The sequence below is a fragment of the Myotis yumanensis genome, unplaced genomic scaffold (genome assembly GCF_028538775.1).
Source record: "Myotis yumanensis isolate MYYU_CA2020_CCGP unplaced genomic scaffold, mMyoYum1.0.hap1 SCAF_17, whole genome shotgun sequence".
NCBI classification, from domain to species: domain Eukaryota; kingdom Metazoa; phylum Chordata; class Mammalia; order Chiroptera; family Vespertilionidae; genus Myotis; species Myotis yumanensis.
This window is the reverse complement of record NW_027223768.1, coordinates 38,948,034-39,012,686: the sequence shown is the minus strand read 5'-3', so window position 1 is coordinate 39,012,686 and position 64,653 is coordinate 38,948,034. Positions and strand designations below refer to the sequence as shown.

Below are 64,653 nucleotides of genomic sequence, written 5' to 3'. Positions count from 1 at the left end.
CTTTCCTACAAGATCTTTTTAAAAAAGAGCATTTGCATAAACCATATTTAACCAGAGTCTTTGTTTTGTGTTTTTCCTTTCTGAGTGCTTTGTTACACTCCCTTGCAGTCCCCTCCCTGACCCCTGACCCCAGCTAGTCCAGACCAAAGTGTGAACAGAATTTCCCAGTGGAATCTTCCCAGCCCCACCCTCCTCATCAGGCCTGACTAATTACATTTGCTGACTAGTCCCACTTCCGGTTCCCTCTGCTCCTGACCCCTCAGCCCAGTTAACCTTCCCAGAACATCACTGTCATCTTTCGCCTCTTGCTCAGGTCTTCCCAGAAACTACGGAACAAACTTCGAAAGCTTGGGGCTGGGGAGTGAAGCGATCGTATGCCCTTTTTTGCTGCTGGTGCTCTGCCAGGCCAATCTGTCTGCCATCTCTGATTTCAATACCTTTGTTTCAGACACTCAATTCACCGTCTGGTTGCTAATTAAACCTCGCTCTATTTTATCTCTAAATTCCCCCTTCGCCAAGGGGCCCTTCCTCCCTCAAGCCCGGCTCTCTGGGCTCACACACCCAGCAGACCATTGTGCACAGTCCCCTTCTTCCTTCATCGCTGGGTCCTTCAGGGCAGGACTCTGGTCACATTTCTTGCAATAGCAGATTTGTGTAGACGTTTAATTGGTTCATTGAAAACTACCACCCGACGCCTTGCGCCTCTCTTCACATTAAACACTTTACCACTCGATAACCCCCACGAGCATCTGTTATCCCAGGTACAAGGGCGAGTTCTAAGGATGCTGAGGGCAGAGACAGTCTGTTCTCTCAAGGTCCTTTCCAAGGGCGGTTTTCGGGTGACTTGGGGAGTGGCCATGTCCCTTTGGCCAACAGTAGTTTCAGAAATCAAATCTATTTTAATAAATTTGTGTTCCCTGAATGCAAACTGGTGCAGCCACTGTGGGAAACAGTATGGCATTTCCTCAAAAAATTAAAAATGGAACTTCCATTTGACCCAGTGATCCCACTCCTAGGAATATACCCCAAGAAAACAGAAACGGGAATCAGAAAGGACATATGCACCCCTATGTTTATAGCAGTGCAATTTACAATAGCTAAGATCTGGAAACAGCCCAAGTGTCCATCAGCAGATGAGTGGACTAGAAAACTGTGGTACATCTACACAATGGAATACTATGCTGCTGTAAAAAAGAAGGAACTCTTACCATTTACAACAGCATGGATGGACCTGGAGAGCATTATGCTAAGCAAAATAAGCCAGTTAGAGAAAGATAAATATCACATGATCTCACTCATTTGTGGAATATAATGATCAAAATAAACTGATGAACAAAAATAGAATCAGAGTCTGAGAAGCATCGAACAGACTGTCCAACCTCAGAGGGAAGGCGGGGAGTGGGGGAGGGGGGTAAGAGATCAACCACAGGACTTGTATGCATGCATATGAGCATAACCAATGGACACAGATGGGTCGACACAAGGGCATGTGCTGGAGGGCTGGGGGAAGCCGGGGAGAGGTCAATGGGGGAAAAGGGACACATATGTAATACTTTACGCAATAAAGAATTTAAATTAAAACAAATTATATTCCCTGTTCTCTTTAGCATAAGACACACAGCTCTTTTTTATTTATTTACTAGAGGCCCAGGGTGGGGTCTGGCTGGCCCACCCCGATCGAGGCTGATCCTGATCTGTGCCCTGGACCGAGCCTCTTGCCAAGGTGCCGGGGAAAAGCTTAGTTCCCATGGGACTGTCCAGCCACGCAGGGAGGAAGGCTTTCGCTCCTGCAACGCTGGAGGCCACCTAATGCGACAAGACTGCCAAGGCTGACGGAAGCGCGCTCTCATTATTTCTCCTGATGATTTCCTCGTCCTTTGTCACAGTGGTGTGCTGTTGGGTGGTGGCAGCTTTCCTTTTCTGAGCGGGACACGTGGACAGAAGGAAGAACCACATCGCAGCAGTCGGGAGAGGGACATTTTAGGGAAAGGGGGAAATGAAGCGGCGGCTCAGTGGGCAGAGCATGGGGGCTGTGAGGGGGAACATCGCTGTCTAAGGGTAAGTGTATTCACTGCCCACAGTAGGATGTGGATAGGAAGCCACTTTCTTGCCTCATCTGTTTCTCGTTAAGTCATTGTGGAGCTGGGCCTGTCTCAGGCGCGTGTCAAAAAACAGCACAGTCTCAGGAGGCCGAGGGGTGAATGTGGGGTCACGAGTGGAAAGTGTGGCACTCATGTGACAGATTTTCGTGACCAGAGCCAAGGTCATACAATCAAATCCTCATTTAATAAGGTCGTATTCAAAAAACGAAAATACTGCAGCCAGACCCTGCAAGCAAGTTTGGTGAACAAATCCAGGGAAACCGACACTTCTGTGTCCCTTAGACCTTCCGTTTCACTGAGGCGGCGTTCCGGATTATTCCGTGTAATCTGGAGCACATCCATGTGGGGAGATGCTGGCATCTCATTTCCTAAACAAACCTGAGACTCAGGGTCACCCCACAGAGGCAGAGGCTGGGTCCCAGCGGGGTCGGGGGCTCCCCAACTCACGCCTCTCCACCTCCCCCGGCTGGTGTGTGGGAGCAGGGCTGCCTCTGGTGAAGGCCCCTCTGGCCTCTGACTTCAGAGAAGGCCCCAGACCTGCGTCTGCTCGAGCCCTGGCTGAGATCCAGGTCCTACGGAAAGCAGGAAGGATCAGGCAGGGTGGGGGAGGGGAGGACTCTACAGTCCAGGTCAGTTCATAAGGCAGTTTCATCCCAGACTCAATGGCTGCAGTCACCCCTTGAGGTAAACAAACGAGGCGTGTTTCACTCATCTATGTTATGGGCAGGGAAACAGCCTCGGGGAGGCTCACCCCAAGGTCTTAGGAGACATGGGTCCTTTGAATCTTCATTTCTTTGTGAATCTTATGAATCTTTATGTAAAAGACAGAGCGGCACATAAGTCCTAAGATCACAATCCCTTGGGCCTCGGACGCGAGGCTGTGCTGTAAGTCTGCACACCTCTTACTCCCAGGAAGCAGCCTCCGAGGCTTCCCTGGTCCTGATGTGTCAATTGCACGAGGCCTTGCAGGCAGGGCTGCCCGGGAGGCTGAGCAGGTGGCACTGCCTGGCTCCTAGGGGCGTGTCCCAAGCCGCACTCACGTGAGTGGCACACCCTGGGTTTACAGTGCACAACCCAGGCTCCTTACAGCGCCACGTTGTAAGGCAGAATCTGAGGCGGCTGGAGAAAGGGAGATGTAACCACCACCAAGAAACATTCTCCTGGCCCTGCAGGCGTGTGTGAGAGCTGTGCTGGCTGTGGACAAGGGCGTGTTTGCAGCTGGCCCTTACCAGGGTCCTGTTCTCTTCTACCAGCTCCGCCCTGGACGTGGGTGGTACCTGCTCAGGCCATCACACGCTGCAGAGAGAGGGTTTGCTGCCCACGCCAGCAGCACCGTGAGCTCCCCCTGGCTTATTTGAACCTTTACTGAGTGTCAAGGAATGAACTGGACCCTCCAGGGATGTGGCACAGACTCTGCCTTCAGGGGCGGGGGGGACAGATATTATTGGGGAGAAAACATATGGATGATAATTTTTAAAATAACAAACTAGGTAACACTGGGGGAGAAGAGCTGTGTTTAAGTACAAAATGGCATGTTACAGACTAACCTTGCGGTAGGAGGCCAAGGGGAGATTGCTGTGGGTGGGACTGGTAGGACCAGCTGTGAAAGAAGTGGTGAGGGTGATGGGGAGGCGGGACCTGAGGTGAACCGTGAGGAATGGGTGGAATAGGGAGATGGTAGGAGAATTGGGGGTGGGGAAGGAGGAGCATTTCGGCAGGAGGCCCGGAATCTCTTTCTTCCAGTTTCAACTCTCCTGCGGAACCACAGGGATAGAGGCTGCGTGCCGCTGGTGCCCCGGTAATGATGTTTCTTTATCAACTATGCCGTGGTTCTAAAAAACACGGAATTCAAGAAACCTGGGTGGGTGTGACAAAAAGAGACAGCGAAACCCAAATGTGAGAAAAGCTTGGGTCTGGCGCCTTCCTCCTCTCCGGGGTGTGGTGCTTATGAGATGCTGTGTGTGGATCAGCCACTGGCCAGGGAGCAGGGGGAGGCAGGCAGTGTGGCCTGCGGGTGTACAAGGTGGGATCCAGTCCTGTTCAGAGCAGAACCCCACAGTTTCGTTGGAGTTGGAAGCAAGGATGACATCAGCTGAATGGCCTCTCAGTGAGAATGTACGCCCCCCCTTCTGCCCCCGCTCTGCCTCCCGCCTTGTAAAGCGTGGCTTGCAGCACCATGAGCCTGCGGCTGACGTGTACCCACATCCCACGGTGTTTGGAGGTGTGTGTCATCAGGTACAGCTCTGAGTAGAAACTGGAAACAAGAGTCAAGAAAGAGGGCGACACCAGGGTGTTTATGTTCCACAGCAATCCTTTCCTTGTGGTCTCGTTCCTCCAAGGGGAAGAGCGACACACTGAGCTACACAAACCACAGCGCAGGTGGGTGGGGGGAGGGGACGGGGGCAGAAGAAGCTGCTGGCCCTGCAGAACCTTTCCAGATGTACCGAGCGAGACACGCATCATCTCAACCGCGGAGGGTTGGAAGGATCCAGGGATGGGCCAGGATCTCGAGAGCTTTCGGTCCCGGAGCGTCATTTAGTACGGATCATCCATGCTGAATGGAAAACAAGAGGACGTAAGTTAAAGGAAGGGGCTCAAAACCGCGAAAGTTCAAGTGTTATTAGGAACAGTAAATAGTCCCTAGAGGTGAGAAGAAGAATAAAGAAAATACGATCAATGAGTGGACAAAATGCCAGACAGGCCCTGAGGCAGAGAAATGAGGCCAGAGCAGCCCACAGCGGCGCTTCTCACACTTTCTGCTGCTTCCCACCCAGATGCAGCCGGTGTGGGTGAGGCCAGAGACTCTGCATCTCTAAGCAGCTCCCAGGTGATGCTGCTGGTCCCCAGCCCACACCGAGAGAAGCGTCTGGGACCAGGCTCTGTCTTCAGACCCAGTGAGCATGTGGGCGCTGGAGACAGACCCTGAGCAGTGGGAGGTCAGGAAAGCAGAAGCAGACATGCTCAAAAGGATAGAGGACTCAGAGAACATCACAGCTCATGAAAGCCATGGCGGTAGGTCTACAAGGCCTGAGTCTGGTGGGCTACGATGGGAGGAGGTGGTGACACATCTAGCTTCATGAACTAAACGACACCCCGTGGGTGGGAAACAGTTGTCTCATTCTTGGAAAGGACGGGGCGAACCAAATGCGGTCTGTCTTCATAGCACCTCTGGCAGGGAGGACCAGCCTGGGGCTGTTCTCACGATGAACTGCCCTGGGAAACCACAATTCAGCAGCTGCCAACGTGCTGCCAACACAGACACAAAACCGTTTCTGAAAACAGAATCTCACGTCGGCCCTCCTCTGAGGCTGGCATCGTATCTTCCTGTGTATCTCGGGTGTAGCTCTTACCGGGGCAGAATTTAGACACTAGAAACCAAATGAGGTGATAAACAGAACCGATTTGCAGAAGAATCAAAATAACCCAGCAAGAATCGAAACCGCAAATGCCCTAGGAGCCCGTCATTCACCAGCCAAAGGCTGGTAGGATTGAGCACAGAGGACTCAAGGGCTTTTAAAAAACTGATACAGGTGTTTGCTGTGATCGTGTTCGTGTCACCTTTGGCTTGTTTTAGAAACACGCCCTACTCCTTCCACCCCACCCTTCCTCGGTGCCAGCACACGGAGGGCTCCGTGTGGGGGGAAATCACACCCCTGGGACTTGCCATTCTAACCTGGGGCCAAGAGCCCTGAGTTCCAACAGCATGAGCGTTAAGAGCATGATCTTTGACCTACAGGGGTACAGATCTCATGGGACTTTCTGTGATCACCAAACTTCTGAAGGGAAGGCGGTCTTTTACCAACGCAGAATTCACTGACCACTGCCATGTCTCTTGTATTTTCCTTTTTCCCTAAAATACTTCTGTCTTAGCTCCCCAACCAGGCAATCTCCTGAGGTCAGGGGTAAGGATTGACTCCTCTTTTCCCATCCAGCTTAGCATTGTTTCTGCACAAAGGTGTGCAGTAAAACAACCGTTGATTGATTCATGTAAAAATTAGCAAACCGTTCAACTTAATGTGGCAGTTAGCTTAGAATGGTAATGAACTTAAGGCTGACATTCCTCCTGCCCTAGGACATCTAAAACGTTGCATTGATCCATCAAGCGGTGATGAAAACACAGGTGGTTCCTGCGGCCAGAAGCCGGCTCTGGGTGGATTGTGCCAGAAAGACTTTTACTCGGTGGGTGTGAGCATCTTGTGGGTTTCCTGCCCACAGAGCCGGGGAGGTGCTCTGGGAAGGGTCTAGGACCCATCCACACTGCCCAATGGAAGGTGAGGCAATGAAATAGAACAAAAGGACCTCCACTGACCCTCCGTCTCCACCCAGTTACCTCCAACTCTCTCATCTCCTTCTAGCCAAGCTTTTCAAGAGAGATGGCTGACATGTTCTGCCTGTTTTCTCATCCCCACTGATGGATCACACTGAGCCCTGGCCACCGGACTTCTGTCCTGACCTCCACACTGAAAATAGGCTCCCACCAGTACCCTGGTCACATCCAGGGGAAATGTACTGGTTCTCTTGGCAGCATGTGAAACAGTTTCATTTCTTTTTTTCCTAAGGTTTCCAACCCCCTACTCCCCCCCCCCCCCCCCCCCCGCCCCTTCCTTCTCACTTCCTGGCGACCTCTTCCCACTCTCCTTTTCCTCAGCTGCCTGCTCCCTGCTGCTGTTCCCCTGGCTGCCCCTCCCTCCCACGTGCTCCTCGCCCACACTGCAGCCTGGGTGATCACCCCAGTCCTCCAAAGGCAGTTCCCCCCTGCGATGTGAGAACCCCTGAATCCACATCTGCCCCACGGCGGCCTCTGGGCTACAGACGGAGCCCATGGGCCACGCATGAGCCACGAGCACCAAAGCTCAACGTGTACAAAACAACCCAGAGCGCCACCTCCAAAAGGTCTCTCTCTTTTCGTTTTATTTGTTGTTGTTTTCCCTTCCCAGTGAATAGCATTGTGCCACCTGTCAGTTCCCCAATCAGAACCATGGCAACTTCTTTGATTCTTCTCTGTTATTAGACAACTAAGGACCACACTCAACTGATTCTACCTCCTTTTACCTCATGAGCGCATCCTCGCTGCTATGGTTCTAGACAGTTTTAACCTCATAATTTCAAATTCCTTCAAAACAGTTCTTTGCCTCCAAGTGCACCGATTCCCATGTTTGCTTACGTTTGTGTGGGGTGATCCTCACAGATCAGGTGCAAAAATCCCCGAGATACACATTTCAGCATGTGGGAGGATGCTGGGGGGGAGGGACAGCCACCTGCTCAGCCCTGTAGGGATGCCCCAAAGGCCTCAGGATAAAGTCCACACTTAATCTTGCGTGTGAATCACGCTGTGATCTGGCCTCCGTCACCTCCTGGCTCCTCACTTTCTCTTTCGCACCCTGCGCATAGCCCACTGAACTTCTCGGTGACAATCTGTGGTTTGCAGGATGGCAGTCTGAACAAGCACCCCTCCTGGGGGACCATCTTGTTTCATTTCCTGCTTAAAAAGAGTCGGGTGTCTAGCTGGGTGCTTCGAATGGCACCAAAATCTCGCTTTCACAGTTCTTTTTACTGACACTCTCCTTCCTAACATTTCAGAGCAAGTCCCTAAGGCTCTCAAACTGAAAAATGTTTTGCCATCTTCATTTCTGCCATGCAGGCCATGCATTGTCACATGCTTGCATCTCTCCTAAGTATGTGTTTCTCCAATTAAAGCAATCTGAGGTTCAGGCCCAAACTAAAAAGTTACCTCTTTAAGGAAGCTGCAGATAGAATCTGTGCTCCCGACTTTTTCCAGATTTCTGAAGGCAGTGCTTAATAGAGCAGTAGTCACCTACCCCCTTGTGCTAGGCATTGAGGAGCTGGGGTCTGGGGTTATACCTGCTTCTTAAAGCCTGGGATTCAACAGTTTCTCAATACATATTTGTTGCATAAGATGTTTCCTGCTCTCATGTTAAGCCAGGACAAGAGAAAACAGATCACAGTGCTTCCAATCCTCACAAAATATTCAGAAAAATCGGAAAGCGCTCCCTTTACATAACTGCCTTTTCCTAATAGGGCATTATTTGTCCATTCATTCATTCAGCTCCACTCACACTAAAAAGACCACTACTTTTCAGAGAGGCTGATAGATGGATCAATTTATCTGGAAAGGTCATTTGAATGAGGCCCCATGTAAATGACTACTGGAGCCGGTGTGTTTAACTATAGCAGGAGGCATCTTAGGAAGGTAGAGAATAGATCAACAGATGTAGGAACTGCTCACTGATAAAACTTACCTCTTCTGAGACTTTTTGCCTAAAAATAGAAGAAATAGAAAAATGGCATCAGCAAAAGTAGACAATTTCAATTTTTTTAAAATAAGAGTAAACAGAAATTCCCACTCTCGGAACCATCTTTTGAAGCATATTATGCGTTTGCTGAGTGGGGCCCCATCAGCGTCTGAGGTCAGAGGTACTGGGCTACTGCTCTCATTCAAACAGCGGACAGTACTCGGTTGGACTGAGTTCCACTCCACGGTCTGCATGGACCACAAAGACAAGTCCAGCCTGACTTGCCTGGTAACCAGGCCCAATACACACCTGCACTCCCACCCACCTCGGATTCTTCCCTAGGGGACCTGACTGCTGATACTGTGAGGACACGTGTCTTACACCCTCTTCTCTAGGAGAATCCGCAGGAGGAATTGCACTCGGGCCCGGCGGTAGGAGTGACACCCCCTATCTGATGACAGTCCAGTGGGTTGTCATCTTACACAGTGATGCTCAGAGGTCGGGTTTCCTCCTCTGATGGCTGCAAGGAAACTCGGAGCCTGACCCGAGACCCTCGCTGAGCCAGCGTGTAGGACTTCGTGACACACACATTTCTGTGTTCTACCTTCACCAGTGGCTCCAACCTATTTTTGTACAGTACATTTTGGCCTCCTTTTTCTTACTTTTTAACTAATTTTAACTTGCTCTGTTGAACGCTTTTTGTAAATGATCTGATATTCTCTTTAAAAAGCAGAGAATAAATAAGTAGATAAATGAATGAACTGTAGAGTTGAGCTGCAGAGGAAATAAAAGCTTTCTGAGCAGCCCTAGCTGGTTTGGCTCAGTGGATAGAACATCAGCCTGTGGACTGAAGGGTCCCAGGTTCGACTCCACTCAAGGGCACACACCGGTTGTGGGCTCCATCCCCAGTGGGGGGTGTGCAGAAGGTAGGCAATCACTGATTCTCTCTCATCATTGATGTTTCTATCTCTTTCTCCCTCTCCCTTCCTCTCTGAAAGCAATAAAAATACCTCTTTTTTTAAAAAAAAAGCTTTCCAAGTAGAAAAACCTCTCTGGAAAGCAGTGTATTTCAGGGGCAACCCCCTGGAGCTCTAGAATCAGTCGCCGAGCAAGCCCTGGTTGTCAGCAGCATGTCCCTGAACGGCCACTTACCCTCTCTAAGCTTCCACTTCTTCAGTGAATGGGGCCAGAAATTGTATCTTCCTCATGGAGTTGATTTCTAAAAATGTACTCACAGTACTGAGTGCAGAGACTAAAGCTTAGATAGTCCTCATTTACTATTTTAAACCTTTAAAATATCAGAAATTAATATTTTCACATTTCTCCCAAAATTCAGCCACCAGTGACATGAACCAAGTATGCCTGTGTGGAGGGAATTAAGTCTGAACTCATTTCAGGTTTCTGTTTGTTCACCTCCGTATATTTGTCTTTTAGGAGCAATGAGACGTACAGCAACACACGAGCAAGAATCGGTTCCTACTGCGAGTTTCCTTTTTGAAGAAAAGGGAAGTAGGGCCTGTGCTCACCCCCTGCCCTGGTGCCCTGGTGCCAGGGTGCCCTGGTGCCCGGGTGCCCTGTTCCAGTCCTGTGGTCCCAGTGGGAGGGTCTTCCATCCCCGGGGAAAACAGAGCCTCCTTAACCCAGAGACCAACGGCCTCAGGGGCACGTCCAGATGGGAGTCCGACTCCGGCCCTGCTGACATTCAGGGACTTTAGAGATTTGGCCTAAAACATGATTGCCTCTGCCCGGCCGGTGTGGCTCCGTGGTTGAGCTTTGACCCATGAACCAGGAGGTCACAGTTCGATTCCTGGTCAGGGCACATGCCCAGGTTTCAGGCTCGATCCCCAGTGGGATTGCGTGCAGGAGGCAACTGATCATTGATTCTCTCTCTCTCTCCCACTCTCTCTTCCTCTCTGAAATCAATATAAAAACATTTCAAATTTTGAAAAACCACATTATTGCCTCATTTCCCCATTTACCGAGCAGGGCCAAGGATAATGGCTAGTCGGCTGGGGAGAAAGTTTCTAGACTGCACAGGGGCATGTTTCTGGAGCCCCTGATTCCTCTCTCAGAAGAAAGGGACTGAGGTCTGGAGGTCAACACAGCCAGGGCAAGGGTCTAAGTGCCGATTCCAAAGAGCCATCTGAGGACAGAAGGACAGGGTCCGGATTCTGGCCATTTCATTGACTACTATTCTGTAAAGCAGTGGTTCTCAACCTTCTGGTCCTTTAAATACAGTTCCTCATGTTGTGACCCAACCATAAAATTATTTTTGTTGCTACTTCATAACTGTAATGTTGCTACTGTTATGAATTGTAATGTAAATATCTGATATGCAGGATGGTCTTAGGCGACCCCTGTGAAAGGGTCGTTCGACCGCCAAAGGGGTCTCGACCCACAGGTTTAATGAAGATTCACCTGTCCCTTTTCCAGCTTCCTAAACCCCAAAAGCATATAAAGTTCTCAGTGCCGATGAGTTCTGCATAGATCCAGATGTATTGTTTTTCCCTTTTATTCTTGTGTTAGAAAATCTCTAGGGGTTTAGCCCATCATTTCTAACATTGTCTCTACAGGGAAAAAAAATATTCTTCATGTTTCAATTAACCTACAACTACAATTTTTGGAAGCAAAGGTGACTTGAAGTTGGGGCTACCAGAAGAGGTTTCAGAAAGGAAGACTGGATGTTTTATGAGAGAAGCATGACCTTCCTACAGCCGGTGATCTCCGGGCTGTGCTCTCTGCTGGCATAACTGTAACAGGCGAACTGCCCGTTATCTGCTTCCTGTTTGCCCCACACTCATTCCCACAGCGGGGCACGCAGTTTTCAGGTTATCAGTTTAAGATCTTGTACAGAAATGACTCCAAGGTAAAGACTGTAAAAACAGCCCCACTGCCTTTTCTCACCCCTGCTTACAAATCAGCCTCAGCCAGCCCCTCCACCCTCACTGAACAACGGTGGCTTCAATTCTGTTCTTTTGATTCTACTAGCATTCATGAAAAGGTTTTAGAACTTGGGAATAAATATCCTCCTTATGCCGGTGACTCCCAGCCCCAAAGTCCTCAACAGTTACTCCGCTACCCCTTACCCACGATGCTCTACCCCCTCTGTCCAGCCACCGCCACCCAACCTCGGAGGAAAGAGAGGACACTGGGCCAGGCTTTGAAGTCTCCATGGAAACGACCATCAGAAGTGGGAGGGAAATCTCATTCCTGTTTTGCCTTTTACTTACGTATTAGTACTGTCCTATAAGTTGATGGGACCCGATGTTAGCAAATGTCTAAAAGCAGCAGCAGAGGCACTAACTGCTCATGCTCTCAGGTTACAGCTACTGAGGTCCTCGCACATCCTCGCCCTCCCCCCACCCCACCCCGTCTTGCTGGTTGGTTAGAACACGAATCAGGTTCCCTTGTTCCTAAATTTAGGATGAAAGATCCGATCACAGTGAAAACTATTGAGAAATGGTAGCTACTATTCCTGCACTTGCCAGTGAGGATGGGTGGGTGAGGTGTGCAGCCCTTACATACCACTTTCACCGAACAGAATACATGCTAATTCATATGACAGAAGTGGGATTAAAATGGCAACACCGCACAGCTGCTTAGCAGTTGTTTTGAGGTCACCAATGGCCCCTGACCTTGAAGCAGGGATGCATTAAAAGCTGCCTACTGTGACCTTGAAGCAGGGGTGTATTAAAAGCTGCCTACTGTGACCTTGAAGCAGGGGTGTATCAAAAGCTGCCTACTGTGACCTTGAAGCAGGGGTGTATCAAAAGCTGCCTATTGTGCATGAGTTTCAGAGTCTTGGACATTTCTGCTGGCTGAGTCCGGCCAATGGGGCAGCACACACCAGGGTCTGCCTCGGGCTGTGGGTCTGTAACTGTCAGGCTGATCCATGTTAGGGTTTGGATACTCAGGGGCAGGTGGGTGAGTGATGCCATTCCTCCCTGGTGGGCTCATCTGCCATTTAGGGCAGACACTGGCTTCTCGGGGCAGCCCTCCTTGCTCCCTTCTCCTCCAGTCCAGAGTGGAGGGGAAGCTGGAGAGCGCGGTGCCTTGCTGGGGCTGAGTCGCTAGTGAGTAGGCATGGGGAAGAAACGTGGAGATGTAACCCGGGGACCTGCGACTCCACAGGTCAGAAGCCACACGGTGTATGGCTCTCGGTGAGGTGATCACCCAAGCGAGGTGCCTTGAAGATGACAGGACTTTGTGTGTTTGTTTTAAAGTTTGTTGGATGAAAAACAAAACAAAAATCAGCCCATGTGTCTTAATGCAGGTGTCTTAATGCAAGTGTGTGGGAGGCTGCCTCCCACGTGTCCAGGGCCGGAGGTGTGCAGCCTCGCCCGCTATCCAGCTTCAGAAGCTCTCGTACTTAATTTCCTGTGGGTTTCTACTTTCTTCTCTTTACAGTCCTATTCTTTTCATAGGAAGGTAAACGCACATACCTTTTTTTAATCGCCTCGCCAGCCAGATGATAAAGGCCAGCCCCAGGAATGCGGTGACCATGACTGCCACTGGGATGAAGAGGGGGTTGTAGTCGCCTTCCTTGATCATGGAGAAGCTCCTGTCCAATTCTGAAAGAGAACCGGAGGCACCTCGCATGAGGCCGCAGCACGATCTCTCTGGTGCCATTCCATGAGGTTAGACTTTCCCCTCCTTCCATCTCCCAACCATTGCCCATTTGGTGCCATCTGACATGAGAAGACTGGCATGGGGAGGCCCATGATGAGTCCATGGCGGAGACAAGGACTGGACTGGCTTTTCTAGCCCCACAGCTCTGCCATCTCCATCCCCAGACTGGTCAGGAGTGGGATTTCTGGGAGATGCACCTAAAAGCCTTGTCAAGAAGTGGTCATCGTTGTATCTAGCTCCGTGGCCTTGTCGAATGGTTGGGACTCTAAATCAGAGAAGAGCTAAAAGGCCCAACATGCTTGTAGGAAAAATAAAAGCCAGTGATCTGAACAGGTAACTTGTCATTCGTGCTTTCACTTTGAAGCAGCTGTGCATGCGTCTGCACTTGGGGTTTACCTGCCGGGGACCTGCAGGGACCTGTGAATGACTCACTCCTCCCACTTCCATCACAAATTCACAAAGGGATACACCTCCATGTCCTCTTGTAAGTGTGAACAAAGTTCATTGGGGAACCTTTGTTGAAAAAATGCCACGTGGAAACACCTGTAATCGGTGGCACCAGTGAAAACCACTCCCTTCTGCATGTTGGCACAGAGTCTGACGGCATCCCTGTTCTCCACACGACCTTGAGGAACCCTTTCAAGGGGCTTCCATCCCCTCACCAACTGTATAGTGGAAACGGGGCTCATGGTCCCAGGGGATCCAAACAGAAGGCACCTACTGGCTGCCTTGACAGGGAAGGATCCCTAGCCTGATACAGTCTTTGCCTGAACACCCTGATTCCCTGCCCACTCCCTGGCCCACAGAGATCAGCTTCTCAGACAGCTTCCACGGGTCACACCATTTAAAGATTCACTCAGTCATTGGTGCAAATGGCTCTAGGGGCAGACATGGGTAGCTTGTCTTTCACCAGCTAATTTAATGTGCATTTTTTGAGCACCTACTGTCAGGTGGAGGTAATGAGAGATGAGGGAGACAGCCCTTATATACACAGACAGATTTGGATGCTTCAGCTTAATGGTCATAGAAATGCATCCACTGCTTTTGGAATTGTGTGGTTATTGGTGATTGTGGCAGCGGCATTTTAATGGACTAACAGAAGTGAGCTTGCACGGGAATAGAAGAATGAATAGGAAGTAATTCAGTAGAGACAGTGAGTTTAGATGTTAAGGACTGAGATAGAAGAAGTTGAGAATTGGCCGGAAAAAAAGAAATGGCTGTCATTGAACGAAGAGGCAAGAATAGTCAAGGGTTATGTAGTAAATTAATATGTACAAATTTATTTTTAAAGCACATCCGTTAAGCAAAATGAAATATAAAAATTTACTATGTCTTTCCCACCATCTGCTCCATCTTTAAGGTATTCAGGAGATTGGGACAAATTGACTCACCCTGACATATTGGAGGAGGGCTGGACCAGATTCCAGATGATTCACAGACAGTTCTTGTCTTTCCGATGAGCTCAGTTCCTTCTAAGCAGTTGAAGGTGCACGTGGAGTTAAAGCTGAAGTTGTCCAGGGGATGATGACAGTCCATGGTCCCCAAATCAGGCGCTGTTAGAGCATCACATGGAATCACTTCAAAGAAAAAGAAAAAACGTTCTGAATAGAGACCTTCTCTTGACCAAAGGATTTAGCCAAAGCTGCCTGACTCAACTGTGGAACCACCCACAGGACCCCAGCCATTCCTAACCTGGAAATTGCTCCTGACCATGCTTCCAGAATTTATTTTCTTGAGAGTTATGAAGAGTGGAGAGGCAGGGGTGAAGCCAGGAGGTGGGTGGGAGGTGAGAGAGGAGGGAGGGTGGCCCCTCTGGGAGTCACTCCATCTCCGCTGGAAGTGCCTGGACTGGCCTTGCCCTGTGGAACCTGCTGTGAGTGTAGAGAATGCCCACCCTTCCCCTGCCCCAAAGTCTCCCTGAGCAATTTTGAGAAACATCCCAATTCTCTGAAGCAAGTCCCTCAACTTCTATAAAATTCAATGGGTTGGTCAATTTAGTGCTTTCTTTCTTTCTCTCCCTTTTTCTTTCTTTCTTTCTTTCTTTCTTTCTTTCTTTCTTTCTTTCTTTCTTTCTCTCTCTCTCTCCCCCTCCCTCCCTCCCTCCCTTTCTCTCTCTCTCTCTCTCTCTCTCTCTCTCTCTCTCTCTCTCTCTTTTAAATCTTTATTGTTGAAAGTATTACATGTGTTCCCTTTTTTCCTCCATTGAACCCTTCTAGTCTGCCCATCCCCCACCCCACCCCCAAGCCTTCACCAAGTGCTATGATTTCAATAAATGATTCTGACAGTTCTTTTGAGAACTAAACCACTTAAACTAGTGAGTCAGAAGCATCGATGTAGAAAATGTAACCAAAACTGGCCCCCCCAGTCTCCTCCGCAAGGGGATCATCTCGCCAGCTAAAAAGAAACATCCACCCTATTTCGGATGGAGAAAGACCAGGACACGGTGTTTTTGTTTTTACAGCAGTTATTACTCTCCTGAGGGTTCCTGAAGGAGAAAAGCTAAAAAATGATGTTGAGAATAAACAAATAAAACAATTTTTTAAAAAAAGAGCTCTGCCCTCGGAGAAGGAAATCGGTTGGTGTTAAGAAGGACACCACATAAAACAGGTGTTTTTGAGAAGAGAGAACAACCCAAATTTCAGCAAGATGGATGGTGTACGCCCTGACAATGAGGAGGGAAAGACACGGCGTAACCACGGTGACTGCTGAAAAGCACTCGCGGACTGTGGGAGGGCCCCGGAGGCATTGGGTTGGTATTTTTGTTCAAAGTTTTTCTCCTTAGTTTTAGTAACAATTACCCCTCTGAGCAGCATCACAGTGTAGACTAAGGTTAAGTCATGCTCCAGCAGAGGGTCTAGGCCTCTTAGCAAGACCGGGCTGCGTGTCCTCGCAGTGGGAACCCAGGGCTGCGTGACAAAGCCCGGGGACAGCGCTCACCTCGGCAGGTGGGCACCGGAGATGACCAGTTCCCAAAGGGCCCGCAGGTGGTTTCCTCCGCCCCGGCGAGCTCTGTTCCCTCGGAGCAATTGAAGGCGCACCGCGAGCTGTAGCTGAAGTCCCCCAGCGGGTGGCTGCAGGCCATGGCGCCCAGCTCTGGGCCCTCCAGGGGCGCACACTGCGTCACTTAAATAAGAAGAGACAGCATTGGGAGGTGAGAGGGCCTGGTGGCTCGCAAGTCCAGGCACGGCCACCTGAGCACCAGGGCGGTGACAGGGCCAGGAACCCTGTCAGCTCGGCTGACTGTAGACACTTCCTGGAGTTGGTGTGGGAATTAAATGATCGAATGCAGGGCAAGGATTTAGGATAGAGCCCGGCTCACGGGAAGTTTAATTAAGCATGAACTCATCTTCTTGTTATCTGTGGCATTATCTGGGGAGAGAATTTTTACACCTACACGTGTTTAAGTGGGAATGACCGGCTCGGTCTAGAGATTACTGAGAATATTAGGGCGTTGGGATGGGAGGTTTGGAGGAAGAGGGGGTGTCCGTAATTGGTCTTTAGGCAGCGTCTCCGCCTGGACTCTGCCTCACCCTCCCTCACCCGTGCCAGGCCTTAGCTCCTCTGGTAGGACAGCCCTCTGCCGAAGCCGCATCCGTTTCCCTGCTCTGGTCGGTGGTGCAGTGGATCACATTCAGGCTAAAAGTCAGTCTCCAATTTTAGGCTCTGCCATGTTGTTTGGGCCAATATTGCAACTCTTGTGCCTTGTATTTTATTAAGTTTGAGCCATTGTTGTGATCCTGTTCTTGATATTTCAATAAAGAATGGATCCAAGGAATTGGAAGACTTTTCATATCCAGTCCAAGTCCAAATTAAAGTGAATTACATTGTCCAGTTCAATCCATGCCCACAAGCAAGTGCCAGATACGCTCCAGGCACAGTCTCCATCCTACAGATGCAGTAACAGGCAAGTTATGCACCAACTTCCTGTGCGGTCGGTCTGCCAGGGGATACAGACACGTGCATAGATGGCCTCAGCAATGCGGGTACGTAAGGAAGATATTTGTGGAGGTATTAGAACAAAAATAGGGACATGTTGCCTAATGGGGGGTCCTCAGAAAGCTTCCCGAAAGAAATGGTCCCTGAACTATGCCTTCAATGTTTGCACACAGTGGATTAGCCATGTGCAAACTAAGAGAGAAATCCATGAGCAATCTACGAGATACAGAGCTCGCAAGGTCAGTGTGGAGAACTGCAAGCGTTCTGATGTCACTAAAAGGAAAGAGGAGATGGGGAGGGGGGGGGGAGTGAAATGAGATTAGGGAGAAAGATAGGAGCTAAGGCAAAATGCCATTGTCTTTTTTCATTGATTTCATGAGCACCCACTGTACAGCAGCATCACTCTAGGCCTCGAGGATTTTAGAATTTTATCCCGCAGGACAAATGACAGGTGGACATGAAAGGGTGGGTGGCCACAGACATGTGATGTTTGTTTGATTGTTTTCAATTGATCAACCTGCCCGTAGTGTGCATATCTGAAGGGCACTCATCGGAAGTCATGGATCGCAGCTCAGAAACTAGGCAATCATCTAGGACAGTGGTTCTCAACCTTCTGGCCCTTTAAATCCAGTTCCTCATGTGGTGACCACCAACCATAAAATTATTTTCGTTGCTCCTTCATCACTGTAATGTTGCTACTGTTATGAATCGTCATGTAAATATCTGATATGCAGGATGGTCTTAGGCGACCCCTGGGAAAGGGTCGTTCGACCGCCAAAGGGGTCGCGACCCACAGGTTGAGAACCGCTGACCTAGGAGGAGGTCAATGAGGGCAGTGGCAGTAGAATTGACAAGCGGGAGACAAATTGGAGAAACAATAATACTGCATTAAAATGAGTAGTGTGTTACTGTGCGTACATGTAGGGCTGGGGAGAGAGCCACACACCAGAGCACTCGCATTAATGGTGGTACCACACACAAGGATGAGGAATACAGTGGAGAGCTGCTGGGACAGTGGCTTCACACTCTGTGGGCACCCCAAGGGCGTGCTTGTGTATTTGGAGTTCAGGGCTGGGAACAGGCCGTCAGCCCGGCTCACACAGATTCGTGAATTCACAAAAGTTGGTGCGTTTGACCAAAGGGAGCGTAGGGAGTCAAAAGAAAAATGCACAAGAGATAGAAGATGAGACATAACAACAGTGTGGGCTTGGGTTCGTGCCTGTGAAGAAAACCGAAGAGAAGTGATCACAGGTAGAAAGAAGACCAGAAAAGAGTGATACGATGGAAGTCAAGACAAAAAAAAGATTAAATGTTCAGCAAGGAAATGGACATGCCAACGATGTAAGAATTAGAACACAAAGCTTTGGAATGGAGTGAGGGTGTACAGTTGGGTAGGAGTCATGGCTCTGCAATCGAGTGAAATGAGGTAGATCCGTTCCAGTTGGTTGACATTTAAGTTTACTTCAGTCTCAATTCTTTATTCTTTACAAATACTGCTTTTTTCCCCTCCTTATAATCTTATATTTTATGCACCAGATACTTCAAACATAGTTTTGAGACTCAACCAATTCTGTCGAAGGATTTGATGTGTCTCTCGCTAGTGAGTTGACTGGGTCAAAGGCTCCTTCCTTTGAATCTGTATCTTCTTCCCTTTCTGTTTCTACCACCACGACTCTGCGAGATTTCAAGAGGATCCTAATGATCCTCTCCAACTTCTCCCCTTCTGCTACCCACTCCATCTCCTGCACTGCTTCTAGGATAACTGCCCTAAATGCAGGCGTCACCATACTAAGCGGCAGGAGAAAAAACCCTCACAGACACAAACAACAGTGCCGTGATTACCAGAGGAAAGGGGGGCGGTGGGGAAGGTTGAACAGGGCAAGAGGGGGGATAAATGGTGACGGAAGGAGACTAAACCTGGGGTGGTGAACACACAATACAATACTCAGATGATGTATTATAGGATTGTACACCTGAAACCTATAACAGGTATTAACCATTGTCAGCCCAATAAAGTCAATAAAAAAGATACCAGTAGCCTCCCATTGTTAAATAAAGGCCAGATTGCTTCTTTAGGCAGTTTCCAGTCCCTGCAAACTTACCCCAGCTTACCTTGCTTTCAAGAAAACCAAATTATGAGCATATATAATTTCCACCAGTTAACTGTAAATCCTCTAAGGGCAGAATCTATAATAGATTTGCCTTTATATCTTCTGAAATACCCAGCCCAAATGAATGTGTTGTATGTATTATTATATATCTCAGAACTATATGTACTGTATGTCATTATGTGAATGAACTCTTCTTTTTGGTCTTGCCTTGGTATGACTTTGAGGATTAACATAAACAAGCGAGGTTACCTTCTGGGTAACTTTCCCATCTAACAACAAATGTTTCCGTGTCTTTCAGACTTTAGGTATGAGTTTCTAAAAGCAGGAATCTGCCACACCTGATGTGTCACTGTCCTCCTGACCCCGTGTTCTCTGTGGCTCTGGGAAAGACTTGTTGAGAAGAGAATTGAAACTTCATCCTGACTTATGAAATCTTTACAGAAAGGTGCCCACATTTCGCAAGCCCAGCCTTCTGATCAGAACTTCTCATTTCTCAGAACGGCTGGTACCTTGCTGTCCCAACCCACTTCCACAGCTGCAGGAACCCCGCGGCTCACACAGGAAGAAGCCACTGGGGGAAAGGGCTTACCGAACTGGCACTGGGGCCCATGATAGCCCACGTCACAGCGGCACGTGTTGTTGTTGATGGTTTCCACGCATTCGCCATGGCCGCTGCATGACCAGGGCTGGCACGAAGCTTTAAGGGGATCAGGAAGAAAATATTTTAATGTGATTACTTTGTAGTACACATAGTCATTTTCTTAGACTTTTAGATAACTTTCTGGCTGAGACTATTTTACTACACAGGAAACCTTCATCTGTATATTCCCAGTACCTTTGCATAAAAACCATATGCTAATGTTTTTATTTACTCCATATGCTGGCCCTATAGCCATACACGTTTATTTTGCGAATGAATTCGCCAATGCTAATACTCAGTAGCGTTTTGGGAAATCTTAGGGATATAAGTTGAAACTCTTGAAATTACTTTGTTTTTAATGTAATGAGCAGACTACATGATGCCCAATCATTTCTGTAGTCAGATTGCTTGGCAATCCCTTTCTTCACAGAGAACTATAGAAAGATGAAAAAGTCCAAATCTGCTGAATTACCAGGGAGTCCCATTTGCCAGGGACCCAATGAACGGTGTTTCACTGTTAAAATATGACTCGGGAAAGAATCTGGGCTGTTTGGGGCGGTTGCCATGGCCCTTGCGGAGCTTTTATAACCAGCGACAGTGAAGCGTGCGCTTCATTGCACAGAACTCTAGGCTCAGCCACAGGCAGCGCCACACCGGGCCCTGCTTTGCAGGAGGACACTGAGGTGATGTGAGGCTCAGCTCCCCGCCTTCCTCTCAGGGACTCTGATGGTCTAGCAGTGGTTTCAGCCTTGGCTGCACATTAGAATCACCTGGGAATCTCTTTAAAACCCTGATTTCTGGGCCTCATCCTCCGGAAATTCTGTTTCTTTGTTATGGGGTGGGGCCACAACATTAGTAACAAACAAACAGAATTTCCCGAGGACGAGGCCCAGAAATCAGGATTTTAAAAAGATTCGCAGGTGATTCTAATGTGCAGCCAAGGCTGAGAATTACTGGCTAGTCCTTCCTCCTTACACATGGCTTGTCTTTTTTTTTATATATATATATTTTTATTGATTTCAGAGAGGAAGGGAGAGGGAGAGAGAGAGAGAAACATCAATGATGAGAGAGAATCATTGATTGGCTGCCTCCTGCTTGCCCTCTACTGGGGATCAAGCCTACAACCTGAGCATGTGCCTTGACCTAGAATCGAACCTGGGAGGGACCTTTCAGTCCATAGGCTGATGCTCTAGCCATTGAGCAAAACCAGCTGGGGCTGCACACATTTCATCTGGATGTAAACGGATTTGGGGGCACAGCTTTGGGGCGTTGGGACCAGCCTCGCACTCCAGGAAGGCTCCGCAGTGACTGGTCGAGCTGCCTGGAGGCCTGGGCTGACTTCAGAAAGCACCAGGCGCTCTGCCCAGCATCCCTGGCGAGTCCTGGCTCCCCCTACCTGTGTAGCACAGGGCGACCTTGGGCTTGTGGCAGGCGTCGTCGTTCCACTTGCCCGAGTCCTTGCTCCTCTTGATGTACATCTCCACGCAGTCCTCTTTCGACTTCTTGTTGTTGGGCTCCCCGACGCCCCAGTTCTCGGCTTCGGCCGTGAGGGACTTGTTGGTCCCCACCCAGGTCCACACGCCTGCCACCTTCCGGATCCCAATCCAGTAGTAGGTGCTTCTGAAGGGCAGCGTCCTGTTCAGGTACTCGATCTCCCCCTTGTTCTGTATGGCAACCAGATCGGTGTAGTTTTGTTGGCAGTACCGTCTAGCTCTGGGCCAGTTCATGGGTTCTTCGGAATGATGGTAAGTCCAGCCGTCGGTCCCATGGTAGGCAGAGAAATCTGAAAGACATCGGCGAGAGTGTACACCTCAGTCCCAGCTGACACCCCCCCGGAGGACTAACCCAGGCTGAGCCCGCTCCTGGGACATGAGGAAACCGACTCAACAAAGGTGTAAGTTACCGCCTTGGTGCAGAATGAGTCATTCGCAGGTTTGAAGTAGAAAATACCCCTGCTAGTCCCAATCACTTTTCACCACAATACAGAATACTTTTGCACATAGCTCTATTTTAGACAAATTTGGTGGCTTTCTAGATTTATTTACATGAAATAATTTTTTCTCCAAATTCTTTCAAGTGAAATGTAACCAACATAATTCAGAAATTTGTGTTTACCTTAGTAGCTAAGATTTACTGCCTTTTGTTTTTAATCCCGGGATACTTTCCTAAAGGCCAGCACTTACACTTCTTGGAGAGAAGTAAAATGAAGACAGGAATAATGATATATTTCTAAGTAATGTCTTTTGTATCAGAAAGATAACATTTAGTGCAGGAAGAACTGCTTCTGGGAAAACTTCCGTCCACAGCCCAAGCCTTAGATATCTAACTACATAACAACAACAAATGTGTACAAAACCAAACGGTGTAGGATTGTGAAATGTATTTAGATCGTGTCCTGGACACAGAGATGTCAACTGATGGTGAGTAATCATCATGGGTGCTTCAACTATGAGCACTTTGAAGAAACCAACACAAACACATAGCCACACAAAGACCTCGTGATAACATGGACCATTCTAAGCATGTATGATCTGTGAGGCACTGCTCTCCTGTGAAGTAAACATTTTCACAGCCATCAACATTGATTGAGTTTTCACCCTTGTAGGGCCAATACCATGGAGAAATATCACAGAAAACAGGTCCAACTTTACAGTCTCCTACAGATTCTAAATGAGGCATAACAGATGCAAAGAAGACATAATTAATCTGGAGCAAGTCAAATATATCAGAAATGACACATAGGATTCATGAGTAAGGAATGTCCTAGCATGGACATGTGGGCCGAGCTGTGAAGGGGCATTCCACCAGAAGGTCAGTTCTGGAGGGAGGAAACCGTTCGGCTCACTGCTCTCTGGACCTTCAGTGCCCAGATCAGTGCCTGGCACACAGCAGGGACTCACCAGGGCCCCAGGGGGCATGGGCAGACATGGTGCCAGGAACGTGTGAGGGGCCAAGGGAAGTGCGTTTGCTTGGCCAGAGCTGAAATTTCAAGCCAGCGAGTCAGAAGACATTAGCTTACTGAGGCAATGGGAATGCTCCAAACAACTGCCAACACTCTTGAAGAATCAGACCTAGCATTTGTCACATCGCTGGGAGAAGGATCAAAAAATATGTAAAGGGCTGGCCCTTTAAAAGCTCACACTTTAACTGTAGAATTGATGTCCACTGAACTCTCGGCGAATCATAGAAGGCGCAGTGCTAACTATCTGGTATAGATTGTAAGTTCCCTGTTAGGTATTTCTTAATTGACCTTCTTCCTTCCTAACTCAGACCTTGGTGGGTTCATCAGGATTTGGGCCTGCAGCCAAGGGTGTGGGAGGTGCAAGGGATTTCTGGGAAAGGACCGAAGATGAGAGGAGGAAAGAGCTTCACCGGAGGGTGGAATGAACAGTGTCTGCCTGACCATTTCCCTGTGACTCTGCACACCCAATGGACACTTAAGAAAAATAAACACGTGAACAAAGGCTCGGCAATACACAAATCGCAGAACGTACCCCAGCAGAGCGCTGTCCACACCCACAGCTCCAAGGCCCTCTGAGCACTCCGATGCTTCCGTGGCGATGGCTGCAGATAAAACACAAGACGTACCCTCTTAAATCCCATGGCACAGCCCCTTGAGGAGGCTCCAACCCCTTTCCTCGAGTTCAAATCGAAACACATGGGCTTACGAAACCCGGCCGAAGGCATTGAATCCTCAGACGCGGATGAAAGAGAAGCATTAAATTTGCCTCAAAACCGACACGTGGCTCCTTGATTTTCATGCCTTAGCCTCAAGGTGCTGCTTGTTACTCTTCTGACTTTTTCTATAGTTCAGGAATGTTTTGTACCCGCTTCTCTGCTCAGCTGCTAGATGGAACCACTTTACCCTTAGTATGGATTGTTTTAAAGTGTCCCTTGGTGTCTAATGGGCTGTTGACATTGAGGTTGAATGTTAAAATCTCCCACTTGATTATGATGCTTCCAATTCCTAAAAGAGTTGGACATCCAGACAGACACCAGAAAGAAAAGCAGTTCCGTTGCTTTCAAGTAAAAGGAGATGCCTTTTGAGCAACTCGGAGGGCGAGACCACACATTGTCTGCCCGCAAGGCTGCTCATTGCAACCAGGGCGCCCCAGTCTCAGCCAAGACAGCGAGGGGGAGTCAGCACCGTGAGAGGGGGATGCTAGGGGCACCGGCAGGTTTAGCTCCTGGCTTTTTCAACCCAAAAAGGAAATGCATTGCCTCCTGTCCTTTGCCACCCGCCTCTGCAACCCCGAGAAGGGGCTCTGCAGAGCACCTGAGGCCTCTCAGGCTGAGAGCTCACCATGTCTACACCGTCCGGTCCCGTCCCTCTGCGGCCCCACGTCCTGCTCTGCTCCGGGGCTCCTGTCCTGGCCCGGGCGAGGCTGCGCTGCTCACTGGGCGAGTGTCCCAGAAGGGCTGCTTTCTCTCATTTCTCTAACGCAGTCTCACATCCTCCTCCTCCCCCCGCCCCCCTTCTAGCTCCTCTTTCCCCACCTCTTTCCTGACCTCCGTCACCTCCCCTGAGAAAAACAGAGCTCTGACCAAGGTGCTGTTGTTAGATCCTCCCTCTCCTCCTTCCTCCCTTCCTCCCTTCTCTCCTTTCCTCCTTCTTTCCTTCCTCTCTCCCTTCCCTCCCCCTCCTCCCTCCCTCCCTCCCTTCCTCTTCCCCTCTTTCCCAGTCTCCCTCTCTATCTCTCTTCTTTCTTTTTCTATCAACACTGGGCCAACTCTTTGCTATCCATGGTAGAGGCGCCTGATAACTGCAAACACCACACAATCAAAAAGTACTTCAGACTCATTACCATGTCCCTTAGACTGCCTAGGGCTCACCTGTACCAGCTTGAGGGTGCCTCCCTGCCCCTTGCTCGCCCCCTAGTGGACGTCCTTGTCCATGGCACCCCTAAAGTTAAGCCCTGACCTGCAGAGCAGCTCTGGCTTTCTGCCCTCGGGGGTTTGGGGGCCTACAAATGCCCTTATCTGTACCCCCGAGTGTATCATGTGAAGGAGATACACTGCATATGAAATCAGGACCCGAATGAGGAGGGGCAGTGGAAGGGGTAGTCACCGACAATCGGATTTGCATTTTTGAAAAGACAATAACAACAACACTCCATATTTATTACCTTATTAATCTTTATAGAGATTAACTACAATACCCCGCAGCAGGTACTATTACTATCCCTGGTTTTAAAGTCCCGGGAAGGTAAGAAAGGAAGACACCTGGGGTTTGGGACCAGCCCCGCTCAAGCCTGTGTGTGTGGTTACTGCGCGGCTCTCCTCCAGGCAGGAGCTCGGAAGGCATGTTACAGGGCACAAGCCTGGGGCCGAGGGGACCCAGGAAGTGCTGATCTCCACCTACAGCCCAAAGCAGCGTCTAGACTGCGTTCTAAGTCCTCCCCGCCCGTTCTCTCCTGACCTTGTCAGCCAGGCTTTCAGTCACGCCAGGGCCTGGGTCCTCCCTTCACTGAGCCCACAGCCAGGTCTCCGTCCTCACCTTCCTCAGCCAGTCGGCTCCTGGTTCCCCACCTCACCCACTGTCTCCTGTTTCATTGGTCGCTGCTCCCTCAGCTCCCCGACCGCCAAGCCTGTGGGTGCCCCAGCGCTCGCTGCTCTTCTCTCGTTTACCCCGTGGACTCGATGGCCCGACCCGGTCTCTGAACCTGAATGCCGCCTAAATGCCACTCACTTCCGATGTCTGTTTCCACCTGGGACACTCCTCTGCCCCGGGAACGACCCCCGTGCCCATCAGACACCTTCCTGATATCTCCATTCGTGGTTTACTCCACCTCCCAATTTACATGCACCAAACTGACCTGCAGACTTCCCCTCGAACCCGGAGAGCGCCTGTGATTCTAGAGTGGATGCAGCTCGGTGGCGGCACAGGTGAGGCCGTGTCCGGGAGAGGCAGCCGAACGGAGGGAGAAGAATGATGGAGAACGGAGAACGCGGGCAGTGCACTGCGGTGCGCCTGGGTGAGGTCACACAGGATGCAGGGGTGCTTGAGGGTGAGGAGGACCAGGGGCTGGGGCTGGGAGTCCTTACAATGAGGTGGTGAACTTGGTGTCACGTGCTCCAAGGAAACAGGGTTATTTTATTTCTTCTTTTCATTTTTAGAAGCCGGGCCGGCGTGGCTCAGTGGTTGAGCATCAACCTATGAACCAGGAGGTCACAGTTTGATTCCTGGTCTGGGCACATGCCCAGGTTGCGGCCTCCATCCCCCTCCCCGCCAGTAGGGGGCATGCAGGAGGCAGCCGATCAATGATTCTCTCTCATCATTGATGTTTCTCTCTCTCTCCCTCTCCCTTCCTCTCTGAAATCAATAAACATATATTTTTTAAAAAGGGGTTAGAAGAACAAAGATCAGTAAGAGAATCTCACCATAAAGGAGGCCACCCCTGCCTCCCACCACTGAGGTGTGGACGTAAGAGAGCAGACGTCCCCTGGAGAGATCTGCGGGGCCTGTCGCAGGCCCGGCAACAGGGACAGCAGGGTGGGAGGGGTTTGGAGAGGAACTGGAGGGTGGGGGCTGGCCGATTGGCGGGGAGCAGTCCAGAAGGTGAAGGCGGCGTTTGGGAAGGAGAGCAGGTGGGTCAGGAGGCGTCGCCTGGTGAGCTGTCTAGAAGGTGACAGGCCAGCGGAGGGGCTTCCACTCTGGCTGAGGAAGGAGGTGGCCGGGAGGGGTGGTCCTGCTGGGTCTGGAGGGCAGGTGGACATTAGTCTAACTCTGGAGCGCGTAAGTGTGTGTTGTCTTCCATGGAAGCTACCTGCCAACCCAGAGCTGCTCCCCTCCTCACTCTGTGCTCTCACTGGCCCATGTCCATGTCCTCGGGCCCCTGCATTTCTTCTGCACACATTCAATTTGTTGTTGCTTTTTGTTTTGCTTTTTTAAAATATATGTTTTTTCATTTCAGAGAGGAAGGGAGCGGGAGAAAGAGAGAGAAACATCAATGATGAGAGAGAACCATTGATCAGCTGCCTCCTGCACGCCCCACACTGGGGATGGAGCCCGCAACCCGGGCATGTGCCCCGACCGGGAATTGAACTGTGACCTCCTGGTTCATAGGTTCATGTTCAACCACTGAGCCGCGCCGGCCGGGCTGCACACATTGCATTTGTGCAGTTTGCTGCGTCACTCTGTGCCGGGAAAGCCAACAGTCACACGCTGCCTTCTGGGCTGCTATCTCCGTCTCCAGGGAAACAGCCTCACCAGCAGGACCTTGCCCGGTTTTTCATTTTTTCTTTACTTTTTCTCTTAAGTAGAACTTCTGAGCTAAGATGAAGTATAAAACCAAAGTGAAACCCACTGTAGCCGATGACAGTGCCATAACCACAATTGTTTTCAGCCTGGACAACCAAGTCAACAATCAAACCACGTTTTCTTAGAAATGTCAGATGTTTTGAGCCTGATAACAAGGAGGTGTTCCGCTTGGCACACACCAGGCCTCGCGGGGTGACACCTTTCAGAAGAGAGGAGACACCATTTGGGGGGAAGAAGGGGAGCAGAGAAACTAGCCTGGCCCTGGGCCTGGAGGAAAACAAGTCTGCAGAGTAAATGAAGGTGAATTGTTTAACTTGAGCAACTTGAGATCGGAGACGGGCATGAGGCAAAGCCTCCAGCATACGGACTTTGTTCCATTGACCTTCCTTACCTTTTCTAGAGCATTCATATTTTTCAGACAACTGTGCAGTATTGGTGCAGGGGCCCATGAGTGCGGTGATAGCCAAGAAGACAGGCAGTAGTAGCCAGTGTTGGACGGGTGTGGAGAAACTGGAGCCCTTGTGCACTGCGGGAGCGGGATAGAAGGGTGCGGCCCTCTTACAAAACAGTTTGCTGCTCCTCAAAAAATGAAACATGGAGTTACCATAAGCCTGGCAATTGCACGCCCGAGAGAACTGAAAACGTAAGTCTACTCAAAAACGTGTACCAGAAGTTCGTAGCAGCATCGTCCACAGCAGCCAAAGTGCAGCAGCAACCCAGATGTTCACCAGCTGGCGGATGGGGAGAGAAAGTGTGGCATGGCCATACAATAGGGGATTACTCAGCCATAAAAAGGAATGAAGTACCACACACGCTACGGAGTGGATGAGCCTTGGATACGTTATCCTGAGCGAAAGACGCCAGACACAAGGCCACATGATTCCACTTACGTGAAATGTCTGGAGCAGGCAAGTCCATGGAGGAAAAAGTGGGTTCCTGTTCACAGGGGCTGGGATGGGGGGAGGGTGGAGGGACGGTGACTACTGGGGTATTGGGTTTCTTTTTGGGGAGAGAGAGATGTGCTCTGGAGTTACATGTGGGGATGACTGCAGGATCTTGTGAATATACAAAAACTATTGGATTGTACACTTAAAAGAGCGCATTTTATGGTGTGTGAGTTTTACCTAAACAGCACAGAATTGTTAAGAAAGAGGCCATACACAGAGATACATATAAACATGTTTATTACCAATAGTGCCACATCAAATACAATAAGTATGACATAAGTTCAAATAAATACATACTTTAAAAATTGCAAAATATTTAAAGTCATAATTTAAAATACTTTATAAAACACAGACACACTTACATCTCACACAGCTATTTCCAACTCAATAACATACACATTTACATTGGAGCAGTTTCAGATACAATGGTCCTTCATTTCCTATGTAGTCTGATCGCACATTTCACATGCATCCTCTTCCTGTTATATCCCAGAGTCCTTGGCCCTCAAAACCCCTGCTGTCCTGATTCCTGTCACCTCTCCTCTTACTTCTGGCTTTGCCTGGGCCAAAGCGCCAAAGCGCCTCTGAGCGTGGCTTCCACGGCACAGGCGGAGGCGACGGGGGTGTGAGGGAGCTTTGACCCTCACACCTGAGAGGCTGAAGCAGCCTTGCAGTCACTGACAGCACTTCCCAGGGCCAGCGAGCAGTAACTGGACTCCTTAGGAGTTTTAAGCTGCTTTCCACACGAATATAAATACTTGCTCATCCAGGCTTCCTTCCCTTTAAGAACAGCCTAACACACAAGAAAACAACTGGGAAATAATTATTCAACATCTTCACTTTCTGAAAACCCACTGGGTGAACCCAGGACACGGGCAGGGTCCTATCGTGGACTTAGGGCCTTGCACTCGTCAAGAACTGTATGCTGACACCTCACATCCGACAAACATCTTTTTTGGGGATGCAAAGCACATCCTTATTCCTACAGGTGAGTGCTTTTTCAACAAAGACATTCACAAAAGGGTCCCTTCATTCATTTGCATGTATGCTTTTACCAAATCAGAGCATTTGGTCTCCTGGAAGTTTTTCATCATGGAAACCACAAGTTTCTGAAAAATTAACTGACCGTGCACAGCATCTGTCACTTAGCTTTTACTCACCCGGTACTACTCCATTTTTTAAAAGCAATTGTAGGAAAAAATTAACAATGTACACTGGTTACCATTGTACATTGTCAGGGGATAGGATTTGCCCTTTATTGAAATATAGTCACTGCGGATGCAACATTAGAATTTGTTAATAAATAAAGAGGTGGTGATCTAGGAAAGTCCTAACATATGTTAAAGTGCCTACAACACTTGTAGTGCTGAATTAAGAATCATGGAATACATACTCCATGCAAGTCAGAAGAATACAATCTCTAAGAATACTTTAAAGAGCACTGAGTCCCACAGGGAATAAAGTGATCCAGGCTTTGTTTAATAATCTCCACGCAGGTGTTGGTTGTTGTTTTTTTGTTTGTTTTTTTCAAGTCAGTAACAGACTATCTTTGTACAATTAGTTTCGTCTAAACTTTTGACAATTATCATTCAGCCCATGACAGCAACTTTGTAACCAGTAGTTACAACACTACTAGAGTCCCGGTGCACCAATTCGTGCACGGCTGGGGTCCCCCAGGGTGGCCTGTGGGGATCGGGCTGAAACTGGCAGTCCAACGCCTGTTGCTCCTACCTGCCGCTCCCGCTCATCCTGGCCCGCTGCGCCTGCCGCAAGCTCACACCCAGTCAGTCCTGATCGGGTGCCCATCCCAAGGCGGGTGGCCGAGATGTGATCAGCCCTCCAGGCGGGCCATGGGACGGGATGCTCTTGCTGGTCCAGGATCTGGATCCATTCTGCTGATGTTCCCACTGGTTGTCAGGAGCCACCTGGTGGCCGCTTTTATATAATTTCTTCCTTGCGAAGCATCTAGAGAGGGGAAGCGGCCGAGGTGCCCGAAGCTGACTTCCAGGAGGTCGGGGGCGCTATAGGGATCGTGCTGGAGGCACCAGTCCATGGGTGCCTGGTCCGTTCTCTGGAGATTGGACCTGCAGGACTACTGAGGCGGTGAGTGACTGCCGCTGGGATGGTGGGCCACTGGGATGGGTCAGTCAGCTGAGTGACGCTCCTGCTGTGGGAGCCAACTGACCACCAGGGGGCAGCTCCTGTGTTGAATGTCTTCCCCCTGGTGGTCAGTGTGCGTCATAGCGACTGGTTGACCAGTCATTTAGTCACTTAGGCTTTTATATAGAGAGATGAAGGACAAAAGAAATAATGTCACAAAATACTGGGTTTCTCCACCCAGATTTCATCAGGAGTGAGGGAGAGCTAGAAAAGGAGTTCTGAGACTCCAGAGCCTTGGGCTCTTTGCTTTTGTCTGGAAGAGAATATCCTTCCCCCTGTGTCCAGCACTTTCCAGATCCTTAGAACAGGACAAAGGAAATTGAGTCATTTTGCTGGCAGGCTGGCCTTGCCCGCGGGACTTTGGTCCTTTGAAGTTCTCGGGGGGGCACTGCAGTCCAGCTGCAGTAGGTGACAAAGGTCTGAGATCCAAGGAGAGCTCTCTGCCAACCTCAGGGCATCACTCTCATTCCTTCCTTTACCTGTGTTCCTGCAGGTACAAGAGTGCAGATCATCAGGACACTTAATATTCTGCATCAGAAGAGCGACAACAGAATTCATCTTCTGTTCACTGTATGCACTCTCACTGGGGTAGTGCAAACATGAACAGCAAATCCTACTCCGTTAGCTTAGTGTAACCATTCTGTATGAGACTAAAAGGGTGGATTTGTGTCATATAGTTGTCAAAACCCCTAGAACAGACAACACCAAGACTGAACCCTAATGAAGACTGTGGACTTTCGTTAATAATGTATCAATGTCAGCCCACAAATTGTAACAAAATACCATACTAACACAAGATGTTAATAATAGAGGAAATGGGGGGTGGGAGTCAGGGTATGTTGGAAGCATGTGCTTTCTGCTCACTTTTCCTAAGAACCTAAAACTGCACACAAAAGGCACTAATTTTTTAAAAAGCATTTGGAGGAGACTTGGCCCTTTCAAATTCTCAGAAAACAGAGCAGAGTGGTTAAGGTCACTGATTCTAGAACCAAACTGCCCAGGTATGAATGCTGGCCACACCACTTACTAGCCTTGAGATTTTATGCAAGTTACTTAACTTCTCTCTGCCTCATTTTCTCCATCTATATAATAATAAATATAGTAATAGCCCCATCGCATAGAATCCTAGCTCAGAACAGTTCCTAGCATATAGTAAGTGCCATATAAAGGTTAGCTATTATCATCGTTATTATTAACTTCCATAAATGAACTGACTCAATGTGGCCAGAGCCTGGTTCCTTTCCTCTCCTTCTACAAACACATGAAACCACAGTCCATAAAATCCCGTGAAGGGGTGACCCCTCACCCCCGCTCTAGAAACTGGCAGATTTGGGGGCTCAGAAACAACAGCACATGTAAAGAGGGTGTCTCCTCTGAAAACCGCGTGTGATTTCAATGCCTACCTGGCTCCTTTTGGAGTTAAATCAACGTCTGGTAGGATCCATCTGACGGAGGGCTGTGGCAGCTGCTGCAGAACACACAAGAACACTGGGTGAGGCACCGCTCTCGTCGGGAAGAGAGAAAGACGTGCAGGTGCTCGGTGGCACTCGGGGTGCAGAGCGCAACTTACCTGGCGGGAACAAACTTCTTTGCTGCAAGAAAAAGACAACCGTAATTTGGACTCAGTGACTTCAAAGGACACATCGAGTCCAGAAACAGTCTGATTCACCCTCAGGGGTGGCACATGCAACGCCTTTGGGGGCCCCATGTCATCAGAGCACAAGCACAGCTTGGCGGCAAGTAGGGCGGTGTGCAAGCGGCCCTCACGGAGGCGCCTAGCTTCCCACACAAGCCGCAGCCACAGGCTCAGCTGGCCAGAGGTAGCTGGTCCACTTTTTCATGACCAGTCCCGAATCCGGGTCTGATGTGAAATTTCCTATTTTGTAATCAGAACTTAATTCAAAAAAGTTTTCCATACTCCGTAGGCCAAACAAACCACAGGTGTGGCTGGATGCTTCTCACATCCCCTCTGATTTATTCCGCCACGGAAGCCTGTTCCCCAAACACATTTTCAGAGACATTTTGCCCATTTTCCTGGGAGCACGGGCCCTGGCGGCCTCTGCACAGGCTCAGAGGCCACAGAACCCAGCACGCGTGGCGCTGCCCGCGGTCCTGCAATGTGAACGCAACTGACACCCATTTCCTAAAACTTCCCACCTGGGTGCTGTGAACTCTTCCCCTAAGACTGCCACTGACTGTTTATTTCGCGCGTGGAGAGCGCGAGGCGCAGGGTTGGGGTGCGTGCACAGGCCCTCACCTTTCTTCCGAAGGCGCTTCAGGAGCCAGAGGAGGAACGATGCCGATGTCAGGAGGGAGGTCCCGGCAGCAGAGAGCCCGATGGCCAGGGGCAGGCTGGACGGGGCGGGGCCTGCGGAGACAGGGAAGAGCCGTCACAAGAGGAATTGACTTGAAAGTCCTACTGCTTGTGGATCTGCCCTTTGCTTTGTACACACATTACAGGACACAGAGCAGAGGAGCTGTCCGGTTCGTATGTGGGAGGAGGCGTTGCATTAAAGACCTGGGAGGTCTGCCCAGCCTGGCACAACTCATTGCCACGCTCTTTCCTGGCACACAATGGACCCCGGACTCTCTCTCCTCCCTCTCTCTCTCTCTCTCTCTCTTTCTGTCATCCCCCCCTCCCAGCTCTTCCTTTATGATGGTCAATATTCCACCCATTCTATCAACATGTCACCTCTTCTGTTTTCTCTATATTCCCATTAAATTGCATGTTCACAGCTTAGTAACCTGGCCAACCCTTTGGCCTTTCCAGTTTGGATATAACGATGTAATGGATCTGCATTATTTTAGCCAGATAACCCCCGTCTTCACTCTCACCCCCCGACAACCTCTGTCAACGAGTACCTCACCTTCGCAGGAGGGCAGCATCCCGGACCAGTGTCCTGCGGCACCGCACGTCAGAGCCGCCGAGCCATTGAGTGTCCATCCCTCGGGGCACGCAAAGGTGCACTCAGCGCCAAACACAAGATCCCCATCGCAGCTCACGGCCACCTTGCTGGGCACTTCTGGGTGTGAGCATCGCACCACTGCAGGCAAAGGACGGGGCAGAGGTTAAGGAAAATCCCGTGGAAGATCCTAACCCTGGCTGGACAGGCAGCGCACAGGCACGACTTATGGACACGGCGTCATTTTTTAAAAATTTATATTTTACTAAAGACCCCAGTGCACAGGGACGGGGTGTCCCTCAGCCCAGCCTGCAGCCTTTCCAATCTGGGACCCCTCGGGGGATGTCCAACTGTGGGCCTAAACCAGCAGTCGGACATCCCTCTCACAATCCGGGACTGCTGGCTCCTAACCACTCTGCCTGCCTGCCTGATTGCCCCCTAACTGCTCCCCTGCTGGCATTATCTTCCCCAACTGCCTTCCCCTGCGGGGCTGAAGGGGCTGAGGGACTGAGGCTGGATGAGGCAGGGCTGAGGGGACTGGGCATTGCCATCTTTGTGAGGGTGTGATGGTCAATTAGCATATTCCCTCTTTCTTAGATAGGATTGATTTTGGAGAGGGAAGGAGAGGGAAAGAGAGATAGAAACATCAATGATGAGAGTGAATCATTAAGTCGGCTGCCTCCTGCATGCCCCCTACTGGGGATCGAGCTCGCAACCCGATGCTCTATCCACTGAGCCAAACTGGCTGGAGCAAGGCACTACTTTAAATGAGGCCCAAGTCCCTGGGGGCAACGTGTGAGGACCCACCCACATCTACTCCTTCGAGTCTGACTTCAGTCTGACCTTGGCAGGAGGGGGGCTCCTGTGTCCACTGTCCCCGAGCCGTGCACTCCAGGTGAGCTGCCCCTCGCAGTTGGAAGCCGTCCTCGCAGCCGAAGGTGCAGGAGGAGCTGAGGGTGAGCTCCCCGGCAGGGGCGTGGCGGCACCGCACCCAGCCGTTCTGGGGCCGGGACACAGGGGCACATCTCACAGCTGGAAGGGGAACAAGCACATGAGAAGTTCGCTTGTCTCAGGCAGCCACAGGTGTCTCCAAGCACCCAAATCCCTGGCTCTTCTATATATAAATTCGTCTTTTAAATTTTCCTTTTGGTTAATCCTCACCCGAGGATATTTTCCCATTGACTTTTAGGGAGAGTGGAAGAGAGAGGGAAAGACAGAGAGAAACATCGATGGGAGAGAAACACATTGCTCGGTTGCCTCCTGCACGAGCCCTGACCAGGGCCCAGGCTGGGGAGGAGCCTGCAACCCAGGTACATGCCCTTGATTGAAATCGAACCCAGGACCCTTTGGTCTGCAGGCCAATGCTGCATCCACTGAGCCAAACCGATTAGGGTTTCAATATTTTTTTCAGTCTTAAAACAAAAACTGTACCTTCACAAGTGGGCTCCCCGCTGTCCCACTGCCCTGTGGGGCTGCACTGGAGCCTCTTGGGTCCTGTCAGCACGAAGCCCTGCTCGCAGGAGAACGCACAGCTGGCGCCGGGCTGGAAGCTTCCGGAAGCACTGGGGGGACAGCTCACGTGGCCCCTCTCAGGCCTGGATGGGGCTTTGCATTGGGAAGCTGAAACACCAACGCGGTGGTCAGGACACGCTGGCGGGACAGGAGGGACCCGCATGGCTGAGTGGACCCAGTGCACCTCGGACAAGGACGCGCTTGGGGGCTCAAACTCTTGGTTACCCCGGACAGCCGGCCATGGTGCTAACCAACGGCGGGCGGCCCCTAACAGGACAGGCTCCTCTGACGTGAGAAAGAGGGGGGCAGGGCCAGGAGAGGTGTGTGTCCTCAGAGTGCAGCTGGGGGGCTGGAGCCTATAGGGGGCGCCCAGCGAAGGGAAGTCAGCGGCAGTCACACAGTTGGTCTGCTGTGCAGTTGGGTGCGGCTCATGGCCGTTTGCCCATGGACAGGGCTCCCTGCCATGTGTGGCTACGAGGACAGCAGCACCTGGGAGTGGAGCCTGCTTGTTTTCAATGTTCCTTCTCGCCTTGAGGTGGACTAAAGGCTGCTGCTGAGGCCTGTGACCGCGTACGCCCCTCTCCCTGCTGCCCGTGACACTTCCAGGAGGAAGGGAAGACGGGGTTCTAGCATCGGGGAGCTCTCGTGGTCCCACGTGTTAAATGTGAAATCCTAGAGTGAGATCCTGCTTCTCCCACCCCGGCGGCCCAAGGCTCCGTCAGCAGCACACTGGGGAGCCGGCCCAGTGCCCGCTCTCGCTGGCTGCGCTGGTTCTGCCAGGCGTGTCTCCAGGAGCTGAGAGCCTGTGCCCCTGAGCCTGACTTCCAGTCTCCTTCCGACCCCCCCCACCCCCCACCCCCAGGCTGCGGCTGCTCGGAGGAGGCCGGGCTCACCTTCACAGAGCGGGGCGGGCTGTGCCCAGCGCCCCTGTGCGGTGCACTCCACGCGGGCGGGCCCCCGCAGCAGGAAGCCCTCCTCGCAGGTGAAGCTGCAGGAGGACCCGAAAGGGAGCTCCCGGGCGGCGGGGGAGAGGCTGCAGTTCACGGAGCCGTGCGCAGGGGGGTCCGGGGCGCCGCAGGTCACGGCTGTAACACAGGGAGCGGGCAGTGAGCAGGGCTGGCTGGGCCGCACCTGGCACCGGTGGAGGAAAGCGTCTGAGCGGTGAATCCCGACCGACTGACCCACCGACCCACGGACCCACGGACGGGGGGCTGCCTACCTGTGCACGTGGGCTCCTCGTGGTCCCAGTGCCCGAACGCGGTGCACTGGAGGCGCGGGGCCCCCACGAGCGCGAAGCCTTCCTGGCAGCGGAAAGCGCAGGTCGTGTTCCACGGGAAGGCGCTGGGGCCCTGGGAACAGTCCACGGACCCGTGGGCAGGACGCGCCACCTCCGGGCACTCGGCCACTGCGGGTTGGAAGGCACATGAGCGTTAGAGGAGAAGCCTCGCTTCCTGCTGAGTTGGCGTCTAGGACAGAGCAAGGGGCTGCCTTCCAAGGGCGTCCAACACCCAGGGGAACTCCTGGGGGTGGCACCCCCACAAGGGCTTTCCTTCTCTGGTGGCGATTTCCCCTCTTTTCTGAGTGTTACTCTGGGCCCAGTGTCTCTGATCTAGAGTCCGATCCCTCTGCGGGCCCCTGAGCGGGTTTTCAGGGGCCTCAGTGCCAGGAAGGAGACCTCGGTCGGGAGCCGGCTGGTGGTGGTGGAAATAGGAGTGACAGACAAGACACGCGCTCACTTTAACCCCATGGCCCCCGAGGAAGGGGTCGTGGCCTCTGGCCGAGAAGATAAGACAAAGTGAGAAGGAGTCGCTGAGGCTGGCTGACTGCACAGCCCTGAGCGGGTCTGTTGTTGATGTCGAACAGGGAGAGAAGGCGAGAGCCCCTGAGGTCTAGAGCCTGTGCACCGGTTTGCAAGTTACCGGGCCCTCAGGGACACCCCTTTCACACGCAGAAAAAGCCTCTCTCACCCCAAGCCGGCGCCACCCCGGCCATAGACACGGGCTGAGAGACAAGCTTTCTTAAAAGACAGCGACAAAAAGAACTTTCCCGAGAGTTTGAAAACATCCCAAGTTGGATAAAAAGCTGAGGCAGGGAGGGGTGCTTCGGAGACTCACCCTTGCAGCCTGGCAGGGGCGCGCTCCACTCCCCGGAGGCGGTGCAGCGGGCGGCCTGGGGGCTGCTGGGCCAGTAGCCCTCCTCGCAGCTCACGGTGCAGGAGGCGTTGTAGCTGAAGAGCCCCCAGGGCTGGGTGCACTCCAGGCGTCCGTGCTCAGGGGCATGCTGGGCAGGGCAGGTCACCGCTAGAAAGGGAAACCGAGTCAGTGCTGCCCTCTCAGCTCCTGTGGGAGGAGGGACCCCGGGAACTGCCGCTCCTGTGGGTTACAGGTTTCCTGAAAACGGCCTGTCTGCCTCGGGTCACAGAATCCCAGCCACAAGCCCTGAGGCGGTCTATTCTCATGCTCATCTTGCAGGGAGACAGCTGGGACTCGGAGCGCAGCTCCCGGCCACGGTGCCAGATACGTGGGGAATCTGGGGTTTGAATCTGGAGGGTCCGGCTTCACAGGCTCAGCCCTTGCCCACCGACCCTGGGCACCACACGCCCCCCGGGAAGCGAAGGCCTGCAGACCCGGCTCCAAGTCAGTGAGCTCAGCTGGCACGGCCGTCTCAGGGAGGGACAGGTGGCATCCGACTCACCCTGCTCGCACTGGAGGCCGCGGAAGCCGGGGTGGCACTGGCAAGTGTAGTTGTTGATGGTCTCCACGCAGTCGCCATGGCCGCTGCAGGACGTCGGGGTGCAGGCAGCTGCGGGCACACAGGCATGGCAAGGAGCATGAGCCTTGGAGGGTCAACAGTGAGCACCACAGACGTCACCAGTGACACAAGTGCCCGACGTTCTGCCTGAGGCGCCTTCCCAGAGCGCCAGAGCTGAGCTCCAGGCTCACGGCTTCAACCTTGATGCCAGCACACGGGAGTCAGGGGGACGGCCATCACTGGCACCAAGACTAGGAAACTCACTGAATCACAAACTCGAAAGATGGCTCCCCTGCCACCGGTAAACAAGGAGCCAAAACATGCCCTGTGTGTGTGCATACACACCCTACACACCTACAGACCTAGGCATGCAGCTATGGACACATGCACACATGGGTTCTTGCCTACATTTGCACAAAGAAGCAAGAGATACTTTCTCAAGCAGCCCACGTTAACACCGGATCTTTTAGAACATAAAATCATCGCCCTCGCCGGTTTGGCTCAGTGAATAGAGCGGGCTCAGTCCCCATTAGGGGGTGTGTAGGAGGCAGCCAATCAATGATTCTCTCATCATTGGTGTTTCTATCTCTCTTCCCCTCTCCCTTCCTCTCTGAAATCAATAAAAATATATGTTTTTAAATCACATAGAGATCAGTGTTTGCCTAGTGCCAGCAGTTTGTGGCGAAGCCTCCCTCCCCCCGCCATGCCCACCTGTGTAGCACAGGGAGCCCTCCCCCCCCTGCCGTGCCCACCTGTGTAGCACAGGGAGCCCTCCCCCCCCCGCCGTGCCCACCTCTGTAGCACAGGGCGCCCCCCCCCCCCGCTGTGCTCACCTCTGTAGCACAGGGCGCCCCCCCCGCTGTGCTCACCTGTGTAGCACAGGGCGCCCCCCCTGCCGTGCCCACCTGTGTAGCACAGGGCGCCCCCCCTGCCGTGCCCACCTGTGTAGCACAGGGCCCCCCCCCCACCATGCCCACCTGTGTAGCACAGGGCGCCCCCCCCGCCGTGCCCACCTGTGTAGCACAGGGCGCCTCCCCCCCCCCCGCCGTGCCCACCTGTGTAGCACAGGGAGCCCTCCCCCCCCCCGCCGTGCCCACCTCTGTAGCACAGGGCGCCCCCCCGCCGTGCCCACCTGTGTAGCACAGGGCGCCTCCCCCCCCCCCCGCCGTGCCCACCTGTGTAGCACAGGGCGCCCCCCCCCCCGCTGTGCTCACCTGTGTAGCACAGGGCCCCCCCCCCGCCGTGCCCACCTCTGTAGCACAGGGCGCCCCCCCCCCCCCCGCTGTGCTCACCTCTGTAGCACAGGGCGCCCCCCCCCGCTGTGCTCACCTGTGTAGCACAGGGCCCCCCCCCACCATGCCCACCTGTGTAGCACAGGGCGCCCCCCCCGCCGTGCCCACCTGTGTAGCACAGGGCGCGCTTGCGCTTGCTGCACAGCTCGTCATTCCACTTGCCCCGGTCCCGCAGCCGCTTGATGTAGATCTCTACGCAGTCCTCGTTGGCCTGCTTGTTGTTCGGCTCCCCGGGAGCCCAGTTCTCAGCCTCCTCCGTCAGAGGTTTCCCGGTGCCGATCCAGACCCACTGGCCTTCGACCTTGCGGATCCCAATCCAGTAGTAAGAGGATGAGCGTTCGAGTATGGAGTCCAGGTACTGAATCTCCTCCTGGTTCTGAATCGCCACCAGGTGGGTGTAATGCTTTTGACAGTAGGTGCTGGCCTCGTCAAAGGTCATGTCCTTCTCGGAGGCATTGTAGGACCAGGCTCCCCCCTGTCTGACCAGGAGGAGCGCTGAGCGGAAACGTGAAAGGAAGGAGAGCGGTTAGTCCTGCCGTGGTCTGGCTTTGAGCTGGCCTTCCTCCCCTCCCCACTGTTCATCCTCCTTTCACTGAGGGAAAGTACAGTTTGCCACCCTCACATGGTAAGTGCGCCGTTCAGGGCATTAAATGGTGTCATATGGGCAGGCCTCACCACCACTGGTCTCCACACTCTTCCATCCTGAACACTGAAACTGTAAATCAGTGATGGCGAACCTCTGACACGCGCATCAGAGGTGACACGGGAACTCATTTTTTTGGTTGATTTTTCTTTGTTAAATGGCATTTAAATATATAAAACATCAAAAATATAAGTCTTTGTTTTACTATGGTTGCAAATATCAAAAAATTTCTATATGTGACACGGCACCAGAGTTAAGTTAGGGTTTTTCAAAATGCTGACACACTGAGCTCAAAAGGTTCGCCATCGCTGCTTTAAATCTATTGACCTATGAGCCCCCCCACCCCAGCCTGGCGACCAGCATTCCGCTTTCCGTCCCTGAGGCTTGCTCTGCCCTGTCTCCTGCCAGCGGGGCTCTACGGCTGTGACCGGGCCTTTACCCTCTTAGGGAGGCCAACATGGGCTTCAGGGGGACTCGAACCTCCTTCGCCTTTTCCAAAGTAAGAAGGAGTTTGGACGGAGAAACTTCTGTTTTCTGCGCTTTTCTTCTGAGACTGACTCTGCACTTGCTTTGCCTGCTCCCACCACAGCCCATAGGACCCCTCTGCAGGGGACAGTGGTCAGAGTGAGCAGGCGCTGCCGGGCGCCACCAGCCTGCCGGGGAGCTGTGCCTGCCGTGCCCCTGACCCTCACGTGCCTCTGGGACTTAGCTGTGCGCGGTCAACACCTTGCACTGACGGAAACTGAGGCACAAAGAGGTAACCTGCCCTGGTCCAGGGCAAGCCCCATGGTGTGGGAGGCCGGGACGCTGCTCAGCCCTGCGGTGCACGGGGTGCCCACCCACCAGGAAGCATCATCGGTCCGAAAGGGCCCTGGTGCCCGGGATGGAGGATGGGAGAGCTGCTCGGATGACATCGGCTTACCCAAGGCCAGAGCAGAGAGCAGCCGCGGGGCAGTCATGGCTTCCAGAGTTCTTCCCATCGAAGGTCAGACTTGAGGTGCTTTTCTGGGGAGAAAAGGCACAAAACGAATTACAGAATGAAACCCAGGAGGCCGGTTCCTCGGCTCATTCCCCAGGGATGTTTGTGGCAGCCTCCCAGGACCTCAGGTAAAGGGCTCCAGGACCACAGTCTCTATGAAAAAGAGGTTTGCCTGAACGAATAAATGGGAATTTTAAATGTGCACCCTTGAGGTCAAAGGGAAAAGCCAGCCTTTGCCTGTCTGGATGTAGAAAGATCCCATCAGGAGGCCATTGCATATCTGTTCATAGCGGTCATCTCAGTTGCATGGCCCAGGGCTGCTCGTTAGAGACTTACGGGTTTGTGGAGAGGTTGTTTCCCTGTCCGATTCTGATTCCCGGTGCGTCCCCTCTGTGTCCCGTCCCCTCTGAGTCCCCGTGCCACTGCGTCCGCTGCCCCTGCAGTGCTGGTGCCAAGTCAGCCGACAACAGCAGAGCCTGCTCTGCCAGAGACTTTATAGGGCACTGGCTTCCTGTGAGTCACAGGAGAACGCTCCAGACCCGCGGGCAGGAATTCCCAGCAGCATCTCAGAAGTTTCCCGGGAATATCCGAGATGCTAAAGATTATAAGGATACCAGGAACGCACCCCCCCCCCCACAACCAAGTTTCCTTTGTTACACACCTTTCCATTTTACATGAATTCTATTAATATGACACAAATGCATGGTCTTTCATTTTAATCATGTAAAATCTCCATCTTTAAAAGGTTTTAAAACTTTGCTAATTAGCCCTGGCTGGTGTGCTCAGTAGTTAGAATGTCAGCCCATGCACTGAAGGGTTGAGGGTTTGATTCCCAGTCAAGGGCACGCACCTGGGTTGCAGGTTCGATCACTGGCCCCAGTCGGGGCTCATTGGAGAGACAATCAACCGATGTGACTCATATTAATGTCTCTCTCTCTCCCTCTCTCTCTCTCTCTCTCTCTCTCTCCCTCTTTTTCTCCCGCCCTCCCTTCCCCTCTCTCTAAAAAGCAGTGGAAAAAATATTCTCAGGTGAGGATTAAAAAAAAAATCTGCTGATTAGCAGCAGCTCCTCTGTAATTGTGGAAGTAATGCCAGTGATGGGTCGCCAACCACATTTTTCCTCTTTCTCACCTATCAAGTTGACCCATTTTAAGGTGCACTGTCTCGCAGAGGAATGAGTCACAAGCTGCACAATAATCCTCAGATTCTGTGCATAGTTACAGCCAAATTACTAGAAATAATATTTCCAAAATGTATTGAGTACTTACTATGTGCCAGCCCCCATTCTGAGTATTTTGCACATTCATCTATCTGACTATTTAATCTTCACAGCAGCCTATGAAATAGGTACTCTTACTATCCCCATTTTAAAGATGAGGACATTGAGACACCGGAGATTTTACCTTCTCAGCCAAAAGCACAGAGCTATGGGGGAGACCCAGACAGCCACTCTCAGGACCTGATCCCTTAACTGCTACCTCGTGTCCTGGTTCCTCTTATTGTCAGGTCCTCGATGGGCCTCCCTGTGCTGCTCGAGTCTTCAATCTTTCTCCTTATTCTCAGAGCAACAGGATCACCCCAGCTTTCAGCTGGGAGAGCTGATATTCATGGATCCTGAGATATGGAGGCAGGAAGGAAACCCAGAACAGAGGACAGAGGCTGCAGTGAGAATGGATCCCAGCCCCCAGCACATGGGGAGAAAGAGGACAAAGAAGTGAGCGTGCAGGCCGAGCATCCCTGGGAACCACTGTGGACCCCTTTGCCACGCTTTCCAGGAGATCCTGACTCAAGAGCAAATTCTCTCTGGAGCTAAAAGACAAAATGATTATTTAAATGTAAATTGAGATAACTCAAGGAGAGAACCCAATACCACATGGAGGGATAAAAGAAATGAGTGGATAAGACTTGTGAGTAAAGGTAACTATTATTATTATTACTAGAGGCCCAGTGCACAAAATTGAGTGCGGTAGCCCGCTGCTGCTGACTGCGCTCGCCGACCCGCCCACACACCTGCCACTGATTGCGATGCTTGCCCGCCACCCGCCTTGCTGTGATCGGAGCCTGTGGGCCGCAGGGGAGGGACCAAGAGGTGGTCAATGCACCTCATGGCGACTGGTCGAGCGGTCGTTCCAATTGTGATGCTTATGGCCTCTGGTCTTTTATCATATAGGATTGTAACAGTGGGAATTGCAACCCACCCCACCATTCTCTTGACATTGTTTCTTTAAATGCTGGCTTGGACTAGCATGCAGCTTGAAGATAAACAGCATGTTTGTCTAAGAATCCTAGGAATTAACTTCAGAAGATACAGGCCCTGAACTTCAGTCATCCCTATTCCGGGAGATTTGCTGACCTTCAAATGTAGAATCAGGATGACAAAGACCAGGATGATGCATATCAGACCATCACTTGACCAGTTTTGAGATCCTTATCGGAATGGACTGTGCTGGACTGAATGTAGAGAACTTTTCAACCCCGTCTCCTTGATTTCTTTGTTCAGCTTTCCCTCTCCCTCCTTATAAAAACCACTGAGGTGGGGAGATGGGCTTGGACAAGAGTCCCCCATCTCCTCGAGATGCCGGCACTTGAATGAACCACTTTCCTTTCTCACCAGCACCTGTCTCGTGAATTTGTTTGTTTTTTGTGGCAGCAGGCAATCAAACTTGGGTTCTGGTTGCATTATTATTGTCACCAGAGGTATGAAGTTCCAAACCTACCCACTGTCATCCTGCATTGTCCCAGAGGGAGCCCCTGAGGGGGTCTGAGAATGGGTGCCTGGGGTGTAGGGGTCTCTCTTCAGGCTCCAGGGCTGCTGAAGGGTCACAGACAGACCTGGAGGCCTGTCATAGAGAGACCCCAGCACAGGGAGGGGCAGGAGCCGGCGACAGATGGACTGCAGCCTCTTCACCTGCACTTTCCTATCAGGTGAAGGGCACCCCCCTTGGCAGCACCCCCTTGTTGGAGATCAGCAATGAGTTGCAGAGGAAATTGGGTGACAGTTGAATAGTTGGGGATGTTGAATCTTATCTCTCACTCCCCAGTAAACCTAATTTCCCCCAAGTAACATGCTGATTGGAGGTGTCCCTGCTGGGTTGCTCCTCTGCTTCACGTGGGCCCCTTTACAGTCTCCATCGTGGGGGAGACAAGAGAAAAAGCAGGAGGTGGGGCACACGTGGGCACAGCCCAGCCCCACCACCAGGGCTGCTTGGTCTCGGAGGCGCCACACTTCCCGAATGAGCATCCCTTTCCTGGAAGCTCCTGCCCGCTCCTCCCTTAACGGGGCCCCGAGGACTCGAACGGCTTTCGCTTCTGTGCCCAGGTCAATTCATGCTCACCTTTATGACGAAGGGTCAGCCCCGAGGGAGCGAGAGCCAGAGCAAGGATGTCGGGGTTTCCAAGATGAACGTTGCCGTTTTCTCCAAGGCGCCCTGTGCACCGTCGATGGCTGGGGACAAAGAAAAGCCACAGGCGGGAAAAGGCAGCACCGGCCATGACACAGGCAGAAAGGCAGCCTGTGAAAGGCGTGGATTTAGCACTGGCTCCTCGCTGCTGACGGGAACGGCAAAGCTGGCAGGGGCCGTCTCTCGCCGAGGCTCTCAGCCCCCACCTCTGGGCAGGGTTGCTAGGCGCTCATTTTTTAAAAACTTGGCACCTTCCGCCCAAATTCTACTCTGCTGACATCTAAAGCACTTCTGCAGGGTCTAAGGTAGGGGAGGAAGTCCCAATAAAGGTTCGGTCCTACATGCAGAACACAGCTGTATTTCTTACACACCCCAAACCCTGAAATACACTTCCTGCCAGTGTACCATCACGGTGTCCAATGGCGTGCCTTGTTTGATCAACCCACGGGCATATTTGATGGGAAGCTGATCTGGCTCCTGCTAAGTTCACTCCCCAGGAAGGCTTGGTCGTTCATTTGGGATTTGGAGATACCTTGGGTCATTGGAGTCAGGTAGGAGCCCTGGGCACTCTTGATCTGCACTCCCACATCCGGGGGGCCGGGGGGTCTCAGATTCTCCTCTTGAAGAAGACTAACTGGGCAGCTCAGTTATGTATTTATTTGTTTGTTTAGAAAATATTTTACTTATTGATTTTAGAGAGAGGGAGAGAGAGAGAAACGTGGATGTGTTGTTGCACTTGTTTATGCATTCGTTGATTAATTCTTGTATGTGCCCTGACCGGGGATGGAGCCACAGCCTTGGAGTATCAGAATGACACTCCAACCAACTGAGCGACGTGTTCATGGCCATGGGCAGCTCATTTAAAATGCACATCTTCAGGCCCAACATCCAGAGAGTCTGACTCCATAGGCCTGGGTGGGGCCCAGGCATCTGCTCTTGAAGTGAATATCTCAGGTGATTCTGCCATGATGGCCAGGTCCTACCACTGAGAGGCTCTGGCCCCGGGCCACCTAATGTGGGAGGGAACATGGAGAAGGCTGTGGTGGGTGCTCAGTTACCGGCGCCGGATTAGCTGCAGTCAATCCTGACACCCTCTCTCCTGGACGGCCGGACGCCCGTCGGTGGCAGCACTGGGCAGACACAGGGACGATGCAGGATGAGTGGGGGTTTCAAATTCCTGGACATGGAAGGTGAGTGGTTTTTAGCCAAGGACAGGGAATTGCAGCTCGTGGGGACACATGTATGCACATAGGAGCTTAATCCCTGTTCTCAGCTTGACTTGGAGGAGAAATGGATTCCACTCCCCTTTCTAAATTCTCTAGATAACGCTGAGACACTTAACATTTCCTTGCTTCCTGCGTGGCAGAACCTTATCTCCAGGCTTCCTTCTTCTGTTTGGGGATGTAAGAAGTAACTAATAGGAATATCTTCAAAATGAGCCAGTCCTGGTGAATTCCCAAGGCGGAAGAAACCGGTGCGCGGGCTGGAACTGACAGCTCTTCCTGGTTGGTAGCAGGGGAAATGCCCAGGTTTGAGAAAAGCCCCCGCGCTTGTTTTCCTTGGCCGCTGCGCCCCTTGTTTTGTAAGTCCGAAGTTTCCTCGGGGGTTATTCTTAGCTCTGTGGCTCCTCACATCAGAAAAATCCTGGCCTGGTCACTTTTCAAATAAGAAGAGGTTGCTGTTTTATAAGACTTAGCTCTGCGCCCGGAGCAAAGCTTCTTTGCCTCTTTATTTTGTTGTTGTTAATCCTCACCTGAGGGTGCTTTTTCCATTGCTTTTCAGAGAGGGTGGAAGGGAAGGAGGGAGGGAGGGAGGAAGGGAGGGAGGGAGAAACATCAATGTGAGAGAAACATGTGAACTGGTTGCCTCCTGCACGTGCCCCAACTTGGGACAGGGAGCGAACCCACAACACAGCAACCCAGGTACATGCCCGTGACCAGGAATCAAACCCACAACCCTTCCGTCCATGGGCTGACGCTCTAACCACTGAGCTATGGGTCAGGGCATTTCTTTGTCTCTTTCAGTCTCAGATTTCCCATCTGGAAACCAAAGGCACTGGACCCTGGTCCCTGCCGGCTGTAATGTATAAACACCAGAAAAGACATGAATTTAAGTCCAAGTGTTCACTCTTTTCCCTTGCTGTGAAGTTTTTAGCTAACCCTTCACTGTGATACCATCCATAGAAGTGCCTACTGCGCGCCACGCGCCTTCCGTACAGGACTGCATAAAGTCTCACCCAGTGAGGTGGACAGTACTCATTCTGTTTTACAGAAGATGGTGCACAGACCTGGAGAGGTTACGTGACTTGCCAGTGTTTCTTTCAGTTGATAAAGGGCCGAGCAGGGATTCGAGTCCCTGTCTGTGTTATTCTAAAGCGCATGCCCTTTGGGCTGACTCCATGCCTGCCCAGTTTGAAACCTCACAGGAACATGTACTTGAACTTTTGCATAAAAAATAAAATAAAATGTTATAGTTACAGCCACCTCCTTGGCTTCCCTGGCCACCGCCCTGTGAGCTCGGTCGTAGCCCTTCCGAAGCAGAGCCTGAGGCAGCGTGCGGTGCAGTCTTTTATTTGGGACGTGACCCCAGGAGCCACTATGGGGCAGTGAGGAGGCGAGAGGGAAAGGGAGGGAGGAAGGAAGGGGTGCTGATCAGCAGGTGACTGAGGCGGGCAGTTGGACAGGCATGCGCAGAGCAAGGGCGATGGGCCGGGTACAGGGCACCAGGGTAGAAGGTCCCGGACACCTGGTGATGGAAAAGCTGGTGGAGCAAGTGCTGGAGAGAAGTATCGTTAACCAGGACCTCGCCCCCAGGCCCCTGTCCACCTAGAATGCTGCCCCTGCAGGGGGATTCTCCTGACCTTTCTCCCCTGGAACCTCGTGAAGCCATGTGGGATGCCCCGCCCTAAAGAAGATCTAGGGGCTGGAGGGAAGCCCCATCGAACTTTCATACAAGGACCAGAGGCGGCTGGACAGACCCTGATAGGTCAGCTGTAAGGAGAAAGCTGTTACCCGGCTCTGAGAGGTTAAAGGAGCCCAAGCCCACTCCTGGGCAGCTCTCTGAGCCGCCCGCTGGAAACCCCTCTTCCAGTTACTCTCTCTTTGTTTGCCCAATAGATCTTCTCCAGAGCGTCTGAGGCCTGGCTCTGAACTCTTTCCCAGCCAGAACTCAAGTACCGAGGTTGCTGAACCCAGCCAGGTCCGGTCTGACCCCAGCGGTCAGACACCTGGTACTGTTCCCACCGCCCCCTGGAGAACTCTGGGAGACACTGCAGAGTGTCCCCAAGGAGGCGCAAGGGAACTGGGGGGAAGGGGGTGTATGTATCCACCACTGAGGGCAATGGGCCAAGGGCGTGGTTAATTCCCGTGGGTTCCTGGGATGGAGAAGGCCTCCTGCGTGGAGTTGCAGGTGTTTGCAGTTGGAAATGGCATCATCTGACGTAGGTTTTAAAAGGATGATCTGTATGCTCTGTTGGGACAAGGTAAGTCTTATAGTTTTCTATTGCTGCCTTAACAAATTACTACAAATGTAATGGCTGAAAACAACCCAAGGTTATTTCATAGTTTCCGTGGGTCAGAAGTGCAGGGGGGCTCGGCTGGTTTCTCTGCCCTGGGTTTCGTGTTGCCAAATTCAAGGTGTCGGCCCACTGGGCTCTTCTCGGAGCTGCTACGATTCCCCTTCCGAGGCCATCCACGTTGTCGGCAGGACCCGCTTCCCTGTGGCTGCAGGCGAGTCTCTGTTTCCTTGCCGGCTGCTGTCCACCTGCATGTCCCGGCTCATCATCCCCTTCACCTTCCAAACCAGCAATGGCAGGTGGAGTCACCCTCTTCGAATCTCCCCAGCTTCCCCTCTGCCTCCTCAGTGTCCTGCCTAACACTCCCCTGCTTCTCTGCCCCACTCCGCTGCCTCCACTTCTGCGATTAAGGGCTCATGGGATTGCACTGCTCACCCAGATAACCCAGGGTAAGTTCCCTCTTTCAGGGTCAGTTTGTTAGTAACCTTAATTCCATCTGCAGAATCCCTTCTCACAGCACCTAGACTAGTGTTTGATGGGATAACCAGCACACAGGAAGCTCAGGGGGTGTTGAGGAGGGGAAGACATATTCAGCATTCTGCCTCCATGGTCAGAACATAGGCACAGCTATGCCTCCAGGGGCCAGGCAAAGGCCAGCACTGGTGTGCCAAAGCCAATCCCAAGGCGATGTGTCTCCTGACCTGGTGCTTGTATGTCACCTCTGCTTGGAAGGGGAACGAACTCCCTGAACGAGGGTGGTCCAGGCCTTTAAGAGGGGATTAAATGTACAAAGCAGAGGACCCACTGTGGTGTCTCACCCATACCCCCTTGGCACTCCTTTTTCCTGAATCACCCAACTCCATTCGTTTTTATGTCACATTCACTCATTCACGCTGTGAGCTGAGGTCACCCACGTGGATGCTTCACTTTGTCAGTCCCAATGCTTGAGTGATAATTACCACCATTAACCTAGCAGCTACCGTCAATGGGTCACTCCACACTGGAGGCAAAATTAAGCACTGTACCAAGTCAACAGGCCTGAGCTACTACTGTCCCCATTTTACAGATGAGGACGCTGAGGCTTAGAGAGTGTAAATAACTTGCTTGGTCGTAACCATCAGTAGGGTCAGAGTAGAACATAGAACAGTCTGAAGCCTAGTTGGTCATCTGAGATCCTTAAACATGGCTGACCCCTAACAATATGTACCCAAAACAATGAAATGTATATAAAAATTACAAACAAATTTTCCCTTTTAAAGAACTTTTAAGAAAAATCATCAGGGCCTTGAAAATGTTGGTTCTTTTTGTCCTCCCCTGTTTCAAATTCTCCTTGTGGTTTTGGTTAGGCGGCAAAGAACACAGGTCACCTGCAGGGGGTGCTGCACAGGTGGGCTGGCCAGCTGGTCTGGCCTCTACTCAAAGGCGACCGCATTCACATTCCGAGACAGGTCATTGCAGCCTTTATTTTATTTATTTTTTTATATTTATTATTTTACTTCTGTGTGATCTAGTACATTGCTGTTCATTTTTTGACCCATGTGATATCCGTGTGAAACAATGTTGTCCAACGAAAAGTCAAAATTTTATTTTGCTGGGAGGTTCTAACATGACATAGGGAAGGGCCAATCCCACTCTACGGAGCCATTTTCTAATCCGTGGTCCTTGCTCTAATCCAGTTTTACTTCCTGCCTGTTAGTTGCTGGTGTCCACATTTTTGCTGAGCAATAGGGGTACTTTAGGGTTTACCATGAGGCTTGTCATCGAGAATATTACTTGTGGTTACTCCCTGCCCCCGACTCGGCCTGGCTCCCAGTAAATGACCACCGATAGCTGCTGAAGGTTAGAGGGACGCAGTCACTTGAAGCATGTAAACGTGTGTTCATGTGTCCCGATCATGGATGACAGGGCCTGGCATCCTGGAGAGAAAGTGTGTGTGCTCTCTGTTCTTTCTACTTTAATGTTTCACAACATGAAGACAGGAAAGCCTCAGAGCAGGCTGCCAGCCTCAGTGTCTCGAATGCCAAACCCAGCGCCGGCTTCGAGGAGCTGAGCAAGGGTGGGCGAGCCAGGCCCACAGCTCCAGCTGCGCCCAGGGCCTTGGGCCGTCAGTCCCCAGAGAGCAGGAGGCAGTCCTCAGGGTCTCATTTCCACTCGGCAAACAATGAGGCTCCCCATTATATAGGTAGCTAGGATGTGTTTATGTTGGAAGGCAGTGGAAGATTTTTCTCAATAAGGAATCACTCCAACTTACAGCATTTTCAAACCCTCCTTAACATAACCTTAACATTCTATTAGATAGAATATGCGGAGCCTCCCCAGCTAATTCTGGGAAGTTGTAACCTTCATATCAAAACTGGACAACGTTGGCACAAGGGAAGAAAGCACTCTCCTTTCTTTTATATTTCAGAAAGGAAGGGAGGTGGGGAGAGGGAGAGAAACATCAATGATGAGAGAAAAATCATTGACCGGCTGCTGCTGCCTCCTGCACACCCCTACTGGGGATCAAGCCCACATCCTGGGAATGTGCCTTGACCAGAATTGAACCTGGGACTCTTTAGCCCACAGGCCAATGTTCTATCCACTGAGCCAAACCGGCTAGGGCAGGAGTCTCGCTTCTGATGAGGAATCTAGAGTGGAGAGTCCCGCAGAGCCCGGACCTGCGCCGGCCACCCTGGCGCTGCCTCTGTGTGTGTCCCTGTGTCTGCTCACGGACATAACCATGTGTCTGTGACATGGAGTCACTGTGGGCGGCCGCCTCCCCTTCACCCTGCTTACCGGAGTCCCTGTGGGAGGGAGCACCCAGATGATGAAACCAAAAATCCAGGGGTGGAGGGCAGGGGGGAGGAGCCACCCTCATTGTCGGGAAGGGGCCTGAGGACGAAGCCTGGGGTGACTTTCAAAACGGAATCTCCACTCTCTGGATGGTGGCTTCCTTGGCCTTTGATTGTGAGAGGTTCCTTTTGTTGTCTAACAATGTTGACTTTGGAGAGAAAACAGAGTTCGGAATCGAGCTGATCCTCCTCTGGGGAGAGTTACAGGAATGCAGCAGGCAGGGCGCTGCTTCTAGGAGATACAGGGAGGAAGAGATGAACAATAGCTTTTGAAGAAGCTCAGCCCTATCGCTTCATCTCATAGAAAGATGCCTCCAGTCAGTCTGGCTGAAGGCAGGGGCCATGGGAGTGTCTTTATCTGTGATTTTAGCAAGTGGAGTGTTTCCCTTCATTAAGAGCAGCGTGTCTGACTCAGGAAAATGAAACACTTTCCCCGGCCTGCGCGGGCCAGAATCCTCACTAACAAAACCCCTCGGGGAGAGCAAGGCCGCTATCTGAGTGGCCAGAAATGAGTCACTTTCCTCCTTGAAATACTCAGACAACTGAAGCAAAAGAACATCTTTTGGGTTTTCTTTGTCTAATAGATCGCTGATAAGGCCTTGGTGTTGCTAAATTACTGGGAAGCAGCATGGAAGAGAAGAAAACCCTGGTCATTGTCCTTATGCAAACCAGCAAGAGTAAAACTTCTGGGTGTTGTCACACACTGTTGTCACCTGAGCAAGGCATTGCCTCTCTGTGAGCTCAAGGTTCGGCATCTACGGAACAGTATGTGTCTGTAAAATGGGAATTCTTTCTACATCATAGTTGTGTTTGTTTTTTTTTTTAAAGTAAAAATAGATGAGATAATATTAATAAAGCACTTGGCGTATGTAGGCACTGAGGAAGCAGTACCACAGATGCTACTATTTGAAGTGTGATTTTGGATGTGGCTATTCTGAGATGACCCACCAAAGCTGGCTATGCCAGGTGGGGCCTGAGAATCCACCTGGCCTTCAGAGCAGGCATGAGTGATTGTCAGCAATGCCTCTTGCCTGTGCCAGCCTGGCCAGGTGGGAGATGTCCAGGCTGGTGCAAAGCCTGTGGCTTGAGAAACATCTGGATGGAGTGAAGAGAAAGAAAGGGGAAACGCAGGAAGGGCCTCGGGAGGCCCTGGAGCGGGCGGGTTGGACTCTGGAAGGGGACAGAGAGGACATGTGGCCTTCCTGTGAAATGGGCACCAGCACCTCCAGGGTCCCCCGTTGTGTGACTACAAGGCCAGCACCTCAGTGGCTTACAGAAGATGCTCCACAGAACGCCATTTTCCAGAGAGGAGAAAAGCATATCGCAGTCAAATCACTTTGGAAAATGGCTGCCACTCTTCCTGAGAGTCTTCATACTTGTTAGCAGGGAGAGGCCAAGAAGTCCTTCAGAGCAGAAGGGCTCCATGGCTGCCTACCTCCATATCTCCCCATTCTACTTTCTCACGGATACTTCTCCCTACTACACGATTCTCTGACATGCCTCTAACATATATAAACATATATGCACGAGATTATTCATTGTGGCATCATTTTTAATAGCAAAACAGTGCAAACTATCTAAATTTAAATGCACAGCATTTACCTTTTCTTCAAAAACTCTGCATGTATCATTAAGACTTACAGGGCCCTAGAGAAAATGAGTATACCAATCTACTGTATACTTGCCTTTGTATATTTGGGACCAATCTACTGTATACTTGCCTTTCTGTGGGTCAAGCATACAATTCAAATTCCAGTCTCAGAAAAACTACAAGTTACCTAATGTCATGTCCATTCAATATTCAAAGCTGCAAATACGGTCTTTGTAACCAAAGGCCCACTCTATAGACAAGTTTCTGTCAACATTGGTCCTCCTCTAACAAAAGTAGTCTTGTTGATAAAAACAAGGAAAACATTTTGTTCAAGAATAAGATTGTCTTAGCTTCCCACCTACATAAGCAGAAATGTAAGCTGTTTTCTATCATTTTTTTCTATTTATTCTGCAACCTTGGGTGCTGGCATGGACACTCATTTTCCCTTTTGCACATGGTCATGTAAAAGTTCAAGGGCGGAAAGATCTGTGTTGAGATTTGTTCTGCTGTGTGATTGGTCCCAAAAGAAATTTGGCTTTGCTTTTGCAGAGTTCAGCATGGCCGTGGGGGGGTTTTCACAGCTCATCATTTTTCGGAGCTGTTTTTGTTTGTTTAGGTGTCCTAGGAACATGAAGCACAACTTCTTGTCTTAGAACAGCTGCTTACAAATAAGCAGCTCCTCTCGCAATGTTGGACATGTAAAAATCCCAAGGCAAACACGATATTTTTGGAGACTTAACAGAACCAAAGAAAGACCAAGGCAAAAAAATTTTTTATAAAAATGATGGGCTACAGCTGGTTTGGCTCAATGAATAGAGTGTCTAGCCTGCGGACCAAAGGGTCCCAGGGTTCAATTCCAGTTAAGGGCATGTACCTTGGTTACAGGCTCTTCCCTGGCCCGGGCCCTGGTCAGGGCTCATGCAGGAGGCAACCAATCGATGTGTTCCTCTCACATTGATGTTTCTCTCTGTCTTTCCCTCTGTCTTCCACTCTCCCTAAAAACCAATGGAAAAATATCCTCAGGTGAGGATTAACAAAACAAAACTAAACAAAAGAATGATGGGAGGTGGGAGGAAGAAAGAATAGAGACCCCATGAGGGCAAACTATTTAGAAGTCGGGGGCTGTCTCAGAAGCTTGGCAGCACACTGTCTTGGAGCGGCTGAGGGGAGACTTTCAGTCCCATACATACTGGGATGGCAAACAGTCCCATCCTTCCCGAGAGGGGTTCGGCCATATCCAGCAAAATGACACAGGCCCTTATTCTTTGACCAAGCACTCCCACTTGTAGGAATTTGAGGTGAAGATAAACTTCAACAATATTAAAATATATGTATACAAGGTTACTCGTTATGGTGTGGCTTTAATAGCAAAATATTGTGAAGGACCTAAATGCACAAAATAGGGGACTTATTGAGTAAACTGCGGCACATCCGTACAATGAAGTCCTGTTCAATTATGTTGTTAACCAAGGTGCTAAGGAATATAATATGTTACCTTTAGTGTAAGAAGAGGGAAATAAGATAAATAAGTATGCATCTGCTGCTAACCTTGCAGTAATAAACAAGGAGGTGGGGGGGAAGCTCTTATTCACAGAATATCAAATAACAAGTAAGAAATGACAGAACTGGAGAAAATTTGTTTTGCAAACAACGATTGTAATGATCATTTCAGGCAAGCATTATTGGTGGATGTCCTGCCAGTGGGTAAAGGTGGATGGGAACAGGACATTCATGTAATCTCAGGGTACCACCCAGCAGATAACCTATGAATTACAAATGGGAAAGGTGCCTTTACCATGGGGGAATCTCACCCATGCCACCTTCATCTAGCACAGTGGTTCTCAACCTCGGCTGCACATTAGAATCACCTGGGAATCTTTTTAAAATCCTGATTTCTGGGCCTCGTCATCCGGAAATTCTGTTTCTTTGTTACTAATGTTGTGGCCCCACCCCATAACAAAGAAACAGATTTCCGGAGGATGAGGCCCAGAAATCAGGATTTTAAAAAGATTCCCAGGTGATTCTCATGTGCAGCCGAGGTTGAGAACCACTGATCTAGCATCAGACTTAACGTCACCAGCAACGGATCAAACAGAATCACCTGTCCCCTAATAGGATGCACCCGGAGGATGCACCATCATCAACGTAATACTATTCTCTTGTGTTGAGCAAACCACCCCAGGTAAGGCCAGCTTTTTCCATGCTTCCGAGGGTTGTTGGTTTTCATCTGTTTTGAGGATCTTAGATGTTTATTTTATTGTCAGCTCTGTCATTCATTTAAAAAAATGGTTTTTATATTTTATTCATTATCTTGGTTGTTTTTAACTTGGAGGGTCTTTCCAGGTTTCTAACTTATCGCCATTGCCAAAACCGGAAAACAGCATGATTGCTTTTGAAAATGTCTAACTCCACACGGACTTGTGTGTCATTAGACTCATACAGCCCTTTGTCTGCTAATGTGGCATCGTGTGGCATGGGCTATAAAAATGTTTATCCCCTTTTAGCCAATAATATCACACTTGAGAATTTATTCTAAGGAAATAATTTAATAGTAACAGAACACTATTAGCACAAAACATAATTTGATTTGAGCAACCAAATACTGGAAGCAAGCTAATTGTCCATTAGGGAAACATTTACTGTGCAACCACTAAAATGCTCGTTAAGAGGATTGTGGCAACATGGAACATGGCTCCGAGACTCAGCTTTAAAATCTGAACATAAAATGTGTGGATACACCAATTGCAACTTCTAGAAAAACATGTGCACATAAAGATAAGAAGACACAGTAAAGACAGGTGTGTTAGATTGTGGAATTATGGTTGATTTTGCTATTTTATTTTCTCATTAGCCTTTTGATGCATCATTTTAATTTTAAAATGCAAAAGAATGTGCCACTGGTGTTTGCCACTTTAAGGGGAAAAGTGATTATTCCATTCGTACTGGGTCTTGGCAGTTTCCTTGTGCGTAAAAAGGGGATACGAACTCCAGCTTTGTTCCATTCCGTACAGAGGCCAGGCTGGCTCCCACCTCGGGGCACTGGTGCGCGCTGTTCACTCTGCACTTCTGCCCCCACATCTCTGCACACCCACCTTCTGGAGATCCTTCAGGTCTCAGCTCAAAAGCGGTCACTTTCTCAGGGAGACCCTTCTAACCATCCAGAGTGAAGCAGCCTTCCTCCCCTCGCCTTGCCACCGACCATCGCTTAGTTTCATTTTCCTCACAATCAGCATCGTGGTCTGAAATCACCTTGTCCAACGATATGTTTACTCATTTAACCCCCTCACCCCCTCTGGAATGTAGTCTCAGAGATCCGGACTTCATCTGTCCTGTTCCAGGCTGCCTCCTCGGTGCTCAGCACTGGGCCCTGCTCACAAAAGGCCTCCATCATTATGTGTTAAGTCAGTGGTTCTCAACCTTCTGGCCCTTTAAATACAGTTCCTCATGTTGTGCCCCAACCATAAAATTATTTTCGTTGCTACTTCATAACTGTAATGTTGCTACTGTTATGAATCGTCATGTAAATATCTGATATGCAGGATGGTCTTAGGCGACCCCTGTGAAAGGGTCGTTCGACCGCCAAAGGGGTCCCACAGGTTGAGAACTGCTGTGTTAAGTGAAAGCGCCTCCAGCTGCCCCTGTCCTGGTTAGGATAAGGTCCAGGGCACTTCACGGGCTCACAAGCTGGTCCCTGCTCCCTTATGGAGCCTTATCTTTCACTCCCCAGCCCCGCTCTGGGCTCTTCTTGGCTTTGACCTTGGACTGCCACTTTTACCACTTCAGGACCTTTGCATATGATGTTCTTTCCCTGGATGTTCTTCCTCCTCGGTAGCCCTCGTTGCCTGGCTATTTCTACTCTGAAGTCTGAGCTTGGACTCCATTTCCTCTGTGGTGCTAGTTGATCATCTTTCCCAACTGCTTCCTGTTCAGGCCAGAATGCTTGGAGTTCCCATTTAGAAAGTTCAGAGGTCTCCTTGTCTTCTTGGAATTGGGTGTTTCCATAAATGTCCATAACAAGAAAAGTCCTGGTGGTTTGGACTGAGACAATGGCAGGACAATCTTAATGAGGCTTGTTTTAAGTAGTCTACTACCATAGCAATCAGAAAATAGTTGTAGTGACTAATAGAGTAATAAAAATGCTAAAGGGCAGGTTAAGCCAGGTGTTTCCTATGCAAACTGATGGCCTTTGGTTCCTCACCCCTCTGTCCATGGGCCCCTCAGCTCTTCATCGCATGGTTTCCAGGGAGGAATAGTGTTCGAGATTAGTCTCTAATCACCAAATTTCATGAGCCTATTTCTAAGTCAAAGTCAGGCATCTGGTTAATTTAAAATGGGCGATATCCTTGACCTTGAGAGTGGGGATTTGTCAATTGTAAAAGACATTCCTTCCTCAGGGCAGACAAATGAGGAGAAGAAACAAGCAAGCATTAGCCTAAACATGAGTCCACTCTGATCCTAAGCATCTTCCCTGCACTTCCAGATGGATTAGGGTTCCCCTGCTCTACTAATACTTCTATCACAAAACTTGCTTCATTATAATTATTTTTCTACATGTTAGTTAGCAAGTAAAAATCTCATTATAGTCATCCTATATATATAAAACCCTTATATGCAAATAGACCTAATGGTGGAACAACCGAACAACTGAACAACCAGTTGCTGTGACATGCGCTGACCACCAGGGGCCATGCATGAAACATGGCGGGCATCGGTAGCAGGTGGCAGAGTGTGGAACATGGCGGGCTTCAGTCACGGTGTGAAGGTGGAGCAGGTGAGCAGGGCACCAGACCAAGGCAGGGTGCTGGTCGCTGTCATCAGTGTGAGCCTCTGGTGGTTACTAAAAAACTCTTTGCTCCCACGTGCCGCGGTCCCACCTGGTGCTCATACCTGCTGCCAGTGCTGACCCTGCTCACACCTGCTGCCGTCACTGGATCCTCCACTCACACCTGCTGCTGGTGCCCGGTGCTGGCCCCAATTGATTGGCACCATCAAGGGGTGCAAGCAGTGGCTGCCAGCCCTGATCGCTTTTAAGGGCTTCTCCACCTCCCCCTGCTCCTGAGGGCTGATCGGGGCAGCAGCCACTGCACACATCCGCTGACAGCACCAGCCACGCTCACACCCGCTGCTGGTGCTGGCCCCAATTGCTCTGTGCAGTCAGCAGGTGCAAGTGGGACCAGTGCCATCAGCACATGGGAGTGGCAACAGCAGGAGCAGGGCTGCCAGCAGAGAGGGGACCAGGGGCCGTGGTGGGAGGGGCTGAACAGGAGGTGCAGAGAATGGGCCGAGACCCACCCCTGTGCTCACCACAGCCTCACCGCCCTCAGTTCCTTTCAAGGTGCACAAATTTGTGCACTGGGCCCCTAGTGTTGATTATAATCTACTAACAGTAAAACTCTTATTCTGACTTGTCATTTAATGCATTTTCGAGGAATGGATGGGTTATTGAATGAAAATAAAAAGGAGACAAGTCGACATGGACTATCACAAGATCATCTGTGAGTAAATGTGAGGTATGGAGCCAGAAGGGTGTCCTGACGTTCAAAATATGTAAAAATCACTGCAGCTGAAATGATCAGGGGAATCTTTCCAGGGGGGCAGGACAAGAACATGGCCTTGGTGATGCCACAGGTTAGGGAGGTGCTGATCCACCATCCTCTCCTTCAAAGAGTAAACGTGCTTGACTTCTGGGTGGTCTTTGTGGATGCCGTCCTATATGCTTCACATGCACCGAGTCTTGATGTCCATCAATTCTCAATCAATTCTCTAAAATTCTTAAGATTAGGGGTTTCCTTCCTGGGTATATTCATGCTTAAGGCATAGAGCTGTGACCTAGACTAGCAGGTCACGTACAAGCAGGTCTAACTTGCCAACTGAACTCAGATCCCTCGAGGTAGTGTCCAATTAGAAGACACAGACCTGCTCCTGGCAGAGCTCCAGCCTCGGTCCTGGGGGAACTATTCTACTGTATTTATGAAGCAATGTATTTTAGCGGTGCAGACACTGTCAATCAATCCTAGAGGGCGTACACATCTGCTGGCTGGAGTCCATTGTCAGTTTATCAATCTGTAAAATCGTCCCTAAAAGTCACCTAGGAGTCTAGTTAATAACTGTACCTTGGAGACTTAGTTATTAAATGCCTACATTGGCATTTCTGAGGGAAATTTTCAAGACATTTTTGAGATGGGCCAGAGCACACCTGCTCCTGGTCAGCGCCCTGGGCACTCAATAGAATTTGGGTCGTCACTCACTGTGGGTACTGACTACACTTCCCTAGGGAGGTCCCCCACATGATTCCAGACCCCACACTCGGTCTTCCTTCTCCAGCCAACAAAATATCCTTGGATCAAATATTCAGAGGCCTGACTTAATACTCATGAGATTAATATTCTGAAATGAAGTCCCCGCCAGTGCTCAGGAGTAAACTAAGGAGACGGACAATGCAGAGCCGGGTGCCAATCCATTCAGCGGCTTCCTGGCTTCCCTTCCTGTTGGGTGGCCAATTCCACTTCTGGCGGAAAAGCCATCGACGCTTTTGCTCTTAGTGTAAGTGCTCATTAGGACGTTGCTTATTGAAGGAAAGATCTCTAATATGCTGTCCCTGGAGGCCGCAGAGTGTGAATGCTTGGCAGGGCTGCAGGCAAGGAGGCCAACCCAACTGTGTCACAATGAGGTGCGTTCAGGAATCCCCCCCTTCAGCTCATTTCCAACCTAGTGCGATGAGACCCTGGAGTCCATGGAAGTCAGAGGCGTTTTTACTGTTATATCCGTCGTTCTGACCCAGGTTCCTTCAGGTTACTGTGATGGCCAACAACGGTCTCCAAGGGGACAATTTCTGAGGACTGCTCCCTGAGACAGATGAGAAAGACAGGCCAGTCTCGCACTTCTTATCTTCTTCCTTGGACCACAGCTCATTTCTGATCCCAGCTTTTCTTCTCAGCTACACAGGGTCCAGCTTCAACTTTCCTGTGGATATACCAGACACACAGTGAGCCTAATAAGAAAGCAAGGCTGGAGGACTGGCCATAGAGTTTCCTATAGAACCAGCTAATCTCCTGAGAAGCTTGCCCAGCCCAGATCTGCAGCATTTTCAGGAAAGCACTCACTCTGTCTTTTAATGCTTTCTGTACTAGCTTTCCATTGCTGCAGTAGCACATCACCACACACTTAGCATCTTACAACACTTACAGTTCCGTAGGTCGAAAGTCGGACACAGGCCTCCCCAGGCTAAAATCAGGGAGTCGCAGGCAGGGCTGCGTTCCTTTCTGAAGGCTCTTGGGGAAGAGCCGTTTCCTGGCTCAGGTGACTTGGCAGAATTCAGTTCCCTGTGTCTTGAGGATTAGGGCCCTGCTTTCTTGCTTGCAGTCAGCTGAGGGCTTTGCCTGGTTTCTCAAGCTGCCCGCATGCCTTGGCTTGTGGCCCCTTCCCTCTAATTTCAAGGCCAGTGGCAGTAGGTAAACTCACTCTCTCACTTTGACTCTCTTCTCTTCCTCTGGCTCATCTCTTTATAACATAGAAAACCAGGAAAGATTGTCTGCTTCTAAGGTTTCATGTAATTAGACTGGGCTCACTGTGTGCAGGACAATCTCAAGGTATGAACCCTTAATCACACAAGCATAGTCCTTTTTGCCATGTAGTATACATGTATGTTATAAGTTCTGGGGATTAGAGTTTGGATGTGTTTGAGAAGGGAACTTTAAAGGGTCCATTATTCTGCTTACTACATTATCTAAAGGTAAGGATCTATCTATCTATCTATCTATCATCTATCATCTATCGATCTATTCAACAAACATTTATTTAGTACCGACTATATACCAGATCATTTATGAGGCCCCAAATGTTCTGTCCTATTTCACCCGTGAACTGTGAGATGCGATAGAGACTTTGTGCCTGGAGAAAATGTACCTGGTGAATGTTCTCTTGAGCCCCACATTGTGCACAAGGAGAAGAGGTTGGGAAGGAACTAACGGTGCAGGAGAGGCTCAGGAGTTGTGCATGGTCACCTGTCGCTGACATCCCTGCTGATCTGATGGGTGAAGAGGGGCTGGTGTGAGACGAGGCATTCAGGATGGGAAGTACCCGGTGGGAGTCATCTGCAGTTCAGAAAGGATCCATTCACGCAGCAACACTGAGGAGCTGTGGCGTGTGCTCTGGAGTCCCTGGCATAGGGAACACACGCTGTGCTCTAAAGAGCTTGCAGTTTAGTCCAGGAGACGTGGCACCTCAGACAGTTTGGTAACAATATAGAGCCGTATTTCACTTAATTAAAGCAAAAGTCATGCCTCAGTCCGCAGGGAGCCTGCAAAGGGCACAGCCTGTGCAAGCTAGAGGGGACTTTCCTTATGCGTGTCTGCAGCAGGGGTGGCGCCAGAGGAGGTGGTCAGAGTTAAAAATACCAACTGTGTAAACCAAGCATGTCAATCTCAAAGGCTAGCACAGGCCAAATAAACAAGGTTTTAGTTTATGTGGCAGCAAGAACACAAAAGCTTCAATTTTCATAGAAACATAGGTTTATTTCGATAGAGACATGCTGAATACAAAGGGCTGAAATAAATGAGTCATTGTTAACATAAAATAATAGAACATTTTAATAAAAATTAATATTTTTTTTGAACATTAACTTACCAGACCCTGAATAACTGCACAAATTAATAAGTGTAACGCAAATAAACCTATTTTTCTTGTTCTCAGAAAGTGAAATATTTCCTGTTGTGCACACCAAACAAGTCAGTATGAGACTAATTATGTGGCAATTGGCTGCTAAAATATTCACTGCTAGTATTAGTGGAGAGAAATGGTACATCTGCGTATAAGACGAGTAAGGAAATGAATGCAACATGATTATAGTAATCAGTCATTAGTGAACATTGTAGTTCCTTATTAATAACTAGAGGCCTGGTGTATGAAATTCGTGCACAGGTAGGGACCCTAGGAGTGGCCTGTGATCAGGGCTGATCTTCCCTAGTTACTGGCAGCCGGCCCCACCGCCATGTCCACCACCACCCACCCCTAGTTCACGGTTCCTCATCGGGTGATTGGACCCTGCTGGCCAGCGGGAGGGACCGAGAGGTTGGCTGGCAGGCCCCCAATTGGGCGATTGGGGCCTGTGGGCTGGGGGCAGCTCCTGCATTGAGCATCTGCCCCCTGGTGTGTCATAGCCTACCGGTCGTTCCACCGTATGGTTGATTTGCATATTATACTTTTATATATATACAGTGGGGCCTTGACTTACGAGTTTAATTCGTTCTGAGACTGAGCTCATTAAGGAGCTCATTAACTCAAATTACTCTATCAACTCAATGCAAAAAATCGGCCGAGAGACAGCTAGTATCTCAAAAAACTCGTTAGTCAGGACACTCGTAAGTCAAGGCCCCACTGTATATATACATTATGTATAACAGGATATTGTAAAAATTAAGTTATGAAATTTATATTAAAATGTTTCTTATTGTTATATTGGCTGGGCCACAAAAATATTGGTTGTGGGCCACACGTGGCTGATGGGCTTTGAGTTTGACATGCTTGGTGTAGACCGAGCAACTCATGAATTGGAGGACTAGACATAAAAGATGGCATTGCCATTATTTTTTCCTTTCTCTATTTTCTATCTTATTTCCTTAACAAAGAAAATAGAGTCAAAATGAAATAAAAATGTAATACTCAGACACTGACAACACCTAATGCTGGTGAGGACACGGAGTGTTAGGAACCCTCACACATCGCTGGTGGGAATGCAAAATGGTGCGGCCGCTTTGAAAGACAGCTTGGCAGTTTCTTACAAAGCGACACTCTTGCCCTATGATTCAGCAATCGCGCTCCCTGGTATTTACCACAGGAGTTGAAAGCTCTCGTCCACATAAGAGCCTGCGCACAGATATTTACAGTTCAATCATAATTGCCCAAACTTGGAAGGCACTGAGATGTCCATCACCAGGTGAGTGAATAAATGCTAGATTCAGATAATGAAATACTATTCAGTACTGAAAAGAAATGAGCTATCAAGCCATGAAGAGATATGAGAGAAACTTAAATGCAAAATACCAAGTAAAAGAAGCCACCGGAAAAAGCTATATACTATATGATTCCAAGTATAGAGCATTCAGGAAAAGTCAAAACTATGAAGACAGTGAAAAGATCAGTGGTCCCAAGTGGCTGGGGGAAGGCAGAGGTGAATAGGCTGATCACATAGGATTTTTTTTAATATATATATTTTATTGATTTTTTACAGAGAGGAAGGGAGAGGGATAGAGAGTTAGAAACATCGATGAGAGAGAAATATCGATCAGCTGCCTCCTGCACACCCCCCACTGGGGATGTTCCTGCAACCCAGGTACATGCCCTTGACCGGAATCGAACCTGGGACCTTTAAGTCTGCAGGCCAATGCTCTATCCGCTGAGACAAACCAGTTAGGGCTGATCACATAGGATTTCTAGGGCAGTAAAACTATTCTGTGTGATATTATAATGGTGGATCATATCATTATAAATTTGTCCAAACAGACAGAATGTACAACGCCAAGAGTGAACCCTAATGTAAACCATGGATTTGGGTGACAATAATGTGTCAACGTAGGTTCATGGATTGTAAGAAATGTTTCACCCTGAATGTGAATAATGGAGGAGGCTATGCATGCGGCTGGGGGAGGAGTTATATGGGAACTCTCTGTACATTTTGCTTAAATTTTCTATGAACCTCAAACTGCTCTAAACATAAAGTCTATTTTTAAAAATGTTATTGCTACCATTTTTGAGCACCTGTTTTATGCCGGACACCCAGGCCCGGCAGGCGAGGTTAGCTATCTCTTGTGCTTACAGCAATGCAGTAAAATAGGTATTATTTTGTTGTTGTTCTACCATTGAAAAAACTGTTATTTATGCAGATTCAATGAGATTCTCAAGGCCATTCAGCTAATCAGCAAGAATATGAACTTCTAAACTTAATTATCTGGCTGCAAAGACCAGCATTTAAAAAATTATACTATACAAAATATACATATTTTTATAAATACAGTAGAGGATATTGTATTCAACAATATGGGAGATACTTGATAACAGTCACCGAATCTTCAAGTAGAGAAAATATCTGAGCTAGGAAATGAAAAGAACATGGCTGAGAAAAACAGGAAATAAGGAAGTACACGGGAAGTAGCCAAAGTTCTTCCCAAAGAAGAATGCTGTTCAAAGGCCAGTTCTATTTAGAGGCTCCGGCTTCCAGTTAGACCCCTGAGCTGCTTGTGTGCATGGCAGAGGTCAAGCATACGGCTAGGGCTCAAAGAATTGAACAAAGATTTCTGTTGCTGCCCATTACAGAGGAGCTAGAGTTTGAAGTTCAAGTTCAATCAAGTTACCTGCCAGGTGGAGAAAAAAATGCCATACTAGAGAATCCAGTCTCCACAATGAATAGTTCAAAATGTCTATGTGGTTGCCCTAGCTGGTTTTGTTCAGTGGTTAGAGCATCGTCCCTCAGACTGAAGGGTCCTGGGTTTGATTCTGGTCAAGGGTATGTACCTCAGTTGCAGGCTTGATCCTGCCTGTGGAAGGCAACTGACAGATGTGTCTCTCTCACCTTGATGATTCTCTCTGTCTCTCCCCCTCCCTTCCACTCCCTCTAAAAATTAATGGAAAAAATATCCTTGGGTGAGGATTAACAACAACAAAAGTCCAGATCTCAACCAAAAATTATTATATATATGAATGCACAAGAGAATGTGAGCCATACTTTTTTTTTTCCTGGTGCCCTTGACTGGAATCGAACCTGGGACCCGTCAGTCCGAAGACCGACGCTCTATCCACTGAGCCAAACCAGTCCAGGGCTGAGCCATACTTTTAAATTTATTTTTCATTGATTTCAGAGAAAGGGAGGGAGGAAGAGAGAGAGAGAGAGAGAAACATTGATCAATTGCCTCCCACATGTGCCCCTAATGGGGATATAACTTGCAACCTGGGTATGTATCCGGACCAGGAATTGAACTGCAACCTTTTGGTGTAAAGAATGATGCTGCAACCCACTGAGCCATACCATTCAGAGTGACCTATACTTTTAAAAATGGCCCTTGCCTATGTTTAGGGTACAGATCTTCCAGAACACTTGAGAGGCATAGATTCATATTCCCTGTTTACAAATGAAGAAACTGAGGTTCGGCAGACACAGGTACACCGGAGTCTTGCCCGAGGTCACACCATGCATGGCAGAAGGGCACTTAAACGCAGACCTACATTCCAGCTTGAACAGATGAGGAATATGGGAGGAGATTAAATAACATGGGGGTGAACTGCTGAGCACACATCTGGAGCCCTGTCTTCTGCCTTGAGCCAGGAAAGGCCAGCAAAGTGCGTGGAAGGGAAACCTGGCTGGGAAGGAGCCAGCGAGCAGCTTTCCCATGCAGGTACCTGCTCCTGAATTCTCACCTGTCTGCTCAGAACCACTGTCCTTCCCAGATCTTCTCCCCCAGGGGCTGGTGCTGCTGCCTCCACATGGGACCTCCAGGGTGGCACGGATCCCTCCCCACCCCTTCCTCCACATGTGAGAAAAAAAAGTCGGCAACCACGGATTAACCATCTATCTTCCATGTGCCAGTTACAAGTGACAAATTCCCACTCTCAAGTTCAAGGATATCGCCCATTTTTTAAAAAGATATATTTTATTGACTTTTTTACAGAGAGGAAGGGAAAGGGATAGAGAGTTAGAAACATTGATCAGCAGCCTCCTGCACACCCCCTACTGGGGATGTGCCCACAACCAAGGTACATGCCCTTGACTGGAACCTGGGACCCTTCAGTCTGCAGACGGACGCTCTATCCACTGAGCCAAACCGGTTAGGGCAGTGGTCGGCAAACTGCGGCCCTCAAGCCACATGCGGCTCTTTGGCCCCTTGAGTGTGGCTCTTCCTAAGCCTTAGGAGTACCCTAATTAAGTTAATAACAATGTACCTACCTATTTGGTTTAAGTTTAAAAAATTTGGCTCTCAAAAGAAATTTCAATCGTTGTACTGTTGATATTTGGTTGTTGACTAATGAGTTTGCCGACCACTGGTAGGGTAATATCACCTATTTTAAACTTACCAGATGCCTGACTTTGACTTAGAAATAGGCTCATGAAATTTGGTGATTAGAGACTAATCTCGAACACTATTCCTCCCTGGAAACCATGCGATGAAGAGCTGAGGGGCCCACAGACAGAGGGGTGAGGAACCAAA

General features: G+C 50.1%; 2 protein-coding genes across 2 annotated transcripts; both read right to left on the bottom strand.

Annotated features, from left to right (window-relative positions):
- Window positions 1–4,377: 4,377 nt before the first annotated feature.
- SELL (selectin L) lies at window positions 4,378–24,147 on the bottom strand. The gene is made up of 9 exons (XM_070396643.1): window positions 23,976–24,147; window positions 23,167–23,236; window positions 21,069–21,455; window positions 19,622–19,729; window positions 15,923–16,108; window positions 14,377–14,562; window positions 12,799–12,927; window positions 8,363–8,381; window positions 4,378–4,656 (listed from the first exon to the last, which is right to left on the bottom strand). Exons 1-9 carry the CDS (start codon window positions 23,976–23,978, stop codon window positions 4,638–4,640), a joined length of 1,107 nt encoding a protein of 368 aa, XP_070252744.1. The 5' UTR covers window positions 23,979–24,147; the 3' UTR covers window positions 4,378–4,637.
- A 3,991-nt stretch (window positions 24,148–28,138) lies between these two features.
- On the bottom strand, window positions 28,139–40,519 carry SELE (selectin E). The gene is made up of 14 exons (XM_070396642.1): window positions 40,457–40,519; window positions 40,064–40,146; window positions 38,607–38,993; window positions 37,150–37,257; window positions 36,570–36,755; window positions 35,675–35,860; window positions 35,349–35,540; window positions 34,375–34,563; window positions 33,787–33,975; window positions 32,908–33,084; window positions 32,298–32,408; window positions 31,611–31,632; window positions 31,444–31,508; window positions 28,139–30,527 (listed from the first exon to the last, which is right to left on the bottom strand). Exons 2-13 carry the CDS (start codon window positions 40,119–40,121, stop codon window positions 31,460–31,462), a joined length of 1,854 nt encoding a protein of 617 aa, XP_070252743.1. The 5' UTR covers window positions 40,122–40,146; window positions 40,457–40,519; the 3' UTR covers window positions 28,139–30,527; window positions 31,444–31,459.
- Window positions 40,520–64,653: the final 24,134 nt, after the last annotated feature.

What these genes read in the sequence shown, in the direction of transcription:
- SELL (XM_070396643.1), bottom strand. An exon ending in GGTCGCCCTGTGCTACACAG is followed by an intron (nt 19,730 to 21,068) that starts GTAGGGGGAGCC and finishes ATCCCCTTAAAG; the next exon opens with CTTCGTGCCAGCCCTGGTCA. An exon ending in CCCTCCTCCAATATGTCAGG is followed by an intron (nt 12,928 to 14,376) that starts GTGAGTCAATTT and finishes GTTCTCTTTCAG; the next exon opens with AATTGGACAGGAGCTTCTCC.
- SELE (XM_070396642.1), bottom strand. Translation starts at nt 40,121, where the DNA reads ATGGGAAGAACTCTGGAAGCCATGACTGCCCCGCGGCTGCTCTCTGCT. An exon ending in GGAGCCCCCCTCCTGCCAAG is followed by an intron (nt 33,085 to 33,786) that starts GTCAGACTGAAG and finishes CTTTGCCTGCAG; the next exon opens with TGGTGCGATGCTCACACCCA. An exon ending in GAAGCGCCTTCGGAAGAAAG is followed by an intron (nt 31,633 to 32,297) that starts GTGAGGGCCTGT and finishes TTTTTCTTGCAG; the next exon opens with CAAAGAAGTTTGTTCCCGCC.